Genomic DNA, 72,089 nt, shown 5'->3' with positions numbered 1-72,089 from the left:
CCCTAACTTGGATCTTACCACATGTAAACAAACAACATGGCTGCTAGGACTATGTATCAGTTTTTACCTCCCCTCGCTTCCCATCACTTCCGTTACTAGGGTTGTATTATTGAGCGGCAAATTTGAACTAATAAAAAGCAACGAAATTTTACACCCACAATTGTTTAATGATTTTAGAATTAAATTATAAGGAATGACTCTAATTCTTGGCCAAATTATTCGAGTATAACCTGGTTTGGGTCAGTTTACGCTGTTTTATAATCCGCTAAAAAAGGCACCAACGTGACTGAAAAAACGACCAATCAGCTAAATGAGTTGCATTATGGGTTACTACAAAAAATACTACATGTACGTTTCGAAAAGGCCAGTTTTTCAAATCGCTCTCGGAAAGACATGATGCATTTCCCCAAGCATTTTACACATTTATTATTATATGTACAACATTATCTACCAATCCATGCTCACATTTACATACAAATGTTTTACAACGGAAAAATGGGTTTCCCACACTCCATTGTACAAGTCCGTTAGTTAACAATTGTCTGGCAGCTTTTCCCGTGCTGTACTCTCAGTGAATATGAATTTCACGTGACTATTCCCTGGTCCAAAACAATCGACTTAGAGGTGTACTCACATATTGTCATTGTTTACTATGTATACAACTTCGATATGTTGCTACTCAATACGTGATCAGTGTACATAAGATTAAATACTGTAAAATAGATGCCCTACAACTATAGTTGTTTTTGTTTTTTTTTTTAAATAAATGCATTAACTTTTAATTTCTAATAAATAAATACAAAGCATTAATGAATTACACCAGTAGCATGGTAAGTTTACGAATATCTAGTTATAAAAACGGGATTCTTATTTACTTGTGAAGACTTTGTGAGCGGTATCACTATTTCAACATACTATTTAACACGGAAAAGTTGACTTTGTTTGTTAATGTGAGCATGGGAAATCTTAATTAGTACCTATTCTTCGTATTTTTCACAAAAAACATTAATAATACCTATTAGTTGATTTTCCTGCAGTCATTTGAAATTGGGTCCTTTTGCCTGCCCTACATGTTTGTAGTAAAATATTAAACATGTAGTAGACTATCATGCTTTTCGACTCATTCATTGGATTAGACCATTGTTCGCTGTAAACACTACTGTGCACAATGACAACAATATCCATGATATAAGGTAGGTTCCTCGTCCTGTTGAAAGAGAGCAAGGTCCTTCATTTGAACAAACTTGAATATCCTTTATCTACGGATGTTTTTGGCTAGTTTGGTTGAAATTGACCGAGTACATGCAGTTCTTGAGAAGCTGAAAAATGTGAAAAGTTTACAGACAGAGGGATGGTCAGACAAAATGTGATAAGAAAATCTCACTTGAATTTCCAGTTCAGGTGATCTAAAAATTGTCAACCCCAACACCAATTTTATCGGCACATGACTGTATATAAGAATAATGCAAAAAATAATTTCCCAAAAATCATTACTAATGAATAAAAAAACCCTAATGGTGTATTCAATCTCCAAGTATATATTACAAGAAAAAGAATAAGTTGCTTTATCAGATATCAAGCATATCATAGTGATGTACATCAATCCTGGACACAATTTTCTGACCAAAAAGTTTTTCCCTACAGTATTGCGGGTAATGCTGTCTGTCTCCCTCCGTGCGTATGTGTGTGTTTGTCAATCTCTCTTTCCTTTCTCAAATAAATATTCGTCAAAACAATATATCGACGACAATATTTGCAGACCTTGACTGTACATATTGTCGCTGACGACAATATGTGCTTGTGCTTGACTGCACATTTTGTTGTCCATTATGCAGGAGGAAGATAAGGCTCTTCTCGGTACATATTGTCGTCGGCAACAATAGGTACCGATGGACGACAATATGTACCGTGAGAGTAGGTACATATTGTCGCCGACGACAATATGTACCGTCACGATTTTTTTCAAATTCAGACCTTTACTCGGTACTCAGGGCCAATGAGCAGTGAGGGTTTTTTATGGTTCTAATGCCTACCGTGACACGGGACCTGATTTTTAAAGGTTTCATCGGAAAGACTCGTGACTTTAACTTCTAGTGCCGGGCACTTGACGAAGGAACAGTCATTATCTATGTTTTCGTCTCAGGTTTGACGTGTGTTATTGCTAACGGTCTTTCGGAAGATTTAGAATCCTTGGTGCTTATTATAGATGCTGGATTATCGGAGGATGAAAGTGAAATGATGCATCAATGTATCCCCTTCATGTAGAGGGCCCTGCAGACAACAAAGCACGACTGGGCTTTCAGAACAATACCTCAGAAGCGCGCCTGCTCTAATATTTAAGGCAAGTTACAATGGTGAATGCAGTGATACTCAATCATGACTGTCGATAGGTGAAGTGGAGGTGTTTTTGATGCGATTGTATCTCTAACCACTTTCAAAAAAAAAATCAAAAATATCATTTTTAAACAAAACTTAATAAAGTTAAACAGAAAAACTTTTGATGAAAAAAGATTTCCGATACTTAATAAAGTGGTACTTATTTACAAAACAAATTTGGCTTAAAGTGGGGATATCACTGCCAGAACCTCCCCTGCACCTATTTTCAGAGCCCTAGTATAATTAATCTTTCAACTGATTGATTGATTGTATGTTGTTTTACGTCTCATTCGAGAATTTTTCACTCATATAGAGACGTCGCCCTATACCGGTGAAGGGCTACAAATATAGACCTTTACTCAGCACTCTGGCCATTGAGCAGTGAGGGATCTTTATCGTGCCAACGTTTACCGTGACATAGGGCCTCGGTTTTTAAGGTATTATCCGAAGAACCCGCAACTTTCACTTCAAAGTGCCTAGCATTTGTTGAAGGAACAGCTGCTACCTATTCTTCAACGACTTAGCTGGGTCAGTCGAGACCGAAGTTCGAACCCACGGCCCTATGATAACAGAGCTAGCGCTCTAACGACTGAGATACCGTGACGGTATTTTATCTTTCAAACTGAGTCATTTCATTATGTAACACACGTGACCCTGCTTGCCGTTCCTTCGATATCTCCCAAATACCCGAATCATCTTTAAGCCAATGCTCGAGCAACCAATTTTTTCTGTGATCGTCGGGGGAAAAACATGATCAAACGACACAAGTAACGGGCGCCGTAGGGCAGTCAATTTAATTCCTAGGAAACCTATGACTTTACAATAAAAAAAAATTATACGTTGGTCAAATGCCATCCGATAATTGAGCGCTGGGCCGAAGTTTGATTTTCATCTTGGCTGACATTATTCGAAACTCAATACCTTAATGTCGACCTATCAAGGACCAACGTAAGAAATGACTTTTCAATTACTGCTTTAATTAATTGCTTTACGTCCCGTTCGAGAACTTTTTCACTCATATAGTGAGGTCAGCATATACCGGTGAAGGGCTCCAGATTCCGACCTTTACTCGGCACTCAGGGCCATTTTTCCGTTCACTCACCGTTCGTTCAGCGTGCGTTCACCATTCCTTCACCGTGCGTTCACCGTCCGCTCTCCGTTCACAGTTTTGCGTTCAGCGTTCACCGTGCGCTCGCTTTCACGTTCACAAAGCGTTCAACGTTCGCTCTCCGTTCGTTCACTTTCCGTTCACCTTGCGTTCAGCGTTCACTTATCGTTCAGTCTTCAGTGTCATTCGGAACTCCGAAGTGAAATGACTTATCTTTTTGTTAGTAAGGATTTACAGCTTTTTTAATTTAATAATTAACATATCGTATTTAAAGAATCATTATATCATTGGGAAAAAAATTATCCACAATATTCTAACATATCATTTTTTTTTTAATTTTTCTAACTTAGCTGTAAGGTAATTTACGCTGGAAAATAAATGTTATTAGTATGTACCTATGTAGAACGATGCTGAAAAATTAAATTTAAATACGGGCAATATTTAGATACTTCAAGCAATGCAACATTTTGTTGTTATGTTAAAGACGACAAATCGTTAATGGATAGATAATTTTCAAAGTCAATTTATTTACAAACTGCAGCAAAATTACGAAAATATTTATATCTAACACGTTTTTTTTTCAATTACTACAGAAATACGTGATAGAACTAGTTCTGAAAATTATACATAGTACTGCGGATATCCTGTTAATTAAATATCTTTGGAGCGAATTGAATTGATAGTGTGGTTAAAAATATTTATTTAATATGTAATACACTACAGGATTTTCTCTACTTTAATATATAGAGTCTATATAAAGTCTATAGTTATAGAGAAAATAAATTCTTCCTTCACTGTAACTTTATATGTTTGCCATTCGATATGATTGAGAGCCCCCCCCCCCCTTTTTTCCCCTTAAATCGGTTATTTAGTCAGTATTCCCAGTATATTTCAATCAACATTTAAAAAGAAGTTAATTTGTTTTGTAGCACAAAAATTGCAGTCTCAAAACAACATGCATCGAAAAAGTCATTAAACAATAGTAGTACAAAATACATGTCGGCGGTGGTATTAAAAATTGGCAGAGAGTATGTTACAAGATCAAGTGTTAATGCCCAATGTATTTTATTCATTATTTTTTTTTTTAGAAATGTTGGAATCAAATCTAGGAATGATAAAAAATGTTAAATCTTATTGGAAATACTAGCACTTCGTGTTCGGTCTGACGAGACTTTCACACCTGCACAGTGTCGAATGATTTTGATTGACAGGACAAGCATCTGGACATCGTGTGAACTTGAAGCAGGAAAATTAGAAGAAAAACGAGTATGATTGTCAAACAAATGGATTTGTTATACGTTCAAAAATTTGTCATAAATCAATACTAATAAAAGTCTGACATTTCCAACGTTTTACTGAGCGGTTTGACCGCGGAGTGAGATATTGGACCTGTCGATGAGATGTTGGACCGCTTACGTAACATAATGGGCGGGGTCAGCTAAATCTTATTTGCATTCGTTGGTGGTCGACATACATGTATGTAAAAAAATAATAATAATAACATAAATAAATAAAAGGTATAACAAAACATTTATTGACCGTGTTCTCGGGCAAAATGCGTTTTGTCGACCCCTCGAACCAAACTGTTGCCCTCGAACCCAGTCAATGAATGTATATTGTTGATTTAAAAAGTTACTTTCATTGCCCGATAATATAGAAGAAAATTAAGATTTTTTTTCATATAGTTACAACCATTTGGTGAAGCATGAAAAATGGGGGGGGGCAAACACGGAATCTCTCTCTCTCTCTCTCTCTCTCTCTCTCTCTCTCTCTCTCTCTCTCATTTGTCTGTTTAATAAAAAGTATGACAGCATATAACTTAAATATCAAGTTCTGAAATTTCAATCTAAAACAAATATTATGAATATGCCTCTTTGTATTATCTTGTCTGAGTATAATCACGGAGAAATGTCTAGATGTAGAAGTATGCTTAATAAATCATCATGAAAAATAGAGAAATGACACATAAATATATTATTGCATTAAGAATTTAAAATACGAGTTCATTAAGGCAAATACGTCCACAGACCTTTGTTATTTTTTTTTCATTATTTTACACGGAATCGCCTTGGCAAGGAAATATATGAATGGATGTTATAATCGTTGCAATTCATTCTATAAGTCAGAAGTTTTCTTTTATTTGTAATGGTTATTTATATCAAATAAGAATAGACATGTTTATTTTTCAACTAAAATAATTTTATCTTTTATACTACAACGTTCGGTAACAATTACAATGTTTTACAGCGATAAAAATCGTGTGATTAAAAAGTTGAATTTAAACATCATACAAGAAAGATACTTAATGTGCATGTATCGTCTTTCTTAAGAAAATGTTGTAGCATTTATTTATCTAATCATTGATTTATTTATTTATTTATTATTTATTTATTTTTTTGGTACTTGACATTAGAATACAATAGAATGGTTTCAATGAAAGGAAAAGATCAGAAGCATTGCAGATAAATCGTTCATCTTGCGTTCACCGTTCGTTCACCGTTCACTATGCGTTTGCGTTTGCGTTCTGCGTTCGTTCACCGTTCTCACATCGTTCACCAAGTTGCGTTCAGCGTTTACACATCGTTCACTCACCGTTCGCTCTGCGTTCGTTCAGGGTTCGTTCACCGTTCGCTCACCGTTCAAGTGGGAAAGTAGAACGTTTCAGGGACTGTATCATCCGGAAGACCCACAACTTTTTCTTCAAAGTGTCGAACGTTTGGCGAAGGAACAGTTTCTACCTATTTTTGCATCGTCTTAGGTCAGTCGCGGCCTTCATTCGAACACACGACCTTCCGATCACTGAGGGAGCGCTCTACCGACTGAGCTACCGTGAGGGCCTGCTTTAATTGAAGAAATCAGCCACCAAAGCAGAAAGAATATAACTAATATAAAATCCCATTTTTGAATCAAAATCCGTCAGTCATTGGTCGTTTTTGAAAAATTGACTTGAGTTTCGTTAATCAAAATATTTTATGTTCTTATTGTTCTTAATAAATTAAGGGCTATGATTCACTCTTTATTATCAATTTCTTTGTACATGCCTACTCTTGACAGAGACAAAAATGTACAAGGCCAAGATGGTGTGTCCTAGGCGGATCAAGCTCTATAAACCATATGCACCAGATAAGAGGGATCGAGTCGCCATTATTTTGACAGGTGGGCAAAAAGTGAGCAGAAGGATGGAGTTTTAAGGATGTACTGCCGTATTTAATCGAATTTGAAGATATCTACATGTAGATAAGACATCTGCAAAATGCACCTAGCTGTTTTATTTCAATTTTTATTTCATATTATTTTATTTACTTTTCTTACTTTCAGTTCTTCAGCGCTATGCTAACCAAAAATAAATTCTTTAATTAATAATATTGTTGTATGAAAAAAAAAAATCTGTTATAAGGAACCTTCAATTGTCAGGACAGACAAGTACACTGATAACAACGGAAGTAAAAGAATTTAATAAGGAAACAAATCCTTTACCATCAAACAAACATAATAATCGGCGTACATTGTGTTAATGTTATATCGTTCAACACCATGAGCCTATTTATTACCATGAAAAATGTTATTTTGATAGATACTGTTGACAATTCCTTTTTTCAAGATATGCTTTACAAATTTCAGCCTTAATACAAATGACTTTAATGTTTTCTGTGGTCTTATTCCTGAAAATGTGCCATTGTCAGCAAATACAATACAATCTAACATGAAGTGGAATGCTGACTGACCTTTTTCACACCAATTGTTAGGACATTATTTACACACTTAACTGTCTACAGATATTCTGTTTGTCAGACCATGACAAGAAGCGCACGGCGGGTGAGACCGGTGTACAGTGTATGCTTAATCTTCCATGGTACCTGATCCCAACTCCAGATCTGATGGCGTTAGCTCTGCTCCTACTTTATATTCTTTCAAAGGACTTTTGAGCTTGATTACTGTTTGTTATATCCATATTTCATCAAATTCAATGAATAAATTAGCGTCGATTTTCTCATGTTCTGTTTTTATTCTTAAAGTCTTGATCAAAAATCTTTTTCGTCTGACTTCCATCATAATGTAAAGTAACATACGATAATATATGTTGAGACTAGGATTGTAAACTGTACTGACATGTCAAATTCCCAGGCATGTATGATGCTGTCACACTTTGTTTGAGGGGAGGATGCAAAAGGACCGGGGCCGTGAAAGTATACTTCAAAATGTGAACATTAATCCATACTAACATGCAAGTAAAATAAAATGAAGCAAAACGTTCTTTTTTTTTTAAATGCCAATGCCTTTACCTTTTTGAGTATAATTAAATACAGATACAGATCAGTAATCATTCCCAAAAGATCCAACTTCAGAATATAGAATGTGAGCAGAGGAAACTCGGACCTCTAAAAACAGAGTAAAGATCAAATTGGATAAATGAATCATGAGTAACAATCTTACACACAGGGAAGCTTTAATGGTCGCCCAACTTTCCGGTTGATTGAACATGACGAGATATACCGAAGTAGCAGATCAACAAAGGTAGGATATCAGATAGCTGTTTTCACGGTTAATGAACTCCTTCCTTATTTCTATGTAGGTAGCTTATATATACCCTACAATCCTTCATGGATATATCTTTCTATACCATTAGTGAGGTTAGTATTTAAAAGAAAACAGGTAATTTAAACATTTTTGTCAGACACATATCTCTAATTGTCATTTAATCATGTGAAAGGGCAAATTATGTAACGATGTAACATGAATGTTTAATTGTCAAAGGGTGTTTACTCTTCAAACGGCAGGTGGATCCAAGATTTCCAATTAATGAGAGGAGGCAATATCTAAAAAAAAAAAAAAAGAAAGAGAGAGACAAAAGATATTTATAATGTTTTAAGTATTATTCTTATTTTTTTTTTCTTAATGAATTAGTAATAAAAATATATTGTGTATGGAAAGGTAACGTGCTGAAATAATTTTGGGCCAATATTCTCTATTTGGATTTTTTTTAGAATGCGAGAACAAAATTAATTTGTTATCGGTGGGAAACATGTAGATGAGACAATTTAAACACAGGTGCTTTTATAATACTCTTATCAGCTCAATTTTTAAAAGATTTCTTTTCGAAAAAAGGCAAAGATACCTATTACACTGATCAGGGAGAGCAGGGTTGAAAGGAAATAAATGGAGATAACGAACAGTATTCAAGCTCAAAAGGCCATTCAAACAAATCAGGGACCGAGCAAACAGGGACCTCTAAAACATTAGAGGTAAGATCAGGTGCCATGGCGGAGGGAGTGTCCCCTGTGAACCGGTCAAACCCTCCGTTGCTTCTTGGTCATCTAATTCAATTTAATACCAAAGAGAAATTTATCAGGGCAATCTCCCTGATCCCCTAAATTGAAAAATATTTCAGCTAAAGCGCCCAGGAGATAAATATTTGAATTAAAGTAACGAAAATTCACAAACATAATGAAATATAATATGAGCGGGTTAGTTTTTTGTTTGTTTGTTTGTATGTTGTTAAACGTCCCTCTCGAGAATTTTTCACTCATATGGAGATGCCACCACTTGCCGGTGGAGAGCTGCAAATTTTGTCCTATACTCGGCTCTTACGGCCATTGAGCAGTGGGGGATCTTTTTCGTGCCAGCACCTACTGCGACACGGGACCTCGGTTTATACGGTCTCATCCGAAGGACCGGTCTCCACGTCCCACAGTGGGATTCGAACCCGCGACGTAAGGATCAACTCCTTACTCCGCGACTCTAGAGCAGACGCTCTAACCACTGCGCCACGCGGGCGACTATGAGTGGGTTAGAGAAGGTGGATATTTTTTGTGCATTTTACAATCAGCAAAAAGTATGCAATATGAGAAGGATATTTCACGAGAGCTACGTCAGTGGAAAATGAAGGGTTTGAGACAAATAATTGTAATTTACATTTCTAATTGAGAAAACATAAAATATTTCTTTCGTTCATAAAGTTAGACTCGAATTGTGCCAGACATTTTGAAAATGTGTGCATAAATTGTATAACATTTTAGGATATTTCGGTTGCTAACGTGCTAATATCAGATTTTACAATTATCAAAACATTGCAGACTCCTTTTTTTGTATCTCACCATTGTAAATCTTTCCATTTTTTTTTAATCACTTAATATGCAATGCTTTACAATTCATGTATCAATATTGAAAAACCTTGAATAAAAAATAAAGTTCTATGTTGTAGACATAATTATTTTACCTTTTTACTTAATAAGCAGGTGTTTCATTCGTTTTTCTTTTCGTGATTTTACAGAATACGTCCTCTTCAAAAAATTTTGAGGCATAAAGGTAACGGCGTAAATAAGAAAGAAAAGCACTTGGAGATTTATCTCTTCCTGCAACCTATGAACTCAGAATTTGTCATTTTCTGTACTATCGTGTTTTAGTCCCGGTTTTATTTGTAGGTATAGATAGACATGACATTAGCATCATTTATTTTTTGGGCGCTGATTGCTGTTTTTGTGTACAATTATTGGTATGCAAAGAATGAATCAGAAGAAGAAACTCAAAGTGTTCTTACCAGTATATACAACTACGTTACAGGTATGAATCTTTTTTTTTCATAAGGTTTTTACTAATGTATACACAGTACCAATAAAATACAACCTAATAGAAAGATAACCCTAATGGAACTTATGTTTCTAGATCTATCTCATACTTCTTTTATGTTTATTTGTAGGGAAAGTTAGGCATGTGGTGGACTACTTTGTTGGGCTGTTTTCTTCAATTGCGTACACCTTATTGGGCATTGCGTTTTGGATTGGCATTTGCGGTTGTGTTTTGGAACATAGGTGGACTATTTTTTGGATGTTTTTTGCCGTTTTGCTGTACTACTACTATATGCAAGAAATTGCAAAAACTGATTTAAAGGGTGGAGAAAATAAAGTGATAAACAGTCATTTCAGCTACATAATAGGTATTAATTCATTTTTTTTTTTTTTTTTTTTTTTTTTTTTTTTTTTTTTTTTTTTGTATTTTGTTAATACCCAGGTTAACACTTTCATCTGCTCTGTTTTTGAGATATGTTTATTTAATAACATGTTCGTTTGTTCATGTTTGCCAATTTCATGTATTAAATATCGATATTCATTTCTCTAAGTAAATTTATTATTTTAATAGTTGGAGCGGGAACTGCAGGTTGCGTTCTTGCTAACAGACTTTCGGAAGATTTAGGATCCTCGATACTAATTGTGGAGGCGGGGGGATCAGAGGATGAACATGAAATGATGCACGTCCCATTTATGTCAAGTGTCTTGCAAGCGACAAAACATGACTGGGATTTCAAGACAGTTCCTCAAAAGTTTACATGCCATAATACGAAAGACAAGGTATCAAATTGGTAAAGCAGTGATACATATGGCATGTATTTGATTTTCAATCATTTTTGTCCAACAAAATAATATGGATGTCTTTAATTTCCCTGTAAAACAGCTTATAAGGATGTTTTTTTCATGCAATATTATGGAATTCAGGATTATATTGAGAACCGTTTACTTGTATAGTGACCCTAACAGATTCTCAATACATGAACCTGTACGCAAAAATACTGTATGCAGGGATATTTTCGCCCCGTTTTAAATTCGCCCATTCACACTTGCAAACAATTTTGCCCCGTTTTAAATTCGCCCAGTCAGAGTTCTGTTCAACAAATCATACTGTGTTCTTTCAATTCATCCCATTTTAATTTCGCCCACCGGTGAGTAGGGCTAAAAGGGTGAAAAATTCCCTGTATATAGTAATTTACGCAAGGTTTTCGTATATTTTATTTATTTACGTTCTCCTAAATGATGTATAAACCTCTATTTGATAGGAATGTGAGCTGTATGTTTAACTCCTTCTGAAAATCGAAACAATGAAAAATATTACGTTGGAAATAATTGTATCTGTTGATTAATTGCTCTTCTTCTGCATATAAAACAAGAAATATGCAATTTAACAAGCACTAGTCACAGATTCTTTTAAATTTTCCTTCTGAATCAGGATCATCGCTAAACTCATACTTTAAGGACCATGTGTAAAGATTCTTTTTTCTGTTGAATGATCAATTAAATGAAATTTGTTGTTAGAAATGCACATGGCCAAGAGGGCGTGTTCTCGGTGGCTCAAGTTCTATAAACAATATGCAATATATAAGAGGTAGTCGACATGACTTCGATAAATGGGCCAGAGAGGGTGCAGATGGATGGAGTTACAAGGATGTTCTTCCGTATTTTATCAAGTCTGAAGACATGCAGATACCAAGCTTGAGATATTCATGTATCTTATTTTATCTTGTTATATTTATTTTCAAAAGAAATTATCTCAATTTAAAGACAGATTTTAAGGTATTTATTAACCTCGATGTTAATTTATTTTTTTCTGAGTCCCTCCCGAAAAAAAATAATAATTTTATGAATCTGTACAGCGTATCATGGAATGGGTGGCCCGTTGACTGTCAGTGAAGGAACAGCCACGAATCTCAGCGACAAGGTATATAGGAGGGCTATGGAAGAAATGGGATACCAGGTTGTGGACTGTAATGGAAAGACACAAATAGGTTACATATTATTATATAATGAGTTTGGAGGTAACATTCTTTTCTTCAAAAGTCTGCTGTCTTTGATTTGTGACGGAAGAGAACCTTTCACACAAATCGACTGCATTATATAGTTATATATGTTGATTAAGTTGTTTCATTTTTAATTTAAACAATATTTTATTACGAATTATCATAAAAGGATTTAATAGCAGGCACTGCCTATGTAAGTCCTCTCCACAGTTTGATTAAGTTGTGGAGGAGGAAACCCTTTTCAGGGAGCAAAGTTACATCGTTAGGTATATTACAAGTAAGAATAGAATAAAAATACCCTAACAGTGTTTTATCTTCATTCCTATATCAAATTTAAATTCGTCTCTTTCTAAACAATAAAAGGCTATTGCATTGGGCAAGAGACTGTGAGAAACGGAGAAAGGTGGAGCACCGCCAAAGCTTTCCTTAGGCCTGCCATGAACCGTCCAAATCTTCACGTGGTAACAAACTCGTATGTTACAAAGGTAAAAAAAATCAAATATCATATTACTACGTTTTAAAACCGTTTTTAAACGATTGAGTAAAAATAAGAGGAGATTCATTTGAATATTTGTGCATTACTTCAGGTATAGTATTATACATTTATTGACTGGCTTCGAGGGCAACATGGGTTTTGTCGGACCCAAGAACCAAACTGTTTGCCTGAGGTCGTTAGGCTGAAGGCAAACAGTTTGGTTCGAGGGGTCGACAAAACGCATTTTGCCCGAGAACACGGTCAATATATGTTTTGTTATACCTCTTATTTATTTATTTAATTTTTTTTGACATACTTGTATGTCGACCACCAACGAATGCAAATGAGATTTAGCTGACTCCGCCCATTATGTGACGTAAGTGGTCCAACATCTCATCGACAGGTCCAATATCTCACTCCGCGGTCAAACATCAATTTTTTTTATGCCCGCTCAGTAAAACATTGGAAATGTCAGACTTTTATTAGTATTGATTTACATAGGAACAAATTTTTAAAGGTATAACAAATAGGTATGTTTTTTTTTTTATTTGATTAGTTCATCGAGGGGATTAAAACTTAATATGATTTTTTAATATTATTATTCCTGCCTCGTTTTGAATTCATTGACTTTTTTTTCAAATACAAACTAGTCTCTACACTTCTGAATTGTCTCGGACTATTTACTAATCTATTCTGCGATTATTTGCGATGGTATTTACTCGTGTACTTAGTAGTGGCAATAGAAAGCCAGTCTCAACTGTTTTCAGACTGACTGTTTTAATAAGCAGACGAATCATTAAGAAAAACTTTGCTTCAGCAAGAAAAGCGAATGTAACTTCGAATTGATTTCTTTTCAAAGCTCAATCAATGTTGCATGCACAACTTTACTTGATGATAAACATAACGGTGAGTTTCATTATCAAAGATTGCCCATGCCCTAAGCGATAGATTGATTGTATGTTGTTTAACGTCCCATTCGGGAATTTTTCACTCATATAGAGACATCACCATATACCAGTGAAGGGCTTCAAATTTACACCTTTACTCGGCACTCGGGGCCATTGAGCAGTGAGTGATCGTCATCGTGCCAGCACCTGCCGTGACACGTGGCCACGGTTTTGAGATCTCATTCGAGGGACCCGCAACTTTCACGTCAACGTGAAAAAATAACAGTTGCTATCCATTTTTTTTTTTTTTGTCGACTTAGGTCAGTCGCGGCCGAGATTCGAAATCACGACCTTCCGATCACGGAGTGAGCGCTCTAACAACTGAGCTACCGCGACGGTATACCCTAACCGAGTACTCCGAAGAACAAAGTCAAGCGAAACAATGAAAATATGTATGTGGAGGGACATTATATCTATCGATATCTAGATAAACATTACGAAATTTCAAAATCTTTCATGTTTCCAGATTTAATATAAAATATTATCGTGAAATGAATTCAAGAGATTTTTGGTTATCAAATAAATTCTCCACTTATAATATTCAGATATTAATAGAAAATAGGAAGGCAGTGGGAATATCGATGGTGAAAAATTATGAAAAATACGAGATAAAAGCAGAAAAAGAAGTCATCATTTCTGCTGGAACCATAAACTCGCCGAAAATTCTGATGTTGTCTGGTATCGGACCTATGGAGAATCTAAAATCAGTTGGGGTAAGAAAATTATTCCTCGATTTTTCAAATTGTTTGCTCCTCATATAGATTCTAATCCAAATTTACAAATTTATAGTCTCTCCAAACAATAAAACCAAGCTTTGTACGAAAATATACATAAGAAATATCAGCCCCTTGAATGTTTTAACATAAATTACTAAATAATAAAAATATAGACCTTATTACTTGATAAAAAAAATCTCATATTAGTGTTCTATGAAATGGCGTAAAGGACTTTGGCAAGATGTGTTTGATAGAAAGATCTATCCCCAACATTTGATTTACTAAGAGGATCTGATATAACCCTGTCTTAATTTTTAACCTCCTTGCCAGTTTCCGCTTCTACTGTATAACAATGACGATCTATATATTCTTATTCTCTTTTCAATCCTTGAATTTCTTTTTAATTTTCCTTGTATCACACGTAGTTAAGTATCAAGTAACCTAGATCTATTGTTGATACTTCTTATATTTAGATCTTAATTCCTCAGTTGTGTATAAGGTTTTTTTATATTGTTACGATTACCTGTTATCATAAAGTTTTTACACCATAACAGGTCCCACTGGTTGCAGATCTGCCTGTTGGGGAAAACTTAGAGGATCACATTAACGTACATATGTCATTCAGAGATAATACAAGTTCAGCATATAGCCATTCAGCCATATCTTTCTTGGATTACGGTTTCTCAAAGTCGGGTAAAATTTTATTTTTTAAACATAATTGCGGTGTTTAAATTAAATTGTAATCTTTAATAGCTCTGGGATACGATTTCGAGGTCCTAGAGAATCCCTTATGAGTAAGTTTTACTGTAACCTACATTTAATATTCCCCAGTTAAAGCATATACTACTCAAAAAATTTAGAATAAGTTTTATTCACTTTCTACAATTTAACAAATTGTATAAAATAAAAAATAGTAGGGCATAATGTCATGAAATAAAGTGTGGATGGATTAATAGAGAGAAAAATCATTCCAAACGCAAACAGTTTAACGACCAACATTTCAAAGACAACGTCAACTTACAAAGTCACACATAGTGAAATGTCACTTCAGTAGCACATGTGTCCTCCATGCGCGTTAATACAGGCTGCACAAAAGCTTACTTATGCTTCGAATACAAACCCTAACGGTAGCCTAGGGGTTGTTAACTATTTTGCAAGGCAGTCCAAAAGCTCGTTGATGGTGGTTGGAGGGATGGACCTTTACACTCGCTTTCCAAGTTCATCACAGATGAATCGATAGGGCTTGTGTCCGGTATATTTAATTTCATTGGATCCTCGTTATTATATTCTACTGGATAACATTCTTTACGTAACCTATCCTTGAGTCGTATTTTGGCTGACTTGTTTTATACCAATTGTTAGGCATTCATTTTATACTGAATTTGACTACGGAATGTTCCGTCTACCTGGTCATACAAAGGGCTCTCGGCGGGTGTGAACGGTCTACAGGGGATGGGGCTCCTGATCCCGCCTCTCAAAATTCTGGAGGTCCGTGTTTGTGCCCTCTTCACAGATTTGTATTGTTTAAATATTTTTGAGATCGATCACTGTTCTTTAAAGTTATTGTCACCCTTTTTCATTACGATTCACTATGGGGTATGGTGTTACGCGCTTGAAGATGCTTTTTTTCTTCTAACGATTGAAAAAAAAGAAGGAACAATTAACTGCAAATTTCGTCAACTTAGCGACGAGATGTAAAATTTTCATCAATAGAATAAAATGGGGTTCTTCTGGTAGAAGGTGTAGCAATCATGCTCCCTAACAAAGGCGTAAGAAAATCTTTTTTCAAGACGCCGATATACAAGAACTCTGCTATCAATGAGGCAAAGATTAAATTGCTTTCATCAGAGAAGCAACCAAGAGTCCTCTGATTGCATATGAGGTGTCGTCTGTACCAGTGGAGACGGAGACGTCGCTTACGTAGGTCGCTTAACAATGCTGATGTCATTTTTTTTTCACTCTGTAAGATGATGTTTAAAAATGACTGAACATGATATAATCCTGGGTAACTTGTTTAGATAACAAACCTAATTAAGCCCCCCCCCCCCCTTATGAAAGGTTGTTTATTTCCCGTGAACAATAAAATCTTTCGAAGATCCAACTTTGTTTTTAAGCAAGGCTGTTATTAGATGTTTAGATAATCTTGATAAGGATACTTACGTACATTGAACGGTATCCACCACTTTGATTAACTTCTATATGTTATCATTGTATCAAAGACTTATATAGAGGTGATTCTAAACTTTTTGAGAAGTATATAATCAAATGTTGAGACAAGACTTTTCAGATATTGTATAATGAGAAACGAGGCATGAACCAAAATATCCCATAAAGAGGTGAATTAAAGTTAATAATTTATATTTCACTTTCATTTATATATAATATATATGTATAACGATAAAAGTAACACATATTTTAGAAGCTCATTCGTCTCTCTTTAACATAATTTCAGTGATGAATTTGTTTTTTTTATTGTGGTTTTTGTCATTTATCTTTTTTGTAGGTCCTTTAAGCAAAACACACATTGAAGCGAATGCATTTCTCAATGATGATGACAACTTGGTTCCATATTTACAACTGTCTTTTTACAGTGTTTCAGGAATTTCTCCTCTGGACGATCGGTTAATTAAAACAATAGAGGTTTGAGTTCAAAGAATTTTGATGATTTTTTCACTTTAAAAGTTGAAACTTTTTCAAATCAACTACAGATTTGAAAGAAAATGGGATAAAGCCATAATATTTCTATTTATCGCAATCATACTTCGCTGATTTTTTATATATATATATATATTTATTTATTAATTTATTTTTAGATTTATTCTTATATTTATTTATTTATTTATTTATTCAGGAATTTGAGTCCTAGGGTTTTTTTTTTAATTCTTTTTCTCTCGTGGGTTCAATATAAATTGACAGATTTAAAAAAAAATAGTGTATGATTACTTATATCTTGTGATTACGATTGTTGGGCAGTCAGACAATACATATTGATTTAAAGTGGTTACCAAGACCGTCAAAATAAGTGGTGTTCCTGCACTTTTATTTGGATAAAAAAATAAGGATATGTTAACTTCGACAAATTTAGCAAAATAATACAGTGATTGAATGCAGACTTCATGTACCTTATCTCCATTGTAGACCCATAATTTAATTGAAATTATTCTTTATGATGTACTGTGAAATTTTCGAGGGGGCTTAATTATCGTTGTGTTTGAGGCATGGACAGACCCACAAATTTATGACCCTCACGAAGTGTAAAATTCCATGAGCATTACTACTAAACATTCTCCATCCACAAAATCAAATCCCCACAAACCAATATTTTTTGCTCAAGCCCCGAAAATTTGACCCCACGAAAATATATGATTTTACAGTAACAAGGTCAAGAAGCAACTTTTCGTACAGGTAGAAATTGAACAGTCCCAATTAAAATTCTGCACATGTTCCAGATCTTTTTTTTTTTTTTTTTTTTTTTTTTTTTTTTTTTTGGCAAAAATATTCATTTATTGATAGGGCTCTGACCTAGTACCCTGTTTGCAGGCAGTCAGACCGAAGGTAAATAGTGTGGTTCGATCAGACAATTCAGTGCGAAAACAATTGCCCGCTACCGCATGAAAGACATCAGTCATGTTCGACCTCACAATAGATTGTATTTGCAAACGAGCTATGTATACATGTATTGGTGATAGAATTTGCAAAATGTTGTCTTAACATGATATTTGTGATATCCTTTTATCATAAACTTATTTGTTAGAAGTCTGCCTCGTTTTAGAAATTGATCAAGCGTAGAACATTTTCCTGTGTACCGAATCAACTAGGATACATAAACCCAAAATACAGATGAAAATGGTATATTCTTGCATGAATAAGGGAAGTGTAGGACGGGGAAGCTGGGATAATTTTGTTTATGATAAATCTCACTTGTTAGTTTATAATCATTGTTTTTTTCTTAATCTATTAGGTAATTGAAATAATAGGTCAATAATCAAATGTTTTGTTGTCTTAACTTACTTTTGCTAAATACTTATATGAATTAATACATGAGCTTGAAAAAGTACTTAATGAGAACTTGTTTTGAAATTAAATGGAAAATTATCTTTGGAAAAATATTAGAATGAAAAACCAACAGTACATAGGTTTTGTTAATAAGAAACTCAAGCATCATTTTTAATATCAACTTCGGAGTACGTCCGTGTACAATCAGAATTTTTTAAACAAAATTAATTTTGCAAATGACCAATGAAATTAAATTTATTGTCCAAATAACTTCTGCATTAACAAGAATACACTTTTCATATTTGGTGTTGTGTTTTTTCTTCAAATAGTCAAAAATTATATTTTCGTAATGATTTTCATAAATTACATTCCGTCCGTTTAGAACAATTTCGGATTAAAGACATGTGTATTGTACTTTAAAACAGGGTCACAACAACAAACCACATAGCTCATTTCTGGTACAGTGTATACTCCTTCATCCTAAAAGTAGAGGGAAGATTCAACTTCAAAGTAGTGATCCGTTTGATTCGCCCCGTATAGACCCCAATTATTTAGATCATCCTTCTGATATGAAAATGCTGATAAAAGGTAGATTTTGACACTTTATTATACTAATTAATACATAGTACAAATAATCAAACACAGCTTCTGTTCTAAATGTTCTTTGTGGCTGTGTTTTAGCTTAAATATTTGATGCTATCAGCAGTTTGCAAATTTGTTTTGTTCTGAATACTATTTTGCGTCTTTATATACCTCTTTACTCATATGCAAAAAACTCCATATGTTTATAACAACTCATGTGGGACTTTCTTGCTGTAACTAACATATGTTTCTAACAACTCATGTGGGACTTTCTTGCTGTAACTAACATATGTTTCTAACAACTCATGTGGGACTTTCTTGCTGTAACTAACATACATTTACTCCTGTAAACATATTTACACCTAGTCAGGTACCGGTGCAGATCTCTTCAATACTCATTTTTAAATGGAAATATTGTGTGATGAATGGTTTAACATTGTTTTTAATGAGAAATATGTTTTAAGGTGTCTAAGGATTAAAAAAAAACAGTCTCTCTTTTCATTTTTTTTTTTCATTTTTTTAACTAGTGTTCATCATTTTTTATCTACTAGAATATCATCCAGAAGCCAAATTGTGGTTTTATTTCAAATTCACGATCAATCAAGATCCAGATTGATAATCCAATGTTTTTTAAAGATCATTGCTCCCCAACGAACAATAATGATTCTAAAGTACCTTATATTATTATTGTAGGAATAAAACAACTATTAAAATTAGCAAATACAACAGCATTTAGATCCGTTGGCGCATCACCATTGGATCCTTATGATGAAAATTATTTCCTTTACTGTAAATATTTTCCATACGAATCAGATGATTACTGGAGATGTAGATTGGCGCTCAACTTTTTACCTACGTATCACGCTACCTCCACGTGTAGAATGGGAGCAGCTTACGATAAAACAGCTGTTGTTGATCCACAACTAAGGTGTGTGATTTAAAAGAATTCTTTTGAGAAGATCCCATGATGGATTCAAATATAAGTTAATACAATAATAGTAGATATTCTGTGCAAAAAAATTATTTTATTGATCTAAAGAATTTTTATTTATCCTGAAACCACCGCGTACAAAGCCGAAATAAAGGTAACCTAATAAACCAAAGCTATATTTGGTCAATGCCGATATATAGCTTCGTGAACTCCGACGTCCTTAAAAGCATTGTGATGTCAGATGGTGTCGTTGTTTAAACTGCTGAAATATGCCCAAATTTTTGAAAATACGTTGTTTTGTAGTTCAAATGCAAAACAATGTTGTAGGATAAACAAAATACATAATAATGGTATCGAAATACAAGCAATATTTGAACTCGGGTCGAAAACGTGACAGTAAAAACTATAAGCCGTCACGGTAACTCAGTTGGCAGAGCGCTCGCTCCGTAATCGGAAGGTCGTGTGTTCGAATCACGGCCGCGACTGACCTTAAAATAGGTAACAACTGTTCATTCGCCAAGCGCTCGGCACTTTGAAGTGAAAGTTTCGGGTCCTTCGGATGAGATCTTAAAAATCGAGGCCCCGTGCCACGGTATGCGTTGTCACGATAAAGAACCCTCACTGCTCAATGGCCCTAAGTGCCGAGTAAAGGACTAAATTTGAAGCCTTTCACTGGTTCATGGTGAAGTCTCTATATGAGTGAAAAATTCTCGAACAGGACTAACAACATAAACCCAATCAATCAATGGTAAAACTGTACTTAAAACAATGCACAAGCGTACCTTGATCAAAAGCATCAAGACTCAAAACTATTAAATTCAACACTACAATCTTTAAGAACGCTGTGATGGAGCCGCCTGAGACTGACAATATATTTCTGGCTCAATCGACTCAGCCGGTTTGATGTGTGTGTAATACCGGCTCAGAATCAAGTGTGTCGCTGGCCATCGCCGGTTTATCCAGGCACGCCGGATCGGCAGAATCAAGTATGCCACTGGTATTTCCAACCTGTTAAAATGCATCTTCACGTCATGTATTTGTTTTTTGTGGTAAAGAAAATATGTATTTAGTCGTCACGTTATTTACCCCGACTCAAGTCCGGTGTACGGAAATTTACATCCCGCTTGCTTACCAATCAAATCCCGTGTTACAAGCTAGATGGGAAGTGATACTATGTAGTGTTGTGTAGTATTGTGGAATATTTCTATAAGTGTTGGAAAACCCTCAAATCAATTATATTGCAGGAAATCAAATTATAAGTCAACATTTGAATTAAAAATCTTTGGGAGTGAATAGCACATATTGTAACGTTTCTGGGTTTGAGGATTCTGTTGTTCTGCATGAACAATTAAAGGGATAAATCAATTAAATTATTTAAACCTCTCAATCAAGGATTTTAATTAACAATATTTACAATGTCCAATTCTGTCCTTGAGCGCTTGCGCTTCCTAGCTAAGCAAACAAAAATATTTACCAATTTGCAGAAAAACACAACAAAGTCTAAAAAGCCTTATACAGGCATATAAGACTTGATAAGCATGTTCATGTTCTTCGCCTTAGCTGAAAACCAACTGACTTCTCTCGACTTCATTCTGCAACTGACTAAGATCTTTACTATCGCTACTTATATACCCTATTATTACGTGATCTCTGAGGATCGAAAGGGTAAACTAAACAGGAAATACTTATCATTAAGCTTCCAGAGGACAGGACGGGATTATTGATTTTGATTCCGAAATTCGTTTCAATATTACACCCAAAGGAGAAGTTTTGCTATAGGAAAAAACAGACCAAAAAAGTTATTTTATGTTCTAAACTTTATAGGAAAAAAAAGATTGATAATCATTTTAAGCACAGAAAAATCCGTTAATGATTAAATAATGAATATCGCTCCAAAAATTCAGGTGTACGTTATTATGTTTAATATAATCTTTGTAATGTGAATTAATTTTTTTAATATATATATATAATATCATAACCCTGCTGAGTTTTCTTTTCAATAAATCTTTCACAATATGGCATTCTAATGGATGTTTTTCATAAGTATAAGAGATAAAAAATGTTTTTAAAATCAAATATTAATACTTCTGCCATTTTCTAAGCAATTTTTGAACATTTACAGAGTAAGGGGTGTGAACAATCTGAGGATAGTCGACGCTTCCGTCATGCGCCATGTTATTTCAGGAAATACAAATGCTCCAACGATCATGATTGCAGAAAAAGCCGCAGACATGATTCGAGGAATTGACAGTGTGCAACAAATTCGGGAAAGACTGCAGAATTATAGAAAATTATTGAGAGAGATGAAAAAAGAATGAGTCTTCTAAAAATCAAGGCTCTAGTTGTTATTGGAGTTATCGATATATCAATGAAGAGCAATTGCTTTTGTAAATGACGATATCTCCGTTCGGGATATATCTTGACTTTTTAGTCTCGGGAATGAAAAACACAAGTAGACAACGATCCGTAAGATAACACTGATGTGCACATAATTTGATAAAGAGTCTATATTACAAATAAACAGTTTCACCCTAAATAACAATTGAAACGATTTTATGATAAATAACATTGCTATGTCACAGTCATAATGCATTTTAAATTTTAAATAAAATTCTTGAAAAATATTTTTATAAATCTTCTACTTTTTTTTTTTTTACAAAAAATTAATGAAAAGCATAATTTTATTGGGGGGGGGGGGTATTTGAGAAAAAATAATATTCTTACTATTTTTCTTCTAATTGTTTCACCATGAATACAATGTAAATAAAGTTAAGAATTAATTCTAATATACATTTTATTAAGGAAAACTCTCTCAGGAGTGCACTGCGTGGTCTTCAAGTAATACTCAAAATCAAATAATCTTTTCATTCATCATTTCAGGGTTACAGCCCAAGGCTATTCTACGTCCGATTCCATTTTCAGCATGCATTGGAATGAACATAAAATCATTAAAAGTGTTTCTGTTATTCGTATATAAAATGGACAGAGAAATAAATAGACTCTATGTAATTTCAGCGTTAAAAGACGTCTTAATTTTGCTTTTTTCCAAGCATTTATCACTCGTCTTGTTCACGAAAGAAGAATTATTTTCATAGGTAGACTACCGCGTCTTGCAAAATAAAAACAAAAACATTAAATGGATAAAATAAGATTATCTTAATTAACATATTGCAGCGAATGCTTTTGTAAATGCTTTTATCTCCGTGCGAGATATATCTTGACCCCTCTGTCTCTGGATTAAAAAAAAAAAAAACAAAATTAAACAACGTTCCATATGACAAGTGCAAAACCTTTGCCCTCTTTCGATATAACCTTAAACAGTTATACATACACCTATCAGGACATATTACTTTTGAGCAGTTTTTGGGTTTGTATTTCTTAACAGGTTATTTTTTACAAACATTAGTTCTAACACGGTACAAAGAAGAAAAAGCACAAACTTGTTTGCGTGCAAATTAGAAGATTCATTTCTGTTTAACAATGAAAATATGAACAGAGATCCATTTTAAACTTTGCTAAAAAAAAAAAAATACATACTTTCATTTATTACAATTTTCTTTTGTTTGTTTTGCTGATTTTTTTAAGATTGAAAGTCTTGAAAAATTATTATTTTAAGAATGAAAGTCTTGAATTATTATTATTTTGGTTTTTGCGGTTATACTTTTTCAATAAAATCGGTTTTAAAATACTTAAAAGAGGGTTGGGGCTCTCGTAAAGTTATGACAGATTTTTCACTTACGATTTCCTTAAACCCAGGCCTGGAGTATAAAAGGAAATGGGAGGAGCTTAAATTTGAAAATCACATATTATCCTACATGTTCAGCTGAGCAGAGATGTTTTGAAACGTAATCACATCTTAATATGTTGTACTGGCTCAAAAATTGGCACAGTAGTACATTTCCTTTTCAGTTATTCCAGTATGTAAAAATATTCATTAATTGATTATTTTATATGCCAAAATATACATCAAAACATCTGAAGTGAACAGATTTCAAATTTACCTCTGCTCTATATATGGCAAGTTGACCCCTGGTCATATTGAATTGTAATGAACAAAGCAGAAATGTAAATAAACAGAGCCATGTGGATTCATAAACAAGTTTATTAGCCACTTACTGCATTGACATTCCTTGCTGAATTGAATAAATCCATATACACAATCAATATTCAAAACAAAAATATTATATTTGTCATACTTATTATTGAAAATAAAGGTTTTAATGCACATTAGTTGCATAATATTTAGAGTATTATAACCACTTGTGTCCCATGTATGGCCTTCCTGAAGGATTAGGATATAAATTCCTAACTAAAGATAATACACATTCAGGCATTATTTCTCTGAGTGTCTACACTATATTCTCACAGTCACCTTGATTAAGTTTTTCAGCCTTCTTAGCAATGTATCGCGGATGATTCCACGCATATCTTCTTGACATCATTGTCCAGAATTTCTTGTGTTTGGTTTTCCTGATTGCGGAGTTCCTAACATGAGGTGGTGAACCGTTTCCAAGCCAACTCTGTCTGTTTGTAGTTACACATGGATGACAAAAACAATACATGCATTCCTGGTCATTCACCTGTGGTGTTTCATCATCATCTCCATGTCCAGAATTACCACCCGCTGGTTGCTGCTCCTCATTCTGGCCAGGATTTTCACTTGTGTTGCAGACTATTATCTCCTGGTTTACAGCAGGTCTTATCTCTTCATCGGTATTTCCCTCTGACCAGTTATTAAAAACAACACAAGAATCAAAATCCCATTCACTGTGTGAAAACAAAGCTTGGACAGAATTGAGTTCAACTTCTGTAAGATTCAAACAAACTTGTCTCCTTGTTTCAGACATAACAAAAAAATAGCAAAAACACGATAACTCCTTCACTGATATGGCTTCCAATGGAATGGTCAAAACAAAGAAAATTGATTGACCACTGAAAAATCTTCCCGCCAAACTTCACAGCATGTACTGTGGAAGAGTTGACTAAGTCAAGGGTATGATAGCATCAAAATGTAGTGCATAATGCTGTCCATAAAGTTTTTTTTTTTTAAATGATTTTTAAATATTTTAATTTTTTTGTACTGCTGTTCGATTTTTATTAAAATGTAATGTTCAAATTGTTAATAACATTGTCTAAATCATGTAATATACCCCCTTACATTACCCTCTATCTAATGAAGTAAACATGTCTATGGTCAGAGATGCAGAGTAATATAAAGGAGGCCACAATTTTGTTTTACCAAGTTGCACATTCTCATAGTTATATAATTAGTAAGTTATAAAAATAAAAGGGCACAAGGCAAAATTAAAGAAAACATTATAAGAAAATTAAATAAGAAACAAATATGATAGCATATGATAATGAGTTCTTAATACAGAAATCATTCTGACTACCCTATGGCACCCCCACTGACCATAGTAGGGCTGGTACCACCTGCTGACTTGACACACAATTTACTTACATATTCACAAAATCTGTTATTACATGATAAAGAAGTAAGTAAAGATGGATGAACAAGTACCAAAGAGAATACGAGATGAGAATAGAGAACAACAAGGGAGAAAGAAACGAAGATCTGATGCTGGAGAAGAAATGAAAGTGCGGAATGAAAGGCGCAAAGTACAAGAAAAACCACTTGTTACTGGATGTATTAGATTTTATGTTAAATCTGAAGAAGAAAAGGTTACTGTTTACAACAAAATGGACAAAATCAAACTTTGTTTGGCCGAAAAAGTGTCATCTGTAACAAATGAGCAGTTACTGAACAGTGTGTTTGACTTTTTCATCCAAATGCATGGATTAATAGATAATGCACCTCAAGAGGAAAAACTGAACTTTCAGCCTTATTTACCATGTGACCAAAAACAACAGATGAGGATATGTTTTTAACATCTTATTCCGCAATGAGAAACATTTGCTCTGGAATTCAACATCATGGCCAAACTTGTCAGGAGTTTTTGGATATAAAGAAATTGCAAAGGTTTGGTCATACTGCTAAGGTGACATTTGCCTGCAAGGAAAACCACTTGATTTCGTCAGATTCATCACAACATTTGCCAGGTGGAATGTTTCTCGTAAATTTGAGAATGGTGCATTCTGTCTATGCAACAGGATTACGCTACAGTCAATACAAGAGACTGTGTGATGCTGGAAATATAGGGGTTATACCAGAGAGTGCATTTGAAAGCCAACATGATCTATACTGTTCTGTTACTAGAGATATGGCTGAGGTATCAGTAACTGAGGCAATCAATGAAGAAGTAGCAACAGAAATTCTAAAATCAGAAGAAAATGAAACCCAGTATAATGGAATAAATATCATGACAGATGCCCGCCATGGTTGGAGAAGAAATGCAGCCCAATCAGATGTTGTTGCATTAGGCCAAACACACCATCGAGTTGTTGGATTGGAGGTTGTAACAAGACAAGTCAGAGACATGAAATGAAAGGAGTTGAACTTCTTTACAACCATTTTGATGAGAAGGATGTTTCTGTCAACCTTTATGGTCATGACAGAAATGCAAGTGTTAACAAATATTTGTCCGAGAATAAGCCTTCCGTAACAAATGCAAATGATACATGGCACGCAAGCAAGAATGTCAGCAAGGAAATGAAGAAAATTGCAAATGGTCCACTGAAATACAGAGGCATCACTTGGCATCCGGATCTTTCAGATAAAGTTGCATCTATTAAAACACATACTTATTATGCCATGAAAAACTGCCAAGGATCATCAAAGAAACTCCGAGAATTTCTGGACAACATAGTTGAACATTATAAAAATAATCATGAAAATTGTTCCACAGAGTCAAGATGTAAATGTGATCCCAACTATGAACCATCCAAACACATTCTTAAGGATTCAGATGCAGAGAGAATTTTGAGAAATGAAATAAGAAAACTTCAAATTTACAAAACACCAGATGATTATGTCAACTGTTTGACACTCATTATGTTGAATCCTTTAATAATGCTCTTCTTATTTATCACGATAAACGGATTAAATTTGGTGATGAGGAATACAAACGCAGATCTCATATGGCTGTTCTAGACTGGAATGAGAATGTTGATCGCGAGTATACTTCAATAAGTAATTATGAGGATGCTAGACGACCAAGAGCAAGATCTGGACATAAAAACCTTGTGCCTAAAACAAATAAATTTACACTTATCTTGTGGGATAAAATTATTAGTGCATTCTACAAAAAGTGACATTCTGTTTGTGTTGTAACAGTGAAAACTTATTCAAAAGGGTATAATCAATTGTTACAAATACTAGTAATTTTGTTGACATCATATTAAAAAAATACTTTATCAGATGGTAGCTTTTTTAAATTTGTAATTTTGTATGAGTCATTTATCAGAAAGTCTTTTCACTACTATATTTAATTATTTGAAAGCTATTAAATAAAACATATGTTAACCTTCACACAGTCTTAAACTGGTAAATTGTAGAAAGCAATGGTCAACAGATTATAAGATTAGCCATGTGCTTATCAGCTGATAAGGGAAAGTGATGCTAAATATAACCAGCTGCTCTGTGTTATCTTGATAAGCTCCTCCTATAGAAAATGCGGTAGTAACTACCGCTGCCTGGGGTTTAAGAATTTTTGTAAAAACGATTTTTATCATAAGTTTTCATTTAAGATAAAAACATGTCATAAGATTTTTTGTGAAAAGATCCACTGGATATTAAGCTGTCCTAGAGGATACAAAAGAAACATATAAAAAGGAGGGCGGAGAACAAACACAAAAACAAAAAAAGGAATTCTCCTTTAATTCAATTATTTACATATGCCACATACAATAGAAGTGTTAATTTCTCAAACATTCGAATATTTCGAGGTTTCTCACAACTCTCTTCGAAATATCCAATTTCGGCTGAAAACGAAATGAAAGTTCCTCATCCTTTAATACGATTTATGCATTCTTTGTTCATCATCCTTAAGAAAATAGAACAAAAAGAAACAATATTTCATTTAATTTGGTTCTGTATATGTAGTAGGAGTACCTGATGATCATACGCAATAAAGTGCAGTTTTGTAATAAGCTATTTCTTTTTACTATTAATTCTTTCCTGATTTGAATTGATATTTCAAGAATATAAAACACTGTACATTATCTGAACTTCACAGTACTTGAATATCTGTTACATGTAATACCTTATTAAATATTAACTTATATTAACCTTTTTTTTTCTTTTTTTTTTCTTTTTTTTTGCCATCATCTTACCATAACAAAGCATTTATTTTGAATAATATGCAGAATTATGAGTTGGGTTATTGTTATAATTATTCATTATTTCAAAGAAAATATATATATAAAATAACTTTATTTCATACAATATAGGTCTGACTGTCAAAATAAAGAATGAAATGTGATAATACAATTATAATGAATTAAACAGGTGACTGACTCATGGTAATTTTGACATCGGGTGGAGCTTGTTGTTCGGGTAAATATTTTCTTATATTTCAAAGTGTATTTCGTAGACAGATTCGATGTTTAAAGGAAATAACCAACATTTATTTTATACTCGTCCACCTATGCGCTATTGTCTTTCATGGATACTCGTTGAAAAAAAAGTGTGTGAATTGTCGGCATATGTCGCCGTTCAGCTTTCTGGTTGACGAAATCTTACGACGTTTGCCGAAAATCAACAGATCATTTTAAAAAATATATATATATCAGATTGCAGGCTTCACGACCTATAAACACTGACCTGTATTTCCGTGGTAGATCATAATAGTGTGTAGTCGGTCCACTTTTGTGGTCGTCTCCATATGCCATTTTTCAGGTCTGTATATATTTGGCAAAACATATAAAAACTTCTTTAAAGTCATTTAGATGCTTTGATTAGTAGCATTAAAAATAAAATGTAATTGGCGAAATCTGTGTTAATCCTAGACTAGCTTCTTTGTTTACTCAGTGCATGCAGCAATACCATCTTAGACATTTAAGACACGCAAAGGTGTGAATTCAGGGTGTGAAACGTACAGGAAATCACTTCTCGCTTGAACGCTGTTATTCACAGCTGACAAAAGTAGTAATAAGGGATAGAAAATAAAGACTGAGAATTTGAGCATAATTCGTAAAAGACATCAAACAAATTATTATTAAATAAATTTAAAATAATTATGAAAATTGGTGGTGCTTTTTAAAATCGAAAGTAGAAATAAACATCCTTGATTAGGAAAAATGAAAAACAAGGCAGCTGATTTTACATTCAAATACATTAAGTCATCTTCCGTAAATGTACTTATTCAGTGCATGCAGCAATACCACCATAGATATTTAAGGCACGCAAAGGTGTGAATTCAGGGTGTGAAACGTACAGGAAATCACTTCTCGCTTGAACGCTGTTATTCACAGCTGACAAAAGTAGTAATAAGGGATAGAAAATAAAGACTGAGAATTTGAGCATAATTCGTAAAAGACATCAAACAAATTATTATTATTAAATAAATTTAAAATAATTATGAAAATTGGTGGTGCTTTTTAAAATCGAAAGTAGAAATAAACATCCTTGATTAGGAAAAATGAAAAACAAGGCTGCTGATTTTACATTCAAATACATTAAGTCATCTTCCGTAAATGTACTAAAACTTAAAAGTTGGATGAGAAATGAGATTGGAAACACAGAGTATCAAGACTAAAGTCAAATACATTAAATGATGTCGTTCAAACTTCAAAATTGATACCCGCAGGTTCAATGTTTCTAAGCCAGAAAGAAGTTATCAAAGGGAATCAAATCATTTTTTTTTAAATAAATTTTAATAATTTTTGACATGATGGTTTTCACTTGATATATTATTTTCCATAGAAAAACATGGCACTGCTCTTTACATTTTCTCCTAATTTCTACCCCCCCCCCCACTTTGTGAATTTTTTTTCTGTTTACACACATTAATACAAGCAGACAAAAAGTAAATAAACCACCTCAAGACCTTTTAAACTTTAGGCATGCAACAGAAAACATGTCTATTCATTTTTCTTATTGCAGCATCTGCCCCATGTACATGTATAAGCATGCATGTAGGGGAAAAATCATTGAACATTTTCCCTTTATAATAGCAAGGCCACATTAGTCATACTAATAATATTCAGAATCCCCATGTTGTTTATATTTGGTTATGTCATGAGTCCTTGGTGTGAGCCAATGACAAGTAAAATTTTTGCTTGAAAGAGTTTATTTTAATGAAATTTATAATGAAAACAATTGGTGATCGTATAGTGGGCGAAGACCCGGAAGGTTGAATTATTGTTCCTGTATTGATGTCCGAAGATAGATAAACATCCTGGTAAGTGGCATTGTCCTTAATCCGGTTAACGTGTTTGTTTACTTTTACGGAAATGTCTTACACTTCCATATCCTTCTTGAATTAGAGGTCTATGCACTCTATAATAAGTACATTGTAAACAATTGATGATGTTTATTTTACTAATTAAAATATTTGTCTCAAACCCTATAGGTTTACATTCGTTCCCATGTAATTGGAAATTTCGACAGGAAATTTCTAAATTTGAGCAAGGCAATCATGCATCAAAACACACAGTTATAAGATATAGAGGACGTATAACCCTTCACAAGAACGGAAACACTGAAACACACTTCACATGATTGGTCGCACTGTGTTCATAATGGTCATTCAATGTATAGATGTTTCTTCGCTTTCCTGTTCTTGAAGTTCGAATTTAGATTTAGGGATATATAGTGTAATGACTTGGATAGAAATGTATTTCGGATTGCACACTTATAAAGGTATATATTTAAATATGGATATACACATTTACACTTTCTTCATTCCACAGGGATGTATATGAATTATAGAATATCGTTCTCTTCCATTATTTAAGCATTATTCTTAGTGCCAGATATTCACATATGATGTAAGTTGTTCCATATTGTAAGATATTTCTTTATTGCATGTAATGGATACAATCCCGGAGATTTTGTAGATGACGGAGTGTAATTATCACCACTCCAGGCAGTAGTATCGCCCTTCAAAGTAGAAGCCATCAATGGATCATGTATTCTTGAATTCTGATCCGACTCACATTGTTGTTCCAAACTGTTTATGAACTCCTTCTTCTCTTGGATATACTGTTGTACCAGTTTAACTTCCTGTCCCATGGTTGACACGTCCCTCCAGTCTTTTGCATATATTTCAGTATCATCTATAGAGGCGGGCTCAGAAGGTGGTTTAGACATCGAACTCCCTCTACCCTTAAACTTAACTGACCACTTATTTTTAGTTTCCTGACATCTTTTACTGATTTGTTTACATTTAATAATTATACAAACCAAACAGAAAAGAGCCGAAAATGATGATATATAAAACCAAGGCGATTGCAACCATTCCTCATGGGGCATTGATTTAATCTTAGCTAGTGACAATTCATTGATCAAATTTTGTATAGGAATTTCCTTAATAGGTTTTAATTTTTCTGGTAATGATACAGATTTAATCTCTGGAAAATGATCATTAAAAGGTTTCCACAAATCAATCGAAAATGATAATTTTTTTTTTACAAATTTATCAAACGAGGGTGTGAGATCAATTGTGCTTTCCTTATTATAAAATGGAGGTAAGACCAAAGAGCCATGAAATGCTGTACATTCCTGTTTTAATGATAAAATAGCAACTGATGACTTTGTGCTATGTTGCTGAACTGTTTATTTATATTACATTTAACAATGAAGGATATCATTGATTAGATGATTGGATGAGATTATTAAGCATTTTCCATTTTCCATCATTTAATATGTGATTCTTGGATCATTTTGATTAGGTTCTAGAATTACAGTACATAAACATAGACAATACAATGACAAGACGATCAAATTCCAGTAAGACTGTACAACACAAATTTTTTTTTAAAAATTTAACCAGTGTCAGTAATTAAATGTTTCAGTTTCAATGTTTTATTTTATAATTATTTCTGTTGTGTGTGTTTACGTTTGTGTTGTCATGTGTGAATGTCCACGTGTGAGTATTTATGTTTACTAGGATTGACGTATTTGACCATTTCCGGTTTGACCAGTTCTATTTCTATTAATAACTTTTTACTAACTTTCCCGCGACTAAATGTTTTCCATGCACACTCGGCGCTACACCCTTTACGGGGATAGACATTATATTGTATCAGAGCTGATTAACAAGTGGTGCTTGGTAAATATATTTATTTTATATACATATTTCTTATTATCTTTGTAATTAAAAGTAAAGTCATCAAGTATTTGTAAATGTTTGTTAATTATTATTTTATTTCAGGTTTTTCTTATATATATTACAATAATTAAAATCTTGGTCAAACCTTACTACTGACTTATGTCTTACTGAAGAACCTGGAATCCACCGACATGGTCTACAAAATAATTGTTTTTTTCTTTAATCAAAACTTTATTCGACTTATACTTGAAGTAATTTTCCCATAATCTTAAGAAACTGGACAGCAGCTTCATTTTCATTAGATGTATTCCCATTATACAACTTACGTTCCTGGGACTTTCTTGGTTTTATTTCTGGTTTGCACCTGTGTTTAATGCTTTCATTACATCCCTTATTTGATACATTTACACCTTTTCTCGGTGTTATAGGTGGTTTTACTTTTTTATTGAAGCCTTGTTTTGACATGTGGTTATCATTGACATAATTTACTTCATCAATTTCCATTTCTTGTTCAATTTCTAATTGCTTTGGTGAATCACTAATTTCAGAATTTATATCTACCCTATTTGGCTCCTCCGCGGAGTCAAAATCAGACTGACGACGGCCTATATCAATAGAAGAGTCAGAATCATATTCCATTTCGGTTTGTAACTCTCTGTTATTTACATAAGGTAACGGTGGATTTTCATTATTATTTTGTTTTTCCTTTGCATTTTCATTATCCGCGTTGTTGTTTAAAGCACGTGCGCGTATTCTTCTTCTAAGCTCTTGCAACGGAATATCGTCTTCGTCAGAGGAATTATCGCGTTCAACTCGCTTTTGACTTACCAGTCTCTGTAATGCTGGTTGTTCTTCCTCCTCTTCCGAGCCCTCTTCCTCGGAAACATTTTCCGGGGGAACTACATATTGGGTTTGTCTTAAAACTCTTTCCCCTAAATTTGGTGGTAATTCCCATTCATCTAGTTTAGCATGATGAAGGTGCCTAGCATGTGCTTTAGTGGTGGTACCATTGAGTTGATTCTTAACAATAAAACTTACCAGTCCTGTTTGCTCAATTATGCGATAATATGGCACCCATCGTTTGCCCAACTTACCTGTTCTGCGATGATTTTTCAAATAAACAGGGTCACCAATTTTAAAAGTTTCTTCCTTACTTCCTTTATCTGCTTGTATTTTTTGCTTACGTTTAGCTGCTTTCAAATTTCTATGAACTTGAACAAATGCTTTATGTTGTTGTTGTAATGCAACCTGATGCTGATCTTCCCCATGTACCTTCTTCGCGGTTTGAATATAGTATCTAAAGGTAAAACTACATCTCTGTTATACAAAAGGTAAAATGGAGAAATGGCGGCTAAAGTTTGATTAAGATAAAGATCCCAAGTTTGCGTTTCCTCCTGTACCTTCTTAGCCATAACATCATGAAGAGTTCTGTGAAACCTTTCTACTTTACCATTACCCTGTGGATTGTAATACGAGGTGGTAATATGATGAATATTCAATTCTTTGAGAGTTTCTTCCACTTTTTTATTAACATTGTCCGTGCCATTGTCTGTCAAAAGCTGTAAAGGGCAGCCATAACGGGGAAATATTTCATCCAAAGTTATATGGACTATGTTGTCAGCGACACAAAATGCTTCCGGCCAACCTGAGTAAATATCAATCAATGAGACAATGTACTTGTTTCCGGAAAGAGTGGTTGGATAAGGTCCTGACAAGTCTAGTGCAATTTTAGCAAAAGGATAAGGTGAAATTTCAGTCTCTTGTATTGGAGGATTGACTTTTTCTGGAACTCCTGGTTTGACAGGTTACACATTGTTCAATATAATTATTTAATTCTTTGTATAAATTTGGAATGTAATACTTTTGTCATATCGCATCATAAGTTTTGTCTAATGCCATATGTCCTAAATTGTCGTGATACTGCTTTAGAGTAATTTCTTCTAATTCTTGAGGAACATATAAACGCAGTCTTGGAGATTCGGAATCCCCGTCTGACAAATAATAAAGAAGACCTTCAATCTCTAAAAATTTCTGTTCTTCAAATCGAGTAGCTTTTCCTTTTTCAATTCTTTCTTTTAATTTAACAATATGTTCATCTGATTTTTGCAATTTTTGAACATCGATACTTTCCGGTAAATCTAAAAATGGTTTAATCAAATCATCAGGAATCGTGAAATCGGAGTTAGCAAATTGTTTAGGTTCAATACGATTGGAATTTATTGCACTGACTTCAAATGCATTGTCATTAATGTCTGGCTCATTTTCATCCTTACCTTCATTATCACTGTGATCCGAAGTACTAGATGGAAGTCTTGAAAGCTAGTCTGCACAACAGTTATACCTACCTTCAATATACTCAACCTTACAATTGTATCCAGCAATAGGGGCATCTAATATATATTTTAAAGGCTTGTGGTCAGTTTTAATAGTAAAGATGGAATTATGCAAATAATGATCTAACTTTTGTAATGCATAATATATTGCATAGGCTTCTCTTTCTATGGTAGATCATTTTACTTGTGTTTTCCCCAGTTTATGAGAAAGATAATAAATGGGTTTCTCCTCTCCCTCATCTGCTTTCTGTGTTCTGTGTTGTTCCCTCATTGCCATTTGAACCGCGTTTTCTAACGTTTTAGGATTTTCTCTCAAAACTTTCATTCTCAAAAAATATAAAAGTATAAACCATCAGTAAAAATATCAACCAATTGTTTTTGAATAATTTCATGTTCCAAATTTTCTGACGCGTATGCAGACCCTTTACAAGTAACATACGCTATTTTTGAAATATCTTCACTATTCATATCACACATTTTTGCATATTTTTCTACGTCTTTTATCCATTGTTTGAATTTTCTAGGATCCCCCTCAAAAGGTGTAATGACCTGATTAATGGGAACAGGGAACAGCATTTCCAGCAGTTACTGATTTAACCTGATTTAAAATAGAATTCATCCATTCTTTAATTTTCTTATCCCCCTCATCTCCCTTTTTACTTGTAGACGGAAAGCAATTTGAACTCACTCCCTCATTATAAGATTTATCATTCAATATTTCAGTTTCAGACATTTGCGCTGTTAAATCGTCAATCGCCTTTGTTAAATCATCCCCAAAGGATGGCACTTTCACTGTAGCCATTTTTTTTTTTTTTTTTTTTTTTTTTTTTTTTTTTTGAAAAAAGAAATACTTTATCCAAATTTCAATGAAAGTGGTCAGTTAAAGACAAGGTAGAAAAGAAAACAATGTCCTACCCTTTTCGTCTTTCTGTCTTTTCTTGTACTTCGTCGGATTCTGGTCACGGCACCAAATTGGTCTTGTGAGGCAATGACATGTAAAATTTTTGCTTCAAAGAGTTTATTTTAATGAAATTTATAATGAAAACAATTTGTGATCGTATAGTGGGCGAAAACCCCGAAGGTCACCGTAGATCGTATTTTTATAATGTACAATACATAATACTTATTTGCATATACGATAAACAAGTTATTCAATAAATTGGGTCTAAATCCTGGAATTTTTACAAAACAGTTTGTAATCTAAACATAAGTTTTTGTAAACTGTGGTCAGTGTCCTGGCATTAGGCAAAAGTCAGTATAACTTTAACATAAATGTCAATAATGTTCAATTATTGTTCCTATATTGATGTCCGAAGATTATTTGTTTATTTACTTTTACGGAAAAATCTTACACTTCCATATCCTTCTTAAATTAGAGGTCTATGCACTATATAATAAGTACATTGTAAACAATTGATGATGTTTATTTTACTAATTAAAATATTTGTCTCAAACCCTATAGGTTTACATTGAGCCTAGAGTAGACCCACAATTTTTCATGGGAATGTATAAAGGAAATATCTTTCAAAAACAACCTTTTGAAGAGCAGCAACAGCGAAAGTGACTCAAATGAGTCGTTATGCTTCTTGGTATAATTTTTAGAAGAAAAAACAAAATATTTTTCCTACCTACCTACCCTTTGTTAAAAATCTGGGTCGAAAAGGGGCAAACAAACATTTTTTTTTTTAATTTTGGTCTTATCTTCATGTAATAATGTACATTTTTTTCCGCTCTATTTTCATTTAAATTACCGGCAATTCAATGCAAAATTTCAATTGTTTTTTCTATCCAACAGTACAAAATAATATGATCTGTAATACTAGAAAAATGAAAAAAAAAATAATAATTTCAGTAGGAACAGAACCGAGATTAATTTATTTACAAGTATTTATTATCCCTATTTTATTCCAATTTTATTTATTTATTTATTTATTTTAATTTCTGAATCCACCCAATACTTTTATTGGTAGATATAATTATGTGGTGGACGTGGAGTATTTTTGTCGCGCTGTTTGCCATTTTTGTGTACAACTACAGGTTTGCAAAGAATAATTCAAACGACGGAGCAGACATGCTTAACAGTTCATACAGCTACATTATTGGTATGCTTTCTTGATTTTAAAAAGTTTCTCCTTTATTAATACGCCAAGTTTCTTTTCAATTTTTTTTATTATTTATTTATTAAATATTTACTTATTGGATGATTTTTTTAGTGGGAGCTGGATCAGCTGGTTGCGTTCTTGCTAACAAACTTTCGGAAGATTTAAGATCCTCGGTGCTAATTATAGAGGCTGGAGGATCGGAGGATGAAAGTGAACTGATGCATATCCCCTTCCTATCGGGGGCCCTGCAGGCTACAAAACACGATTGGGCTTTCAGGACAATACCTCAAAAATACGCATGCTTCAATATGCAAGGAAAGGTATTATGGTGAAAACAGTGTATTCTGTCGAGGGGGGGGGGGGGGGGGAGGGGGGGTACTCTGGATGTGATCGTACTCCCAACCACTTTCAAATAAAGAATAATAAAATTTTATTTTTAAAACAAAATGAATTCATTATTCTTCTGTTTAAAGCAATGCTTTTAGATTTTGACTTCTCAAAAGCCCCGACATCTTTTTTTTCCAGAAAGCTGGTGACAGCCTTGTATAATTTTCATTTCAAATTGTGACATTTTGAAATATCTTAAGTTGTAAGAAACCTGCCTTTTTCTTGACCCTTTTCTTTTCTCCCTAATTAATCAAATTATATTTTTCTTTCATCATTATATTTAGGCCTTTGTGTTCCATTTATTTGAATTTGTTTAACATTAACAGGAATGTACATGGCCAAGGGGGCGTGTCCTGGGCGGATCAAGCTCTATAAACTATATGCACCACATAAGAGGGAGTCGGCATGACTTTGACGGTTGGGCCAAAGAGGGAGCAGATGGGTGGAGTTACAAGGACGTTCTGCCGTATTTTATCAAATCTGAAGATATGCAGATACCAAGTTTGCAAAATTCACGTACTAATTGTTTTAATCTTTACATTAATTTCTTTTCCTTTGTGATTGTTGTCTTTTTATTTATTTATTTGTATTTATTAATCTGTCAATTTAATTTATAATGATTTTTATTCATTTATTATTGTTGAGTTTTATTGTTTTTGGTGTTCTGTTTTCGCTTCTTTTCTTTTTTTAATCACGAATAAATTTGCGTCTTTCATCTATCAATTCCACGTAGCAATAGAAAGGCCTATATGTGCCGGAGTTTTTTCTCCACTGCTTCTTAAAATTATTTTCCTTTTTTAGAAATAATTTTGCTGTATTAATTTTTACAGCGTACCATGGAATAGGGGGTCCGCTGATCGTTAGTGACTCAAAAGCCACGCCCCTCAGTGATAAAGTTTACAGGCGAGGAATGCAGGAGATGGGATATGATGTGGTAGACTGCAATGGAGAGACTCAAATAGGTAATTATAATTTTTTTCCAATACGGAGGGGAAATGTGTATTTTCCAAAGGGTTTGCCCTGAGCTTCAAATTAAGCGCCCCTCTCCGCTCAATAGAGAGGTTGTCGGAGAGGAGATGGAATAAAACAAAATCATCATTTTTGATATTGAGTGGCAGTGTTCTTTACATAAATGGGATCGGAGTGAATAAATTATACAGATCAGGTCACACAGAAATATATCAAATCTTTGATATTCTGCTTGAATACGTTGGAAGAAGGTGATATAGCTTTTTTTTTAAAGGAAAGAGCAATGTCAAACTGTCAAAGTGTTAAGTCCGCATTTCAAAATTTAGTCAAACACATTTGTCCTTATGCCACACATGAAATGGTCACTGTACAACGATAGGATTTTGTCCTGGACAAGAAACAACCAAAAACAGAGAAAGATGGAGCACCGCTAAAGCTTTCCTAAGACCAGCCATGATCCGCCCGAACCTTCACGTGGCTACAAACTCATACGTATCAAAGGTAATAATTACTAAGTTAAGAAATCAAAATCAGGTATTTTACAATATGTTTCATTTAATTGGTTTTTGTCCCATTGATTAATTAAGGAATGAATTTAATAGCTACCCAAGTTATACTGTATAACCTGGGTTGGGGTAGTTTACGCTTTATAAACCGCGAAGCGTAAAATATTCCAACCAGGTTATGCCAGTATAACTTGGTTAGCATTAATTCATTCCTTATGATTTAATTTTCCATCATTAAGTGTAGGAAATAAGACAATTCCTCCTTCAAAAATGCCTTCAAATTGTACACATTTCATATGTAACGTCAAGCGGATTGATACGCTTTTGACGTAAGTCATTGTGATATAGGCAACACAGGTTATACAATATAAACTAATTTTCTATCCAATCAAATGACGCGTTAAACCAAAATTAAATTATTCAAATCTGTCTCAAATTAAATTCGAAAATTTTATTTTGTTTTCTTAAAAAATAGTAGATATAAATTACAATGAAAAGAAGAAAAAAGTTGACATATTTAGAGATATCAACTTTTTTTTAACTCGCTTTATATACCAAGATTTATTGCAAAATTAAACTAAAATTGAACTGAGATATACATGCTATTTACTCAATCATGCAAAGTTAATATAAAAACTTTGATACCGCGTAAAGCTGGAAAAAAGGATTTTCTCAGAATGCAAGACACTTTTTTTATCCTGGAATTTGTTGATCAAATTTTAACTAGAAATACAAAATTTATGGTTTTTTTTTCCAGATTTCCTCTAAACATATTCGAGATATTCCATATATGATTTAATTAATTATAATGATGAACAATGAAGAACATGGGTACATGTTGATACAAATAATGAGATCCGTGACATTTTGAAACCAAGGAATTCACTGCTGATTCTTTGAACCTTAATTAATAAACAGTAGCTAACACCATGAATACTCCTTAATGGACTATTGACTACTTCCTCTATGCGCGATAATACGAAGTCCTAGAATCAATTTTATCTGATTGCAACATTTTGCGTCTATACAATAAGGAAGACTTTTATGGAATAATTACCTTAATCTACAAGAAATAATCTCACTGTCTGCGTTGTCAAAAACATAACAATTTTAATAATCCAGATAATGATTAAAGATAAGAAGGCTGTGGGAGTTTCCATGATTAGGAACAATGTAAAACATGTGATAAAGGCAGAGAAAGAAGTCATCATTTCTGCTGGAGCAATAAACTCACCTAAAATCCTGATGTTGTCTGGAATTGGTCCTAAAGAGCATCTAGAGTCATTGGGGGTAATGTAAATACATTGAAGATATATTATCCCCTAACCTTTTTCCGACATTAATAATTTTAATATGGAGATAGACCTTTCATTAAATTAAATGTTTTTATATTTAGAGTTTAGTAATTAACATTCAGAATTTGGGAAAATAAAATGTGATTGATCCCCATATTTACATAGCATACTGCATTGTTTTACAGCGCAAATTTTATATCCTTATTTTCTAAGTACATGTATTATCACAAGTCCTAATCATTTCTGAAAACTTAACCCTACCTAAGCCTTTACTTAATCTGTAGACTGAGACTGATCATAATTAAGTTTCACTTACGTATTTTACATAGTTGTACGACACTTGATGTTAAGATGTTTCTTCTTTCTTCATACAGATCCCATTAGTTGCCGATCTGCCAGTTGGAGAAAACTTAGAGGATCATATAAATGTACATATGTTATTCAGAGATAATACAAGTTCGGCGTTTAGCCCTTCAGCCATTTCCTTTTTGAAATACAGTTTGTTAAAATCAGGTAAATGCAGAAATTTCATTTAGAAAGTCAAACCCCGACTTGTAGATACGAAACATAAATGATACTCTGTGTGTTTTTACCCACCGATTAACATGTTATGAAAGTAATTTAAAGAAGGTAATAAAAATAGCATAATGAAATGTGTATCTAAAAGAGCCAATATGTACAAACCATATGAAAGAAACAAACAAGGGCAGGGCTCTAATTGGCGTCTAATTTAGTCGCCATGGCGCCTTAAATTTTTTATTGGCGCCTAAGATTTTTCCATAAGTCGCCAAATTGGCGACCATTTTAAATTGACTTGGCGATCGTCGAATTCCGGATTTTTTTATATTTTTACCAATTTTTTTCTGAAAAAGCGAGAAGAAATTTAAAAGAATAGGAAATTATTTAAAGCAATGGACATGTCATGTTTTCTTATGCACGTCATGGGTCCCTATATTCTATTAAGTTTTAAAGTTGGCGCCTTAGAAAAAATTTGCATTGGCGACAAAACCTTTTTGAGAAGGCGTTAGCTGGCGCCTAAATTTTAGAGGCCACTTAGAGGCCTGAAGGGTCAGTATGTATCACGCTGTCACGGGAAATTGAATGTTTAAAAAGAAAACGCTACGTCAACATGAACAACTTCTTAGTCACTCTAATTCTGAGCATTACAGAGTATCTGCATTTTACTTTATAGAAATACACTGTAGTAGGCTTGCGTAGGATACCTTTTCATTATTTAGTACAATTTCTTGCAAGAACGTTTGCTTTTGAAATGCAGCATTGGGGTGACTTTAACGTGTCTTTTGCACGAGAAAAAAGCCCGAGCAGGAGATAAGAAGACCAGCATAAGCTTAGCAAAAAAGTTAATATATACACATATATATATACATGTATTTATTAACTTCTTTCATTTTATTTATTTATCACATATAAACTATATATAAATATATACACTATCTATTACAACAACAAAGCAAAAACAATATACATGTAGCACGTATTGTAAACCAACAATTATTCGCGACAACTTTTATTCGGAACGCTTCAGAATAAAACCTAATTGCGACGATTAATTTTCGCTACTGGGGGTATATTCTACATACTTACACCATTAATTTTGTGGTTCGCGCGAGAAATATTCGCGAAAAAAAGGAAGGTTGTGAAACATGCGGAAATATCTCGCAAGCGAATTCAAGTTGTTTACAGTACATTAGTTTTAGTACTGATTATAGCCTCAGATGTGGGGTTTGCGTTATTCTCATAAAAACATTTTCTCGTTGTTTAGGTCCTCTTGGAAAAACACACATAGAAGGAAGCGCCTTTCTCAAGGACGATGACAGTTTGCTTCCATATGCTCAGCTTTCATTTTACAGCGTTTCAGGCTTTCCTTCTATGGATGAAGGGTTTATCAAAACGTTAAATTTGGATCCAGAGGTTTGATTTGAACGAATTATTTCACCATCAATTATTAAGGGATTAATTTATTGATGTTTCATTGCTTTGATAAAAGTGTATTTTACCACTATGCCACAAGGTTTATTTACCATCGGGAAATGTACAAACAGAAACATCTATTTTTAAGCATTTTATGTTTCTGATATAATATGCTCAACAGTTTTTAATGTATATAAAAAAGGGAAAGACTGAAGCAATCATTTACCTTTATACAAATAAATTTCAATGACAATTATTTTGACACATTATTTCACACATACAAATGCATAGATTGGACAGTCGCCAGTTAACATAGACTTTTAAAGGGTGGGATAGACGGATTACTTAATGAATTTTAGATTCCCTTTTAATTTCATCCTTAATTTAAGAATTAAATAAATTCAATTTTAACTTGAATGAATATTGTAATTCAAAATGACGCTTTTGTTTGTACAAAAGAGTCTGATTTTCAATAACACTATTCATGATATGTATCTGTTAAATCTTATATTCACCAAAGGTGCTTCAAAGAATGTATGACGCATCTAAGAATAGCAGCATCAAAGCAGGAGGGACATTCATTGCACTGTGTACACTGCTCCATCCAAAAAGTAGAGGGAAAATACGACTTCGTAGTGACGATCCGTTTGATTCGCCTCTTATAGACCCTAAATACTTAGATCATCCTGATGATATGAAAATGTTATTAAAAGGTGAATTTGTTTTTATAATAAGCATATGTGTATATACAGTCGAGTCATACTATTCCAGAGCTTCACATTTGGGCAACAGAATTTTCATTTATAACTACCAATTAAAGTAGGTATAAAATAATGCAGTTAAGACCTTTCAGCCAACCAAACACTTCATTAATCAGAAAATTTGTTCGGAAACACAGGCATCCACATTAATGAAAAAATATGCTAATAAATAATTTAAATGAAAATGGCATGATATCCCCCTCTATCCCCCTTTCCGTACACATACAGTTTAAGCCTGGATTACGTATGGGTCTTGTTATACATTGTACATCATCATCTTTATCTTGCAAAACAAGAAAACTTACATATGCTTATAATTACACTTATTTAAAAACACACGTTTCCTAATTTAAGTGTTTCAAATAAGCTTGTTCGTTTCAATACTTTCAGTACTTTTATTTTTATTATTATGTGCTATCTTATACATACAATGGTCGTCTAACTTACCTTTGTAGGAATAAAACAACTGTTACAGTTAGCAAATACAACAGCATTTAGATCCGTTGGAGCATCACCGCTGGATCCCTACGATGAATATTTTTATCCCCCGTGTAAAGATCTTCCATACGAAGCAGATGAATACTGGATTTGTAGAGTAAAATATAATCTGCTAGCCATGTATCACACAACTTCAACATGTAGAATGGGAGCAGCTACCGATAATACTGCGGTTGTTGATCCACAACTGAGGTTGGGATTTAAAGTTTTGTCAGTTTTGAGAAGAGTCCGAAAATTTTGCAAAGTTCTTATTACATAATATGTTTATGGATGGGATATGCCTCAAGTTGTTTTCATTGATTTGAATAGATTTCCCATCATAACCTTCATTCCGCTCCCCTTCTTATTTCTCCCTAAATGATATTGAATATCAGTGATAAGAACGATAACTCTGAAATAGAGTCGTGGCAAATAATTTCCAATAATTTTCCATTAGCAGCAATGACGTGACAGTTATGGTTATATATATATTTGTTTAAATTTCATTTATCTTCATTAAAATTGTCGAAATGAAAGAAAAGCTCCATTTCAATGTAGATTGTTGATCCCCCATAACTGTAAAATGGGTATCATTTCATATCGTATACAGTGGCTTGTGTTAATGTTCTTTTTTTATATTCACAGTTACAATGCTCAAGTTCTTCACGGACATAAATATTTCTTTATTTTTGATAATGGTAGTTTTATGGAATTTCCCTATTTAGAGGGAAAAAAGTAATTATTTTTCAATTTTTTGACATTATTTTGTACCTATTAATATTTAAACATTTACAGAGTAAGGGGTGTAAGAGATCTGAGAATTGTCGACGCTTCCGTCATGCGCCATGTTCCTTCCGGTAATCCAAACGCTCCAACGATTATGATTGCAGAGAAAGCAGCCGACATGATTCGAGAAATTGATAGTGTGAAACATATCCGAGAAAAGACTGCAAATTTATAGAAAATAAATGTCAGTTTATATATTAATGTATGAGTGTGTGTGACAGAGAAAAAGGAAGACAGAATTGAATAAATATCAATTGTTGGAATGAATTTCTGATTTTGTACACAATTTGAATTATTCTAACATCCAAAATGTGGGTTTTGCCAAGTTTACAATGTATAATACCAATTTGTCCAAATGTGTCATGTTAACAAATCATAGTTTCAAAAATATTTATAGAGTTCTGCAAGATCAACAAGGAACAATTTGTAAACAGGACCTGATATTTTTACAGACTTTATCAGAATTCTTGAAATCATGGAAATAGAGAATTTGATTGCTACTATTATTGTGTAAGGAGTCTAAGTAATCACTATATTTATTTGTTAGGTGACTCGGGTGAGCATTTTAGCCATTTGAGTTTTTGTTTCTATTGTCATAATTATTTTTTGTGAAATCATTAAAGAGAAAAAATTGACTCATTTAAGTGTATTTTCTTCTTCTTAACTAACGTGATTGTCATGATTGTAAAAACTGTAAGATGTGAAACCTAAGATCTCGTGGGAAAAACCGGTCACGGTAGCCTGGTGGTAGGGCGCTCGTTTTTGATCAGTAGGCCGGGGTTCGATTCTCGTCAAACCTAAAAAGTAAATATTGGAATTTTACACTTGTATAATTGTCAACAAAATTCTTTTATAAAGGGTTAATGGTATTTTTTTTACCTCATATTTCATTTCCGCCATAACATTAAGATATTTTTCCCATACTAACTTTATATTTGCTTTCATCTGAAAAACCGATCACGATAACCTAGTGGTAGAATGCTCAAGAGAAGCTTGTGTTGCGCACCTTCTCCTGAGAGATTGATCTTTCGGGTATAAATTCATGAAATCGTTGTTTAACAGCAAGTTTTTTGGTGAATGCATTTAAGAAGAAAATATTAAGTTGATATAATCAAATATGGAGATAACGAAGAGTAATCAAGCTCAAAAGTCCATTGAAACAATACAGAGAAACAAAGCAGAGAAAACACAGGCCTCTAAAAACATCTGATGTGGGGTCAGATGCCATAAAGGATTGAGCCTCCTCTGTCGACCGGCCAAAGCCCGCCGTGTGCTCATTGTCGTGTTCCAGAAAAAGGGGAAATAATCTGTAGAGAATTCAATGTGTAAGCAATGGCTTAACAATTAGTATGAAAACGTCAGTAAGCAATCTAATTAATGATATATTGTATTTGCTGACAAGGACATTGTATTGACCATATAACTCGCTGAATGACGACTTCATATGAGACTGTGGATATTCCTGTTTCATCAACTTGTTTGTCAATATCTTGTCTCGTGCGTAGAGCATTCTCTGACTTATCGAATCAATTGTGAGACATGAACCCCTTATGCAGGTAATAAGGGTATATTGCTACATAAGTAAGGGAAGTTGACGACAGAAAAGTTGAAGTCATCACGTTTATATCGTAAAGTTTTGTTGATAGGTAACCAATTACGACTTTTCCTAGTAAAATATCCAAATATGAAACAGATTGTCAGACTCTGTGGTATCTTTTATTTCAAGTTCACTGGGATATATCGAGTCGACATATTATTACATGTATATATATTAATTATTGTTAATTGATAATTCGTCGTCGATATACATGTATCAAAATATCGAGTTGAAGGTCACAGCAAGTGTTTTCTTCTTCCCAGGTTAACTAATATGCAAGGCCCCTATATATAGTCGGACAAACCGAGGGATAGAGGGACAACAACAAAACGGTCAAACCAATGTTAAGAGGTCAAACAACGATAGTATGACCCTTAATCTTCGATTTGCATACACTGTGTAGTTTTACATATTTAACTTCAGCAAAAAACTTTACACAGTGCTTATATAAGTCACACTCAAATTACAGATCTTTAAAGGCGTCAATTTCAAAATTCTATTCTAAACTCTATTATTTTAGAGATAACAAAATATGTTCTGCACAGATTGCTTGATGTAAAAAAAAAAAGTACGTCAGCGATAATACTTTTAAATAAATCAATAGAATATTGATATGATAATAAATCTTAATGAACTTTGCCTTTTAATAAACGCATGGTACATGTATATAATTTTCTACACTATACTTCCATGTATAGTTAGAAGTACAAATTTGAGGAAACCTGTAGATCCGCCACTGATATAATGTCTTAGCATAAAAATAAAATCTTAACAGTATTCTTTTAATAAATCAGACTAACTTTTATCAATTGCGTTTGTTTCATCGCTATTATATGGTTGTCAAGAAACGTCGAACAAAGGAAGAATATATAGAATTTGACTTTTTCCACCATCAGAGATCTACACTAACATAGGTACATTTCTTTTCTGTTTTTATTATTCGTGAAGAAATGACACGAAAACTGATAAATAGTACATATATTAAAGTACAGATTATACAGGGGAAATTTTAGAATAGGGAGCCAAGGTGGAGTTTCCTTACGTGTAAATCTCGGCACGTTTCTTAATAGGGATCGCGTACCCGGATTCTTTAATATCCGATTTAATCTAACAATTTCTCATATTAATAAGAATTTTCAACCTACGACATAGATGAGTTTATTTTTCAGATTTTGTAATATTGACACGTGTATTTCAATGGGAAAAAATATATTACGCAATCTTGAACCACACGTCTTTACAATTTGTTTAACCTACAAAGAGAAGAGAAGGACTTTGTGGTAGTTTGTATATGATTTTAAAAAAAGTAATTTTAAAATACTGAATAAGTATCTGAAAGTGATCAAGAGTTGGAATTTTCTTTTTAAGAAGCACGACGAAGTCACAATTGAATTATACATGTATTTATATAGAAAAAAAAGTATTATTAAGCTTGTAGCACCGAATTTATTTCCTAATGTTATGAAATTGAAAATAAAACTTTAGCACTTACGCACTATAAAAGATATTAGAAATTTAGAAGGAATTCGAGGAAAAGGAATCACAACAATTGCTAAATCTTGGTATTATTTTTGATCATGTTTTGTTACTATTTTTTTTTTTTATCAAACGTGGATTTTTCTGAAAGTTATTTACGATCTTCATAACTATTCTAGCCAAAGATGTATTCGTTAATGTCAACAAAAAATCTGTTTTGAAAAATTGTAAATTGTTCTTCGTATAAGACCTTAAAGTCATGGCAGTGGTCTTCACTTAATAATAACAACACGTAAGTTGCTTTCCCCATGTATCAAATAGGAGGAGAAGCAGACAAGTAGACTGACAACGAAATAAGTTAAATAAATTTAAGGACATATGCAACCTAGTTTGAACTTTATTGTCGAGAGTTGAAGAGTTCCAATACTTAAAGGAACTGTGTGCTACATTTTAATGTCTATATATGCTACTCTTCAGTTCTTCTAAAACAAGTTTGGATAAACAAAACATCTAGAATTTGTGTATAGTAGATTTTTTTTTTATATTTTTCTCTGAATTATACAGAATTTTTCATCAATTGTTATCTTCTCAAAACCCTTGGTAATGTATACTGATTTTTTTGTCTACAAACATTTGATGGCACTATGATCTTAAATTAAGAATATCTTGAAATATTATCAGTAGGTAAGGTACGTTGCGTATGTCCTTTAAAAAGGAAAACCATTATGATAAGGTCAAACAAATGTATTAAGCCACTATCATCGATCTACATACACTGTATCAATGTTGTATCACCAAACAACGCAAGTTTGTGCTTTTATGTCGCATTCCAGTAATTTGTTCATAAACGCGTAAAAATTATATTCTGTTCTCCGATTTTTAGAGATTTTGTTAAAGATTGCTTGATAAAATATTTTTGTATTCAGCTGATTCATTTTTATTCATCAATAAAATGTTTATATTAACATAGTTTTCCTTAGTTATAGAAATCTTTGTAACTGTGAAATTAATAAACATCGATTACAGAGTTGTTGTTGTTTTTTTTTATTTTGACGTAATGTAACATGGTTTATTACTGATATTTTTTAATACTACAGAGAAGCATTTTTTTTTCTTAATTCAAAGACGTGTTTCTGGGCAAAAAAAAAAACAATTAGTAAAAAAAATATTCCACACACTTACATCATAAATTACATAATTCAATAAACATAAAAAGGGGAGAAGGAGAAAAATATTTAGTTATTATGAACATTTAAACCCACGCTCATTTTTGAAAAACGTAAACCTGTATTGGGGGCAAATTATTCATTTGGAAATTTTATAAAAGCGGGAAATTATACCTACATCTCTACATTTTAACCCTGAATAGAAAGGTGAATTGTCTCATATATTTGTTTTAGTATAAAACCTTGGCTTTTCAAATGTTAGTAAACTGAACAAGCCTCTGAGAGGGGGGACTGAGCGTGAAAATATTTGATATCATACGAGATCCCATACACCATTGAATATCTTTTTAAAACATTAAGGTGATATAAATAGAACCAATTTTTTTTATCAGTGTTATGAAATTAAGCATAAAAATTAATCATAAAAAAGGGGTTTTTTTTTCCCTAATTCGAATTAAATGATAATGTTAATTGCTAAAGATGGGTTTTATTTCTGATTATACATGTATTTTTCCGACTTCTCTAGATTCTTAGACTGCTGTTTTCTTTTTGAAAGCAATATTAATTCGTGATTTATACTCATTATAAATTTGCTCACCATTGCCCCAAAAATGCCCAACTCTTAAAGATTACGAAATGTAAATTGTCCTTCTCAAACTATTCTGTCTTACGTGGCCATAGTCGGTCAAACGGAAAGATAAACGACAAGATACAATATATAAGGTAAGCATATTTGTTACGGTGTAACAAGATTATTAAGCCCAAATTTTTGATACATTTTCATGCATTATCACAAATTACTTTTTAAGTGCTTAATTGTGATCATTAAAGCGTAAAATAAGATACTTCTGTCTGGTTTTAAGGATACTATACTGTGTTCTATACGGATGGCTTGATAAACAGATTTAATTAGTCAGCACTTAAAAAAATCATGAATAAATGTTTAAAGCATTATATGAGCATAGAAAATAATGAACTTGATCCATATTCTCAAGTAAATACAGATCATTCTCAAGATAAAAGGCGAAATCTAACAAGTACATATTCGCGTATGTTGTACTTTTTTTTTTATCTCGTCGTGAACGTTTTTCGACTGAAAGTTTTTTTTTTAATTACCAGCATTATCCAACTTATTATTGCTTTATTTTTTTCTTTCTATTTTCTTTTTTTATTAATATTCGAGAAGAAAAGACAAGAAAAATGATGGATGATACATATTATGTGCAATTTTAAGGTAAAGATTTTAAAAGAAAATTTTAGAATAATGACCTTGGTGCGAAGTGAAGTGAATTAGCATTTGGGAAAGAGATCTGAGTATGAAAATACTTTCTTTACTTAGGACGAAGAAACAATTGAATCACTATCAAAGAAAAGTATTACTTTGATATAATGGAACCCATTTATTTAAGTTGTGAAACTTATTTACTAAGTTATGAAAATAAAAGTAAAACTTAACCATTTTGCAACATTTTTTTCCAGTTTAAATAAACCGTATATATGTGAGTGGTTATGATAACAATTTTTTGCTGAAGATTGGCATCATTGATGATTATGTTTAGTAAACTGTATTTCACAGATTCTGAAGGCAACACCAATTCTTCATAATTAAACTTTCTATTTCATAGGTCAATACTATAGTTTTTGATTGCAACATTAATTCTTCAAACTAAAGATGTGGTCGTGTTTTACATTGACCCCGTTGTTGGAAATACTGTTTTGAAGAATCTTTAAATTCATCTACATTTATACCCACCGTCACGGTAGCTAAGTCGGTAGAGCGCTCGCTCCGAAGATCGTGTGTTCGAATCACGGCCGCGACTGACCTAAGTCGATACAAAATAGGTAGCAACTATTTCAACCGCTCGGCACTTTGGAGTGAAAGCTGCGGGTCTCTCGGATGAGACCTTAAAAACCGATCGAGGCCCCGTGTTACGGTAGGCGTTGGCACGATAAAGAACCCTCACTGCTCAAAGGTCCAGAGTGCCGAGTAAAGGTCTAAATGTGAAGCCCTTCACCGGTATATGATGACGTCTCTATATGAGTGAAAAATTATCGAACCGGACGTAAAACAACACACACAATCAATCATTTATACCCTTGAAGCCTGGCAAGGACCGTTGATTTTACAAAATTTAAATTGATTGACTTTAAATTTTCAGGTAAAGATCAGTATTTGATGCATGTATATGTGTAATGGAGAAATTCAGTTATAGATTTGTACTAAGGTCAATCAATTGTCTTAGATATAAATCGCTTTTTTAAACTGATACCTTTTTAAACAAGAGACGTTTGTGAAACACTTATCCCCCCCCCCCCGCAAAAAAATAACTGGAATTTTTCTAAGTCCAAGGGGCATAACTCTGTCAAAAACTGCTCGATTACCCAAAACAGAACTTGGCCTAGATATTCTTATGATAAATCTATATACTAAATTTCATTTCAGTTTGTGCAACCTCTGCGACGAAAATGAACGTAAACTGCAAATAATTGGGGCATAACTCTGTCAAAAATATCTCGATCGTACCCACAACAGAATTTGGCCTACATATTTTTATGATAAATCTGTATACCAAATTTTATTTCAGTATGTGCAACCTCTGCGAAGAAAATGAACAGAAACTGTTGGTGGGCCGACAGAGAGACCGACCGACAGACAGCAGCAAAGCAATATGCCCTCCATTCTTCGAAGGGGGCATAAATAATTATAACATTTCTGAATATTTCTTTTTTCAAAGAATAAATGAAAGAATAATACAATATAGTGAATAAAAATTATTGACTTCACCTATCACGCTTCTAAGATTCATGGAAATGTACTTGATGTCCTAATATTACTACAAAACTAAACAAATTAGGAGGACCCATTCTACAATAAGATTTCAGTGGTGTACTTTTATTTGGGATCGTTCATAATATACAGTTACAGTTTATGATTAGAGGAACCAAGGAGTGTCCCAAATCTGGATTAAAAAGTAGATATTTAAAAAAAAAAAAAAAAAAAAAAAATGGTGAAGATATCGTACACTTATCGATCTCAAAAAAAAAACTATTAACAGTACAAATGTGTGAACAGGGCATAAAACACGGATCAACGAAGATCAGGAGCTTAGGACAATGGATATCTTAATTTTATAATGTTAACAATCAGTGGAGAGAGTGTTTTCATAAGTGTCATCATGTTTGCACTTTTTTGTAAACAGCATTGGATAACCGGATTCTTTAAAATTGATAAGAATAGCGAACCCACGACCTTCATTTATGATAGTGTAGCGGCTTAGAGCAAAATTTCATGGAGACAAGCATGAAATTTGGCATAATTATCTGTTAGATAATACTGTTTCTAAAATCATCGTTGGCGTTCGCCATTTTCACCATTTTCAAGATGACTGCCGCGGAGACAAAATGGCGACATTTCTATACTACTTGGACTTACAACGATCGACCTACTGTGATATTTATCATACTTTTACCGTTTTGTGATATATTCTGGTTAAAAATAAGCTTTGTTAAAGACATCTTAAACATCACATTATAAATCAGAAGCTGAATGACGGTTCATAAGGAATTTAATTTCGCAATACATGTATATTTGTTTCTATATTGTAATTCATTTAAGAGTTTCGTGTTAAGAAAATGAGAAGAAATTCTAAAATGACACATTTTAGTGTGACATGAATTTGGCGATTATTAAGAAAATAAAAACAGAGAAAAGGCAATGGGAAGGCATGGTGTATCTGCCTAATGCATCTGGGGACGTGAATGCAAAAGAATTTTTGGCTGAATTTTGTGAAAAAAATGCAGATATTATCGGAGGCTCCATATTCCCTCGTATGAATTTCTAAAAAGAAACATGAGAGTCCTGATGATGGATATATTAAAAACCAGACCGATCTTGCCATGATAATTCAAACATGAAAAGCTCGGAACTCAGTTATGTAAGAGAAAAATGTCGAAAAATAGAAAGACACAAATTTCAAATCCTACTATAAAATCGAATTCAAAGTCAAGATACCACAGAGGACCTAGATAAATGAATGGGATATAGGCAAAGACATTTTCCAAAAAAGTAATTGAAATCCTGATTTAAAAAAATATTAAATGAAAGAATTGATCTTAGTAAAACAAAAAAAAAACCAATTAGCAGGAAGCTAATGAAGATGCAAAAACAAGTTTGCAAAGACTTTAACTCCAAACTAAATATTAAGAGCTATACAAAGAGGTCGATCATAACTACAGGCAAGAACAAAAGACTTTATAAATGAGTTTGCTTAGAAAACTGAGCTTGCAGATCGTAGAGGAGATTTGAAGACATATAACATCACATAACATCACAAAACTCTTCAAAAGAGACGATCTGGTGTAGCCAACTCGGTCAAAAAATAATTGTAAAGCTAGATCTAGATGAACAACTAAATAAACAAAATAAACACGTCAATGAGTTACTGAATAGACCGAACTCTAGAAGACCATTTTGATTTATCTTTGGGGAAGACGTGAATGCAAAAATATCTTGAAGAAGTGAGAAGGAAGTGACAACAGCTAATAGTGTTATTTTTTTTTAAATATGGAAAAAGCAGGAATCGATGAAAAACTAACTGAGGCATTGGGGACCATATGAGACAGATGAAGCATAGAAAAAGAAGCTCAAGATCTATACCAAGAAAAATGAGATACCTGACAAAAAGTGAAAGAATTGTAACATTCGAAGAAGATGATACAGAAGAAGCCTAGGGTCAATCAATTTTGTCATCTTGGTAGTATTATAAACAAAACAGGGGAGCTGACATAAATATTTAGTCTAAAGCAAAGGGATGCAGGTTTTTACAATGCTAAGGTCAGCATTGCAGTCTACAGAAACATCAGAGAATGTCAAAATTAGAATATTCAGGACCAACATGAAATCCATTTGATATCATCAATAGACTCCGTTTAAGGGAAACTATTGAGACATTACGAAATCCCAGTTTAGATCGACATCATTATAAAAACATTGTCCTAAGTCAAAAGTACAAATAATACATAAAAGAACTCAGAATGTTAGAAACATTCATTGTAAAACTCAGAAACGGGGGTTTAACAAGGTTATCCCCTATGACCAACACTACTAATAGTTGCTGACTGGGTTTTACAAAAGTGCAAGAGGAATTCATCCCCATTCGGTTAGATAATATTCGACTTAGACTTTGCAGAAGACCGTTCACTTCTATCTCAAACTCTAAGAGACATGAAAAGAGCCTAAAGATATAAAGTTAATAAGAGTTATGACCAAGAAAGGAGGAAAGGTAACATTTGAAGAAGATGACATAAAAGAAGTCAATCAATTGTCTTATCTTAATAGTAACAAAACAATTGAACTGATATAAACATTTTACTTAACGTTATCAAAGGAATGCAGGCTTTTGCAATGTTAAGATCTTAGAAGTTTACAGCAACCTCATCTTTACCCTAAACATGGTTCCTTTGATAGCAATTCAGCTCTCAAGGGCTGCTCTTTATGAGCATTTCAACTATCTGACTTGGAAACAGAGTATACATGAAGGCAGCCGGTATGAGTCACCTTTAAAGTAATATACGAAAAAGATGGCGGAATTTGGGTCACATAATTTTTTGGCGCCAATGACAGTCTCATGCCAAGGAGTACTTGAATAGGTATACGAGGGGTGATCAAAAAGTTCGCGAACTATCTCTATATTTACAAAACCACAATTCAGATCAGAATGAAATTTGGCTCACTTATAGTCATTCACATGTTCTATAATTAGCAAATGTTATATAATGTTTTGCTCCTTGTTTGTGACGTCACAATGTGAAATTGACGTCAATATGTAGGTGACTTGTGACAAAAAATGGTTCACTCAGTCGTACTCGAGCAACGAACGGCTGTAAAGTTTAATGTATATCTCGGAAATTTCTTTGCAGTAGATTATGATAATTTGTGCAAGGTTTATGAAGAGAGGTAACTTGCCAGAAGTTCAATCATTAATTGGATTGATTGTTTAAGTGAAGGCAGAGAAATGGTTAGAAATGATGTTTGTTCTGTTGCCCAACGAAAGCAAGCCGGTAAAAAGATGTGTCCTTAGTTGAGTAATTTGTTTTGAAAGATCGCCAAGTTACAGTTAGATAAATAGCGAAATATCTGAACAATAATATGATTATTAAATCCCTAAAATATTGTTTACTTTAGACTTTAAACATATGAGATATGAGAAAAAGAAAGTACACATACTTTTTCCACATTGAATAAACGACGCTCCCGAGACAGAGGGCTCGGGTTGTGATGGTCACCATGCTATTTCTGAGAAAGGATATCCATATGCACCCATCCTATTACCGAGATCTGGCCATTTCTGTCAGATGTTCTGTTCTTGTTACAAAGAATAAGTTGCATGGTAAGAAATATAAGACTCGGAAAACCTTTTTATTTTATGTTAACAGACCCCTATGGAACATGTCACGTGACCGCCTGGATCACGAGATTCGCGCATGGGCAGAACAATGGCAGATGTGCATTGAAATCGGAGAGGATACTTTAAAAAATAGTGAACACTGAAACATCATTTTATTTCTTTTAAGGAAGTAGTTCAATTAGTTCGCGAACTTTTTGATCACCCCTCGTAGAATACCTTGTTTGATTAACTTGATGTTTCAGACAGAATCACCATGTATTGCTCTATGCAGCTGTAACTACGATTAAGATTTGGTCGTATAAGTACTCTAAAACAGCAGTAAACTGTACTTTATCGCATGCTCACTGAATATATATACGTGTGATAAGACTTTATTTGTCTTAGTTTTACCACATTTTGATTGGATATTTCAAAGATTTTTAAAAGACACAAAAAATGAAAATGCTAAACATGCAATATAAGAATTAAATCATGGCAGCCATTTTGAAAATGGCCGAAACTTGAATGACTAACAATATGTCCTATTCAGGTAATAGACAAGGAACCATCATGCCAAATTTGGTGTTTGTCTCCCAAAGTGAACTATGTTTTCAACTAGCCGCTACACTATGACAATCACCCTTGCTTTCACAAAATGAAAATATCTTCCTTATACGTGTAAGATTTAGTTCAATCATAAAAGCACATTAAGTCGCGGAGTAAGGAGTTGATCCTTACGTCGCGGGTTCGATTCCTACTGCGGAATGTGCAGACCGGTCCTTCGGATCAAACCGTATAAACCGAGGTCCCGTGTCGCAGTAGGTGCTGGCACGAAAAAGATCCCTCACTGCTCAATGGCTCTGATTGTCGAGTATAGGTCAAAATTTGTAGCCCTCCACCGGCAAGTGGTGGCGTCTTCATATGAGTGAAAAATTCTCGAGAGGGACGTTAAACAACATACAACTAATCAATCATAAAAGCACATTCAGAAATAGAGATTAACAACAAAGCAGTCGTAAAAGTACGTCAAACTATTCTAATGAATTTACAATAATAAACAATATCGGTTGCTGATTCAATATCTATGCCACACTAAATTAAAAAAATGAGTTAAACATAGTTTTACAGTTGTTAAACTAGGTAAATCATCTGTAAAATATAGCTTAGGTAAGGTAAACTGTAGATGTTTGTTTAATTGTAGTTTTCATCTGAAATACTATGTTTAACTCTTTTAAATCATAGAATTCAAATAAAAAACAAAGTTTATCTATGAATAAATGTCAATTATAGTGTTTGTTGAGAACAAAGAAGAAACCAATTTTAAACGTTAATAAGCATTGATAAGACCTGATATAAAAAAAAAAAATAGATCCATTCTATCACTAACTATGTGACCATTATCTATGTTCAGAGTTGTTGCTAAAGTTTACAGGTAGTGAAACTGTAATTATCTGATAGCCCATGTTTTGCAATTGCAATGAAATAATTGTTTACACTGTTAAGTAAAATTTACACTTGAGAAACATATACCCTTAGAGGTGTAAACAGTAGTTAAAAGATGTTGAATATAAAAACATGTATACGTCTTTCACTATAGTTTAGGCTTCATATACTATACTTTAGAATTGAAAACAAATAGTCTAACAACTGTAAAACTATGTTAAGCTCATTTGTTGTGAATTTGGCGACCTATAAATATCATCAAAATTTATACAAACCAATCTATAGGAATCTGACCGTGAAAGTCAATTTAGATACTTTTCCACGGGTTAAGAGATAACAAAAGTGTTATACATACTGGTAGATTGCTTGATAAAATTCTTTTCTTTTTTTTCAAATTAACGGTCTGATTTTTTTTCTCCAAAAAATCAATAGAAGGTCGATATTCAGCAGCATAGAAATAAATGAACTTGAACTTTTCATATTATACTTAGTACACTTGATATATGAAGAAAAGTCAAGGAAAAACAAAAAAGGTGAGCACAAGAAATATTTATTAACCTTAGAGTTCCTAGATTCAGTATTACATGCTTATTCTATTTTTTGTATTTTTAAAGACAGGACTGTCCCCTTAACCCATTCTCCACTCCAATGGGAGTAAATTAAAATCCCGTACAGGAACACTCTAATTTGAGTTGTATTCTACCACTTTTTCAATATTATTGACTTGTTTTGATATCAATACAGAGAAACGGAATTTTCTATTCTGTACTTTGTAAATATGTATTTCTAAGCGAATAAATGAGAAATCCAGCAACATATATTTATTCCACAATCTTAATTTTTTTATTTACACATTTCCAGCAACACAGGAGGTATTGTCTTATTTTGGTGAACATACAGACCCTCGCTAATTTTTTGCATCTGAACTAGTATCTAATAAAGTGATCTGAGCGTTAAGCTGTTTCCTTTCTGACGATATCCGACGAAGACTTTTCTTTGCAAAAAGACACCATCGAATCAACAGAACTTAGTTCAGACAATGTGTGTCTCTCCGACATTCGACTATCGTACTTCCGGGTTGGTCTCTCACAATTGCAGCACATGACATTTACAAACTCTCGTTTGAAATTTCGATACGAGAGAATATACATAAAAGCGTTTATGCAACAGTGGAGTACTTCTAGGTACATGATCATTACCATTGTGATATCCATTTCCGTTTCCGGGATAAACAAAAATGAGCGAACTTTGAATTCGCCAAAGACAACTATCAGTGTGAAAGCTGTCTTCGGAACAACACAAAAAAGGAATGCAACCATCAGAATTACAAGTGTTTTAGTAAGCCTGTTTCTCTGGGTTACCTTGCGTTTCAGGAATTTACTTGGAGTGCTGTCACTTAGCTGCCTTACTAGTTTGTCCTTCGAATGGAGACTAAATGCGGTCATGGTTATCGAAAATCCGATGATGACGACAGCAATGGGAATTATTCTTGTAATTAATGTATCTATTAAAGTTACTGACTTCTTGTCCAAGTCAAAAAACTTAGGTATTGGAACTACCATCCCTAAAAAGTAAATGAGACATACTGCAACATACATTTTGCGGGTCGTCCAAGAATTGTGAAACTTCATCGGCATGGTCATTACGCATGCTCGTTCAACTGCAATCGAAGCTGTAGTAAAAGCAATCCAAGATATTGGAATGTTTCCAATAAAGGCATAAAATTTCATCTGCCATTGGCTATTTTCTGTGATTACCGATTCAAAACCATATAATTTAAGATTTAATCTTAGAGTCAACCAAGATACTAAAACAACGGACAAAAGGTTTGCCACACAAATACTCTGTAAAAGAACAAGACTTCCTGTCTTCTTCCGCTGACGGAAAAGCACGACTAAGCCAGAAATGTTTCCGTAAAGTCCGATCAGGAGAGTCACCGGATATAGTACTGAAAGCGTCGCCCACAGAAACGTTGGATCCGCCATTTATCAATCTAAAATAAAGAAACATATTTTTTGTATTTTGTAGAAAAAAATTAGCATATATGAGATAACAATGCTTTTTGATTGAATATTATCTTAATCTATTCTTTTCTATTTTTTTTCTCCCCTCTATTAAACATCAAACCCTATTTTTATTATATTTTCCAAAATTTTGACAGTCTTGTCTTTCGTGTTTCTTTCGGTTTGTGTACAATATGCAAGGATAACAAGCAATAAGTAAAATGAATTAATGCGAAAACCACAGAATTAATTATACATGAATAAAACTTTATAATTTATAATTTTTCTTATCCAATATCTACCTTTAACATGTGTAGTTTCGAGCTGATGTTCTTTCCATCCAATTATGTCATATTTTCAACGTCACGGAATGCTTTTTTATGATTTAAATATATCAACCCTTTTCGTTTTTTAAAGGGTTTGGGGGTTTTAAATCAATTTCTGCGTTCACTTGGGACTTACAAATTCAAATTTGATATACTACTAAGTGACAGACTCAATCACAAAGTATTTGAAATGTAATTAATAAAATATCTCTTTATTTCCTCTCTTTAATTTTTTTTAAACTTCTTCTTGGCATTCAATTGATTCAATTTCTATTCTATTACATTGGTAGATTGACTGAAAAAAATACTAGTAGTTAGACGTTAATAGTTTTTAATATAATTACATATACATATGCACATAAAGCACAAACTTACGTGCATTTGCTTATGATATTAGCTGACATCACAAGCCATAACTACATTATTCCTAAATTTTAAATTAATAAACAAAGACATTTTATGTCTGATTTTTCGTTTCACATAGGCATTTTCATAGTAATTTTATAGTGCTGGTTTCGAGATCATATTTGCACGAAATGTACATTATATCATACAGATGTAAAGAATTTAAAGAACAACTTGGATTGCAGTTCAGAAAAAAAAAATGAAATAATATGTTACATTCAAATATTATTAAATTAAAGTCCTGTCACCCTTTAAAAAATCTACCATAATTTCTGTTTAATTACCACAACGATTGTAAATTATTTTATCCATTTACATTTTTTTTTTTTAGCTTTTTTTCAAAAAGTGCTCGATCCCTCTCTTGTTTAAATGTTCATATTTCCGGTTAATCAATTATAATAATATATAATTAATTATGCTCTTAGGTTTCCAATATCTTTTGTCCTTTAGTAAATATGAGACTAAAAACGACAACTTCATAAAATTCGAGATATAAAATTAGTAATTTCCTTTCAAAATACTTACTTTAAAAGAGATGTCTCAGCCAATTCGATCTTCAGTGAACTAGTGAAATTTCAATTGTTGTATGAACAATTTTCTCTCGAGTGTCAGTCAGTTAACATAATATTCGTGTAATGGTTACATGCATGTACTGGCGTCATCCATAAGAGAAGTTATATAAAATTGCTATGCTTGATTTTGCATGCTGACATTTATCTTCAATTTCCATCTTATTTATCGGAAGAAAAAAAATGTAAATAAAGGAAAAATATGACACGCAAGTTTTAACATTATCTTGTTCCTGTTAATATTTTACAAAAGTATTTTTTTTTTCAGTATTGTCCAAGACTTTTAAAAGTAATTTCCGATTTCATTGAACTCCTTGACTTTCAATGATGCGCTAGAGAGCGTACATGCGTAAATGTTACACAATAACATTTAATGGAAGGTTTATGTGATTTTTATTTATTTTATTTCAGGGTTGATGGTTTCCTCACGTTATGCAATTAAAAAACAAGGTCATTTTATGGACTCCTTGTACTTATAAGTTATTTGTCAATATAATCCTTCTATTGAACAGATCTAGGTTTATTTCGAGGGTGTAGTATCCTCGCAAGAAAAGGCGGTTAATTGTTTGAAGATGTCGAGCTCAAAACTCTGTCAAACAGAGAGAAAACAAACAAAGCAATCAGATATATATACTAGTACCTTAAAACAGTTCACAAATTTCCTTTGTTTCACAGTTTGGCTATTTGGATACTAAATAAAAGGCATTGGCATTTAGGAATGAGTGCAAACTTTTTAAAGTATATCTTAATCTTCTGAAATGATGGAGCCTATAGGATTTGTCAGTACGCAAAGATAACTTTTTATTGATCTTAAAGATATATAATCATTTTAATATAAAAATGAAACCTCAAGAAAATAACTGTGTTATATTTCTCACACACTGGGAGATGATATACTAGTATTTCGTATGGTTGTGCGTCTATCTAGCTGTGTTCCCTCCGTTAAAAATTGTGTCTGGTCATTGAAATCCGGAATCTTTTATTAAGATACATAATCGCTATTGGTATATCTCAAAGTCAGAGTTGTGACCCCAAGGTCATATCATATACCTATGACAAAAAGTATAATTAGGGGAAGTGAAACTTCCCTTTTTGTCAGCTACAACAAAATCTCGTTTCATATCACATCTTGTCTTTTTATTCAAGACGAAATTATGACTCATAAATGCTACAGTTATTTTCTAAATTTATAATTGTTTTGGCATGAGAAAACTCACTTCATTAAACTTTTTTGATTCTTGAGCCGTAAATGGCTTTGGTGGGAGTTCTGCTAATATTGCACGATTTTCCTTTTTTTCTAACCAATATTATTTTTTCCACATGAATTTTTGGAATCAATACGTCAGAAGTTTCATTAATTATACATTTTTTTTAAATTAAGCTGAAATTATTAGCTCGAAAATATCATTACCATAAAACAAATGTGGCTCTTAAAGTTCACTTTATCCTCAGGGAAAACAAGTACAATTTAAAATTGCAAATGTACATTACTTGTTTAGCTTTAAATTTTCTGGATCACATAAGATGCTAACTTAATTAGAAAATTCACTCTCTATTTTCAGAATTGGATGTAAACCTTGCACCGTTAAATCACTATTCGCCATTCCTGGAACTTTCAGACCTGTGGGATCTTTCGTAAAACCTTTAACAAGAGAGAGCTACAGATCACAAGGAGATGTAGAAAATAGTAGATAAACAATGACAGTTAAATTATCTAAAATTGGAATAATTAAACTTTGCATTAGACAGGAATAATATTTACAGTAAAGGTAGTTTTGCCTCCTACTGATTCCTTATGCAATTGTTAACATCTAAATATGTCTTTTTTACTTGTATTTGATATGCCAGTTATTATCATTTTACGATAGCCCTTTTAGGAGGTCGATCCATTAATATATTGACATAACAGTAAAGCATGGATCGAACGAATTAAACAGTAACATTTGGTATGCTATAGACAACTCTCTAACCTCATTTGTAGGTGCTGTCACGTTCTGATCGCTTGACTTGTTCCCATGAAGGTGATAAGTTTCATACGCTGTGCAGCGACTTTTTCCTAATTTTCTTTATTTTTCGTTGTATATCATCTCCATATTCGATAAACAAATTGTGAATACAAAGTTAATGTTAATTAATTCGTATTTTGTTTGATTTTGGCTTGGAATAAAGTAGATTTCAGTTGTGGTGATTATTTATCACTGTTATCTTCATCTTTTGATTTCGATGCCATTTTTTGTATCAAACAGATTATATATATAAATATATATATAAACCAGACCTGCACCAAAATCCAGAAAAATGGAACCAACGGAACAACTTGGACCTCGGTTTTCGGTTATTTTGGGTAATTGTGACAGCCTATTTCTTTACCGTGTACATATCACATTTATTATCTAAATCCTGGATCCATATCCGACAACTGATGTATATTCTTGATGTTTACATCTGTCAGTTCTTTCCTGTTTCTGTGTAATAAGAATCGAGAAGTGGCGAACCTTTCATCACAATATGTGAGGTGAATATAGAGGTACCTCCTGGTCTTGCGGCATGTACAGTTATCTCTCTTTATGTTGTAAAATAATGTTGTGATTGTGAATTTCTTGACTCAGATTTTAGTTTATTGAAAAATTAGCAAATAAATTTGATATGATTTTGAGTTAACATGGTTTAGACACTGTCTAGACAGTGCTTATACCCACGATTTTAACATATACATGCAAGTAACACTGGCAAATATATAAAATGTTTTTTGGTTCGTTATATACATACATGTATTTTTGTCTAACTGGTGAATATATTTATGATGTACCATGTTTAAGTCTGAATACAAGCTATGTGTGCCATTCACATATGACCCCAGTATGAATGCAAGGAATTTTTGGCCATTTTTAGAGCAGGTATTTCTACAAATATAATTGATTAAAATGTCTCCAGTTTAGAAGAAAAAAGTCCTCTATCTACCATATTAAAAAAAAACACCTGTAACAGTAAATACAAGATGATATTTCAAATCTGTTTTTTTTTAATATTTTAATTTCTCTTTAGTATTTTTTTTTTTTGCTCTGACTGTTAGATTGTTATCTGCTTTTAACTTGAATGCACGAGTCTAAGAGGGGTGGGGTATAGCACAGTAAGAAAAATATTACCTTGGCCTCCCTAAAAGAAAAGGACCCCTGATAAAATGTTGAAGAGAGTCATATATATTAATGAAAGCAGCTTATCCCACCCCCTCCCCAAAAATATGATCTTCGGGTTTGAAGATGCACTATTTTGCTTGTTAGAATATTTTTGACGGTTTTTTTTTCTTTCTTCTTTTGAGTGGATGTAGAACCCATCATCCCTCTCTCCCTGAAAAAAAATCATGGATCCGCGCATGACCTGTGACCTTAATATCCTTTTAAGGTTTCTCTTCATATAAAAGAGAAAATTTTTCGAAGGGACGAAAGATTGAATTACACATTAATGACCAAAAAATCTGCTTTATGCTATTTTCTTAAGTATTGTGTTTTTTGATCAATTTATCATTAGTGTTTATTTATGAAAATACTTGATACATATCTATTTATCCGGTATTCTTTATGTCAAGTACAAACATAAATTAGTTATTGATTTTTTTTTTTTACAGATATCCAACAGTCTTTGTTATAAATCATAAACCGTCCTTACTGACCCAAAGGGTGCATATCATACCATGTCTCATATCATAGCATGACCGTGTGTTCCTTGTCATGATCAGGTAAACGGAAAATCTGTAGAAATTTCAGTGTGTAAACAATTAATATAAAATTAACAATTAATATAAAAAACGTCAGTCAGCATTTGACCTAATGATAGATTGTACTGATTGTTCTTTGAATTTGTAATATAACATAATTATACAGTAAAGCATTCTTATTACGAAGTGCCAGGGACGGGCGATTTTGCTTCGTTAGAAGCGTAATTCGTTGTATCCAATAAGTTTACAATATATTTTAAAATCATGGGGAATGAAAATCACTTTGCTATAAGCGTCAATGTCTTATAAGCGTGTTCACTTTAAGCGTGTTTTACTGTACAAACTATTTATTACATACATTTTTTTTTATTTTTATTGATACTTTAAATATCAAATTTAAGTTAAATGTGTCAAAGGATATACCCAACTTTCCATATTCTATTCAAATTATTTGTGTCGTATAGATTATGATAACGATTCACGTCCTATAGCTGCTCTTTTTATCATTGTCAAAGGTGTGAACGAGTTCTATAAATAAATGAGAGATGTGCTTGAATGAAATGAGAGAAAATTTTAAGTTTTGGTCAGTGACAAGATGCACCTAAAAGGAAGAGTACCTTGGAAGGGTTTCGACATGACCGATAAAGGAATAGAATGAAATTTTGTGGAGATAAGGAACAGTATTCGAGCTCAAAAGTTCATTAAACATTATAAAAAAAAAAAATATAAAACAATTATATAGATTCAATGCTTTCTTTTATTTTTTTCTATTCGTAAGAGACAGAATTTGAAGGAAATTTGAATTTGTTGGTTGAAATGAAATAGTTAGAAATATTCTTTTCGATTCTGAAGCAATATTTTCCATGACACAGTCCTAACCGTTTTTCCAATTTTGTGATTAAATTAACAGCCCACTTATTTAATTTTCGTCCATGTCGTTATCGGCGAAAAAAAAAAAAAAAAAAAAAAAAAAAACGTTGAAATGCTGGCACTGGGTAACTTGACTTTAAATATTTGGTTGATTTGACACCTGATGTTAGTGCAATAAATTTATTTCTATCTAAGATTTTTATGTTTGTTTATATAAGCACAAATTGGAAGGTAAATGATTACCATTAGACTCATAATAGGCATACTTATAGAAAATTCGGTTCGTGTGATATTTTTATTTTAGATATTGAATGTTCTTTACATTTCCACTAAAATACTCAGCAACGAACAGATGGTCATTTTTGTCCACATATAATCCATAGGGATTTTTCAGACCACAGTTATCTATGTAACTGAGGAACTGTCCATCCTGGTCTAGGAGGTGGATACAGTGGTTATCACTGTCTGCTATCAGTATCTGACTCTGACTGTCTGTTGTTATCCCAAAGACGATACCTCCGCTTTTGACTTCATATATTTAGAACTCATACAATAAAAGTAAGATTATTCTCAGTAGCGATCATGGTTTTTGGGAGTTGAACTATGTTCAATCTCCCTTGGTCATCATGGGCTTTCTAAGCGCAGTAATTTGTATTGATTATATAGTGGCCGTCCGTGGGGCTTCTGTGTCGACCAATTTACTCCTGTGATATGCAATGTAAACTTGCATAAACGTCCACCATAAAATAGTCCATTTTCTGAATTTATCTAACTTTGATAAATGACATGAAACTAAATGCAATTGAATTTGATTTAACTTAATTTGAATACTATATTTTGATTAAATTAAAATTGATCTATACAGAACTAAAAAAAATGTTGAAAATTCCCTTGCAGCACTTACAGCGGCACCTATAAACAATGAGATGGAAATTAACAACTCTGCACATGTACCTATAGGTATCACACCGGTAATTGTTTTCACTATGTAATTCCATGTAGAATAAAAAAATCAATAAAAATCAGGTATTCGAATTCATGAAAAAATATTTAGCAGGAAGTGCTAAACGTTACCAGTCACATCAGCTGACATCCAAAAATAGGGTACCTACACGGCATTTTCTGATTTTTTTTCCATCCGCAAACAGGAATACCCTCAAAACCACGTATATTCAATGTGTTTATAAACATCCTGTGTGCACCCCAGGAAGTGGCCTCCTATGCCCCGAAAGAAATAGTTCCTGTCAAAAACCTTTAATATTTTACAAAGTACATAAAATATCCTAAGCACAGATACCAAAAATGTAAAAGTAGAATAGGGGAAATTAAAAAATTCCTCACAAAAAAAAATTTCTTTATTATGTATGGAACTACAATTGATACTAAGTTCATTTTGATTGGTCAATTACCGGTGTGATACCTTGAATATGACTGCGCGAAACCTCTTTGCTTTGACTAACGCGTGGTAAAAATTATTTCACAATCAATATTATACCTATTAACAATATTTATTTGGTAATACAATAAACATCAAAAGAATAATAAATTACATGTACATTGATTTGGATATAAATGAACAATTGTTCTTTTAATATTGGATCCTAATACGTTTAACATCGAAGAGGAAGAAAATCGAAGAGAAGGTGATTAACGTAAACAGAAAGGTGAAACTTTAAGATAAATTACTATATTAAGCTTTTTGAGTTTTCAAGTTGTTTTCATGTTGTGGCATAAAATTTATAAGCATTTCACGTATATGAAATTCTTGATAAAATAAGTCGGAACAGCCGAGTCTGACATTTGAACTACATGTACATGTAAATTTTAAGAGGGAAAACAACACATTACAACCGTTTACGTTAGATTCATATAACAAACTGAAACTGCTTTTTTATTGTTATTTTTCAAACTTCCAAACAATTAATTGTCATGTGAAGAAGGAAATAAACCATGGCAAAATCTCGCAAATATTTCACCTATGCTTCTAAGTACGTTAGGACAGATACAACTGCAAAGTCTATACAACTGTAAATGAATTTACCGTGCAATGATTTTCAGAGTAGAGTTGTCAAAATTTTTGAATCACTGTCAGACATTTGGTCTGACAAAGTCAAATGATCTGTTAGACTGGACAAAGTTTTGTCAGACCAGATACATGCATCTTATTTTGTACGCTGAATCGCTGATAAAGGGAAAAAATAATAGCACTAAAATAAGATGTCTTTTAAGTTTTATGATATTCGATCTCACAAAAAATTCTATCTTATGATACAGAGTCTCTAATCAGAGACCTGCTTTAACAATTTTGATCGACAATCGGCACCATACGGACGTTTTCGGCGTTTTGTGGCCCTTACCCAGGCACAGCGTTTTAGAAATTTGCATCACATTCAATGTTTTAAACGGTCGTTTGGACCACCGTTTTCTTGTATGTTATCGGTCCAGAAAATTCCTTTCCGACCTTGCCGACAAGACTGAGTGTTTTTGACCACTCTGCAGATAAGAATTACTTATAGAGAAAGAAGTAAATTTGTGACAATTTCAGATGACATTATTTTTTAATCCTAAATTTTATGAATTTATCAACATTTAGTGGGTCACGTGTACAACACTAGTACTGAACATGAAAAACGTGTGTTACATTAATAAATGCATTTCAACATGTCTGCATATAAACGTGTATTGCAGTAATACGTTATTAAAAAATGTTTCATTTGATTTTATTAATAAAACAATTAAAATGAATGAATACATGCGTATGCGGACACAATGGCTTATTAAGACCAGTGATCGATATGTGAGAGAGATCCATCCTCATTATTACAACAGTTTTATTTCTTGCAGTTACTCGTTAAACTACATGTGATTTTTAAAAAATCAAAACAGATTCAAGTCGATCGTTTTAATTCATTGAAAGTTTGAAAAACTTGTCCAGCTCAGCTAAACAGTATACCTGAAATTCTATTACACTGAAATTTGTATCAAATCAAAATCACAAATAGTAAATGTCACTCGCGTTGCACAGTTGTTCAAAATCGTTTGCTCTAGAGATTCAAAGTAATGTGTTAATCATTACGTCGTGGATTCGAATCCCACTGCGGTATGCATTTAGAAACGGACCCTTCGGATGAGACCGTATAAACCGAAATCCCATTTCGCAGTAGATGCTGGCACTAAAAAAAATCCCTCACTGCTCAATGGTTCTGTGTGTCTTGTATAGGTAAAAATTTGCAGCCCTAGCCTCCATTGGCAAGTGGTAGTTTCTCTTTATGAGTAAAAATTCTCGAAGACGTGTAAAACAAGCAAACAAAAGGCAAAGTGTTCAGAGATACTTACTTCTATATAGAAATTTCTTGACATGAAATTAAAATTTATGGGATGTTAAAAAAAATACATAATGATTGAGTTATAAAGATAAAAACATTTTGATAGAAAAATTAAATACAAAAATTCTATAAAAATTAATTATTGTGTCCGAAAAGAACCAGTTATACCCAAAAGATAATATCAACTGCTTGTTCCAATCAGAGGAAGAAAAAAATGACGATATAGTGTCTGGTGATGGTAACATTGAAAATAAAAAGTGCCAGTTGGTTGTTGGCACCAAGGATCTTCTACATATTCAGAAGAGAGTAGGGAGGGCGTCTTGCTTCAAATGCTTTCATAGGTATTTGAAATAAATTATCAATGTTCGAAAAATTAAAGAAAGGAGCCCAGAAGATAAAGATTTTATTTTCAGATATTGGGATAAGCTGTATCAGCATGTCCATTAATATTTTACTGATTCATATATTACATCCAAATGACTTAAAAAGTTACGTTTGTTTTGAGAGAACTTTGCTGCAATAGAACCGTTAGAATGCAAACCATTCAAAGTTGTGTTGATTCAGTTTGCTTAACAAATTAAGACCGCGGAACAATTTGGGTGGGTACAATTTGACACGGACGTCCGAGAAAACATTGGATTGAAATTCTAGTTTGAAATTCATTTTCAATCCATCTCAGCTACACAAGAACTTACGGTGTTACTGATTGACCAAGAAGACAAATAATTTCAATTTTGGAATAGTTTGAAATTTATATTAATCAGAATTTTCTGTACAGAGTATTTAAGGAAATATAAATGGACAAATATTTTATTTCTATTTGGTATGTGTATGTGTGTGCTGTGAGGGAGGCGGGCTGAACGATCTTGGAATAAATATGAAAATTTTCTTTTAAATTGACAACCCCTCCCTGCTTTTGTTTATCAAACAGTTTTCAGTGAAGACAAAACTAAAAAAAAAAAAAAGCTTTTGTCATCCTAGAAATAAATATATTCTATCATGTGAAGGCATGATCTTACTCGACAATTTTTGACCCCCCCCCCCTTCTAGAATCAAATGGCCGTCCCCAGAAAAAGTAATCCCCGTCTTCTTTTACTTTTACGTATCCTTAAATTATAGGCTAAAGTACTCATAAATATGAATATCAAACAACATGTATTTGGGAATTGAAATTATGTCTTTCGGATCATACATTCACACTTTAGGTTTGAAAACAGCTCAGGTTGATTGAAAATGAATTTCAAACTAGAATTTTAATCCAATGTTTTCTCGGACGTCCATGTTGATTGTACCCGCCCATTTCATTGTCTCTCTTTAAACATTATGATTGTAACAGATAAAAATTTAAATGACGTAAGCTGAATATTTCTAATTTCGCCAGTTAATGTTCTGCGCTCTTATATTATATGGATCTTATGTGAAATTGGCTAAAAATGAATTTTGGATATTTAATAAATTAAAAAAATTGGGATTTAAGTTGAATGTATGTGTACAGGAAAAAATCTTCATAATTGCAAAACATTGTTGTTAATATTGTGTAGATTTAGAGACCCCTATGAGTTTGATATCGCCATATTAATTTATGCGGACACATTTTTTTCATGACAGGCACGTAGCAACGGGGAGGGGGAGGGGTCTGCCCCCCCCGTCCCCACTTTTTTCCAAACACGAAATTTTATAAAATTGAAACTCCGCCCCCCACCCCCCACCACCTACCCCCCACTGTTTGTTGCAGAATATTCAAATAAAGGTGATGTAGTAGTGTATGAGTAAAATAAATTTGATACTGAAAGAAGTTTGAAACCTATCCCCACACCCAAAAAAAAAGAATTTTCGAGTAAAATTTCGAGCCCCCCCCCCTTTTTTTTAAAAAACGATGCTACGACCCTGCATGGGAATATTAAGTGGTAAAAATTTTTGAAAATCTGAATAAAAACAACACGGTTAAAGTCATTAAAGTTACTCAGGTGAGTATTGTGGCCCATGATCTTCGTTATTCAAATGTTTTTGAAATTATTTTTAATGTTTGGTGTTGTACATGTATCTCTGTCAAATCTGCAATAGTTGACTTATATTTAAAGCATGAAAAAATGTTCCGACACTATAGCTCCTTTACTTCCTATTAAATCTTTCACATTACAATGTTCAACTCCCATGAGTACTTTCAGTACTTTGATTTTCATTATGAACAGATATTTCCTGAACTGGACTGCTGAACATCAATGTAAGTATTCAAATCTTGGAGCGAGGCGAACTCTCACGACCAAACAGCTTCTAGGTCATTGCGCGTCACAACATAGCAATACGGCGGGCCGTTAGTGTAATAAATGCAGTTCTTTTCAGAATGTTCGTCTCAAATGTAAATAAAAGTAATAAAAAACAATGTTAAAAAATTCACTGGGAAATGAACTTGGTTGGTACGTGATCAAATCTTCTGAGAAGCCCTTCGGGCTTCACAGGATTTGATCACGTGACCAACCAAGTTCATTTCCCAGAGAACTTTTTCACATTGTTGTTTTTTTCTTCAGTGAACAAAATATACCTGCTGAAATATAGATCTTTTTGGTAAACCAAACAATTTAAACAACAAAATAAATGCACATTTTAACAGCCTTCAAACTTCCACACCACTGTACAGTTTAAAAGTTAAAGCATTATTTTTCTAGAAAATATTTTTAATAAATACAGTTCTTCAAATTCAAAGGCAGGTTGTGAAGGGAACTCTGAGCAGGTGCAAAATATTTTCGTTCATGTTCCTTTGGATGAAATCAATTCTGAAAACAAATGAAATACCATTATGGAAAGTTCATTGGTGTTGAGTAACATAGAAAGCATATTACATGTATATATTTTAATTCTACTGTTTTTATTATCAAAATATTTCAATAATCTTGCCTGGAATATGTATAATATGTTTATACATGTTGCTAATATGCAGCAGGCCTGTAGGAAGCAATTACAGGGGGGGGGGGGGGGTCACCATACATTTTTAGTTGGGGGGCACTATCAACTACCAAAAATTCCTTGACAAGCAATAAATAAATAAATAATAAATTTAAAAAACTAGAAAAAAGGTCATCAGTGGTTTATTATTGAGGGTGCACAAGCATATTGCAGCTATGCTTTTTATAGTATTCTATATGTCGGTATTGGGAGGCAACCCCCCCCCCCCGGTTCTTACGGCCATGAGGAGCATATCTTTTTACTTGATTGGTGAATACACGTGCTGCCTGAATGAATGAATTGTTTAAATTGTTTGGGAGTAGTTACAACACAATATATATGTAAAAAATTATAAAATTAATGTGAAATGCTTTTTATAATTAGTAATGTCCATACCCAGTGGAGAAATTGATGCATCTATTTTGATAATTCTGGGCGTTGTAAATGTCAGTTTTATTTATTCTTTCAGCCTACAACACCTGTCAGCTACAATGATAAAAAAAATTGTACATATAAACAGTTTATAAATACATGTATATACATAATTACGTGCTGTCAGACGAATGAAAATTCAAATATTTTATCTTCATTGATATAGAAATTCTACAAATTTACAGCCTAGTGATACAGATAGATAAAAGTTGTAAAAATAAATTTAAAATATGAAGCACTGGTAAAAACCTGAAATCTTAAATTTCATAAATATTTTGATTGGTATTTTTGATTGCCAGAGGTATAAATTAAAATTAATAGGTTCTTGTACTCTTGCATTTGTGCAGTGACATACATTGTGCACTGTGCAGCAGTTTGACTTCACATATACACTACAAGTGTAACTGCATCTAAATTATTATTTGATATCATGTCATGCTGTGTATTTTATATTATGTATTTTATATTATGTACAGGTTTATATGCCGAAAGACAACTTCATTGTATGCTAAATGAATCAATGATTGAAACTGTACATGTAAGAAGTGAATTATTACGGTAATCCACAGTAATATACTTATATAATATAAATGAATTAAATTGTTAAGGCATTAAATAACTTTTGTATCATTACAGATTTCCATAGCTACACATATTGTTTCAAAAATAAGCTGAATGACAAGAATTCTGTATATTTTATATTGTTAAAAATATGCTACTTTTATAGGGCTTAATGTGTGTGGGGGGAGGGGGGAAGTCATACACACAAGGCACTGCATTACAGATTGTGACGGACTGTAATAATACATCTTATTGTACATATACACGGTTATTTTACATTGATGTAAACAATAGGGGCCTAGTATATCTACATGTTGATACATATGCGCATACACACCAACATAAATGAACAGAAAGGGACTTAGGGAGGTGGTGCAGATCGTCCCAGTTTTCCATGATTTCCCGAAATAACGTCATCATCTTCTTATCAAAGAGATAAACAAGGCTTAGGTCTCTTATTTTATCCATATTCTCTTTAAAGATTGCCTGCTTGTTGCATTTATCCACTGCATATCTCAGCTGCTGTCACCACGTTTTTAGATGTAAACAACATTCCGTGCCACCGAGTGCAAGCGCTTGGCTGAAGCCGAATGCAGCCAAACGACACCAAAAAAAGAGAATTATTTCGAAGACGTTTTATTTTTATATAAAAGAAAATCACTAATGTTTATTTATTTAAACATGAAAATACAGTCATTCATTACAAATTCTCGCAATCATCGTTAAATGACTTTTTTGAGCTCTATTTCCTTATATGGATCTATCAAGGCGGAACAACTGTCATGACGTCAAACCTCATTATGACCTCATTACCATATTATCTTCATGTGTAGCCTTAACTGTACTGCATTGGGAAACATATTTTCACTATTTATTTTATCTCTTAAAAATGTTCATATTCCTATACTTTTTGATTTTTATAGCGATACTAGCTATCTGTTGATACGAAAGTAATTTTGAATATGTACATTTTCCTTCCTCATAATTCCAGTTTAATCCGATAAGTGTGAGTGGATGTATGAATGTGTGTGTGTGTAAAATATCCATTGTAGATATCTATATGCATATATGTATATATACAATGGATAATGTACATAAAAAAATTAAACATGTACTCATTAATTGCGTCAATATATTTTTCCAGAAATAACTGCTGTATTTTGATAATAATAATAAAAGATTTATTTTATTCGGAATATGAAAGCTTTTTGTTTATCAATTCCAGCCTAAATGATCAAGTGCGCCAAAGGTAGATAGAACGTTCCATTATGAAATGATATTGTCCTACAGACCCGGGAAACTATCAAATTATTCTAACTACGTCTGATAAAACACATATGTTACCCTACATCATATACTTACCTCTATATTTCAATTATTTCAAACAAAAGAGGTCAATAAAGTTCAGTTTCATTTCTTTACCTGTGAAATAACAATCCAGAAGTTTGGCGGA

The 72,089-nt window shown here is 33.0% G+C and overlaps 3 protein-coding genes across 3 annotated transcripts; 2 read left to right on the top strand and 1 right to left on the bottom strand.

The window, feature by feature from the left end:
- The first annotated feature begins 10,343 nt into the window (after positions 1-10,343).
- Positions 10,344-22,265, top strand: LOC133189390 (glucose dehydrogenase [FAD, quinone]-like). The gene is made up of 11 exons (XM_061324771.1): positions 10,344-10,418; positions 10,622-10,830; positions 11,569-11,758; positions 11,907-12,038; positions 12,414-12,535; positions 14,018-14,185; positions 14,743-14,881; positions 16,692-16,828; positions 18,610-18,772; positions 19,460-19,694; positions 21,820-22,265. Exons 2-11 carry the CDS (start codon positions 10,726-10,728, stop codon positions 22,013-22,015), a joined length of 1,587 nt encoding a protein of 528 aa, XP_061180755.1. The 5' UTR covers positions 10,344-10,418; positions 10,622-10,725; the 3' UTR covers positions 22,016-22,265.
- A 13,925-nt stretch (positions 22,266-36,190) lies between these two features.
- LOC133189386 (L-sorbose 1-dehydrogenase-like) lies at positions 36,191-43,982 on the top strand. Its single transcript, XM_061324767.1, has 11 exons — positions 36,191-36,305; positions 36,417-36,625; positions 37,019-37,208; positions 37,523-37,654; positions 38,041-38,162; positions 39,290-39,457; positions 39,837-39,975; positions 41,246-41,394; positions 41,915-42,107; positions 42,611-42,845; positions 43,428-43,982. The coding sequence occupies exons 1-11, from the start codon at positions 36,275-36,277 to the stop codon at positions 43,591-43,593; spliced, it is 1,734 nt and encodes a 577-aa protein (XP_061180751.1). The 5' UTR covers positions 36,191-36,274; the 3' UTR covers positions 43,594-43,982.
- A 12,208-nt stretch (positions 43,983-56,190) lies between these two features.
- On the bottom strand, positions 56,191-58,796 carry LOC133189499 (melatonin receptor type 1B-like). Its single transcript, XM_061324856.1, has 2 exons — positions 58,746-58,796; positions 56,191-57,479 (listed from the first exon to the last, which is right to left on the bottom strand). The coding sequence occupies exon 2, from the start codon at positions 57,469-57,471 to the stop codon at positions 56,440-56,442; it is 1,032 nt and encodes a 343-aa protein (XP_061180840.1). The 5' UTR covers positions 57,472-57,479; positions 58,746-58,796; the 3' UTR covers positions 56,191-56,439.
- Positions 58,797-72,089: the final 13,293 nt, after the last annotated feature.

The sequence above is a fragment of the Saccostrea echinata genome, unplaced genomic scaffold (assembly GCF_033153115.1).
Source record: "Saccostrea echinata isolate AGI-Se365-2 ecotype Australia unplaced genomic scaffold, CSIRO_AGI_Sech_v1 ptg000018l, whole genome shotgun sequence".
Classification (NCBI taxonomy): Eukaryota; Metazoa; Mollusca; class Bivalvia; order Ostreida; family Ostreidae; genus Saccostrea; species Saccostrea echinata.
Note: the sequence above shows the minus strand (reverse complement) of the source record. Positions and strands in the feature narration are given on the sequence as shown.

What these genes read in the sequence shown, in the direction of transcription:
- LOC133189499 (XM_061324856.1), bottom strand. Translation starts at nt 57,471, where the DNA reads ATGGCGGATCCAACGTTTCTGTGGGCGACGCTTTCAGTACTATATCCG.
- LOC133189390 (XM_061324771.1), top strand. Translation starts at nt 10,726, where the DNA reads ATGATGCACGTCCCATTTATGTCAAGTGTCTTGCAAGCGACAAAACAT. An exon ending in GCCATAATACGAAAGACAAG is followed by an intron (nt 10,831 to 11,568) that starts GTATCAAATTGG and finishes ATTTGTTGTTAG; the next exon opens with AAATGCACATGGCCAAGAGG. An exon ending in CAAACTCGTATGTTACAAAG is followed by an intron (nt 12,536 to 14,017) that starts GTAAAAAAAATC and finishes TATAATATTCAG; the next exon opens with ATATTAATAGAAAATAGGAA.
- LOC133189386 (XM_061324767.1), top strand. Translation starts at nt 36,275, where the DNA reads ATGCTTAACAGTTCATACAGCTACATTATTG. An exon ending in ACCAAGTTTGCAAAATTCAC is followed by an intron (nt 37,209 to 37,522) that starts GTACTAATTGTT and finishes TAATTTTTACAG; the next exon opens with CGTACCATGGAATAGGGGGT. An exon ending in AGCATCTAGAGTCATTGGGG is followed by an intron (nt 39,458 to 39,836) that starts GTAATGTAAATA and finishes TTCTTCATACAG; the next exon opens with ATCCCATTAGTTGCCGATCT.